The sequence below is a fragment of the Silene latifolia genome, chromosome Y (genome assembly GCF_048544455.1).
Source record: "Silene latifolia isolate original U9 population chromosome Y, ASM4854445v1, whole genome shotgun sequence".
Classification (NCBI taxonomy): domain Eukaryota; kingdom Viridiplantae; phylum Streptophyta; class Magnoliopsida; order Caryophyllales; family Caryophyllaceae; genus Silene; species Silene latifolia.
In genome coordinates, this window is record NC_133538.1 from 466,553,211 (window position 1) to 466,625,299 (window position 72,089).

Below are 72,089 nucleotides of genomic sequence, written 5' to 3' on the forward strand. Positions count from 1 at the left end.
CAACTTAGACTCGATAAAACATGCAATTTCAAATCAGAACGCGTTTGAGGAACTCGACTTGAAAAGGGTTAAGGTGGACGCTCGTTGTAAAACTAGGCTTGGATCGTTGATTGCTATGGTTCAAGGGTAGTAGTTCTTGAGTTGGTCTAGGTTGGTCGGGTTTGTAAAATCCTCCCCATCTAGGTCACTCAGTCTCACTGCGCCTCCCGAAAGTACTTTCTTGACCAGGTATGGCCCGACCCAGTTAGGTTTCAATTTTTCACTCTGATCGACGGGTAGCGGTGCCCGGACCGACTTGAGGACCAAGTCGCCTTCCTGGATGTTCCTGGGTTTGACCCTCTTGTTGAATGATCGTTGTATACGTCGTTGGTATAACTCGACGTTGTGCAAGGCGTTGAGCCGTCGTTCGTCTAGAAGAGTGAGTTGTTCGTACCTTCGGCGAGTCCATTCCGCCTGAGGGACTTGACTCTCTAGTAGGATGCGTAGTGAGGGGACCTCTAACTCTACTGGTTGACTTGCCTCTATACCGTATGCTAGGTACAAGGGTGTGGCGTCTGTCGGTGTTCGAATGGAGGTTCGGTATCCCCATAGTGCGAATGGCAGTTTTCTCGGCCAATCGCGGTAGTTGTCTTGCATTTTCTTGATAATGGTGACAAGAGTTTTGTTAGCTGCCCCCAACGCTTTGTTAGTTTGGGGACGGTAGGGGCATGATCAATGTCTTTTGATCTTGTATTTGTCCAGCAAGGCCTGAGTTTCCGCCCGGAAGTGAGAGCCTTGATCGCTGATGATTTTATGGGGTACCCCATATTGACAGATGATGTTGTTCTGGATAAAATTGGCCACTTGTTTGGCGGTCAAGACCGCATATGATTGCGCTTCCACCCATTTGGTGAAGTAGTCGATGGCGACGAGGACGAAACAATGTCCCTTGGTGCCCACTGGGTTAACTTTCCCGATGATCTCGATGCCCCATGTTGAGAAAGGCCATGGTGAAGTCATGGTGTATAAAAGGGATGCTTGTATACGTTGTATGTTGGCGAAGATTTGGCAATTGTGGCAATGTTTGATGTAGTTACGGCAATCAGCTTCCATGGTGGTCCAGTAGTAAACTAGCCGCATGATTTTTCGGGTAAGCATCATTGCGCTCATGTGAGGGCCACATTATTCGTCGTGGACCTCTCCCATGACTTTTTTGGCTTTGTGATGGTCAATGCAATGGAGGAGAATTCCTTGGGGGTGTTCTTTTGTATAGTTGATTTTGGTTTATCACGAATTGTGATGCAAGTAAACGGATGGCTCTTTGTCCTCTTGGGTCAGAGTTAGGAGGGAATTCATTTTTGGTTTTGTAGTTAAGGATGGCTTGGTACCAAGGTTCATCATGGCTTTCCTCGTCGTTGTTAATGGCACAAATGTGACATGGCTCGCTCCTTCGCTCGACACATAGGGGCATCGATATCATGTCATCAGGTATGTTGACGAGTGCGGCGAGTTTTGCCAGGGCATCAACAAATTGATTTTCCTCTCGTGGCAAGTGGAAGTAGTCGATTTGGTCGAAGAACTCGGCCTCTTGATTTATTTTTGCTCGGTAGGGAGCTAAACCGTCACTTCGGATTTTCCATGATCCGGACACCTAATTGATGATGAGCGAGGAATCACTGTGGACCCTCAGTCTTTTGATGCCATGTGTTATGGGTGCTTGCAGGCCGATGAGACATGCTTCATATTCAGCGGCATTGTTGGTGACGGCGAAGTCTAGTTTGACCGAGATCGGAACATGTTCTCCATCTGGCGATATTAGGAGGATTCTTACCCCAAAGCCTCTCAGATTAGATACACCATCGAAGTATAGGTCCCATGCGTCAGAATCGGCACAAAGGATGTCTTCGTCAGGAAGTGACCAGGTGTCGGTTGTTAGATCCTCGTGGGCGGGATTTTCTACCAGGAAATCGGCGACTGCTCTTCCCTTAATAACCTTGAGGGGTACAAACTTGAGATCGAACTCGGACAACATCAGTGTCCACCTAGACAACCTTCCGTTTAGTACGGTTTTTTCGAAGATGTATTTGACCGGGTCCATCTTGGAGTAGATGTGGACCGTGTAGCTGAGCATATAATGCCGCAGCTTCTTTGTTGACCATACTAGGGCAAGGCATGTCTTTTCCAGTTGGGTGTACCTTGTCTCGTATTCGATGAACTTTTTGCTGATGTAGTAGATGGCTCGTTCTTCGCCGTCGACTGTTTGTGCTTGCATTACTCCCATGGTCATGGTCTCATGTGATCGGGTATAGGGATAAAGGAATCCCTGGTTGAGGTGGCATGAGGACAGGAGGTTTGGATAGGATTTCCTTTATCCCGTCGAAGGCTTTTTGGCAGTCGTTGTCCCAATCAGTGTGATCGGAGGCGCGAAGTTTCTTGAATATTGATTCACAAATCATGGTGAGCTTGGCAATGAAGCGGCTGATGTATTGGACCTGACCGAGAAATCCCCGAATCTCCTTCTCGTTCCTAGGCCGAGGCATTTGCTGAAGGGCTTTGATTTTGGTTGGGTCAATCTCAATGCCTCTTTTGCTGACGACATGTCCCAAGAGTTTGCCGGAGGTGACCCCGAATGCACACTTATGAGGATTTAGTCTCATGTTATATTTCGGCAGACGAGCGAAGAATTTTCGAAGGGCGTTGATGTGGCCGTCCCGTTCTCTTGACTTGACAATCATGGTGTCGACAAATACCTCTACCTCCTTGTGCATCATATCATGTAGGAGAGTGGTAGCGGTTCTCTGAGAGGTAGCCCCGGCGTTGATGAGACCGAAAGGCATGACTGTGTAGCAATATATACCCCACTGTGTGGTGAATGGAGTCTTGTGCATGTCTTCCTCAGCCATTTTAATCTGGTTGTACCCAGCATACCCGTCCATGAATGATAGGAGAGCATGTTCAGCAGTGTTGTCTACCAGAATGTCAACATGTAGACAAGGGAGGTCATCCTTTGGACTCGCCTTGTTCAGATTCCTGAAGTCGACGCAAACCCGAATTCTCCCGTCTTTCTTCGGTACAGGAACAATGTTGCCCACGCAGTCAGAGTATTCATTGACTTTGATGAAACCAGCCTTGAACTGTTTATCCACTTCTTCCTTGATTTTCAGGGCCCATTCAGGACGCATCCGGCGTAACTTCTGCTTCACAGGTTTAGCTCCGGGCTTAATGGGTATCCGGTGCTCTGCAATTTCGCTGTCATTCCCAAGCATGTCTCTGTAGGACCAGGTGAAAAGGTATTTGTATTCGTGGAGGAGGTGAATGAACTGTTGTCTTTCCGAGGGGTCCAGGGTTGTCCCTATCCTAAGTTCTTGAGGTGTGTTGTCGGTCCCTACGTTAATAGGTTCGGTCTCCTCAATAATGGGAGTTTTGGTTTCCCGTTTATCAAGTTCTTTGGCTACGTGAGGTAGGTAGTCACTCAAGTCAAATTCCTCATAGTCATTCAGAATTGCATTGCAGTTGAATTGAGACGAGTTATAAGCAAACTTAGCGTTCATTAAGTTGACACGAGCGAAAAGCTTGGAGAGGATAAACATCTCATGGTCAGTCAGAGGTGACACAGTAGAGGAGGTGGCCCCCGGAATAGGCTCCAGGTTATCACCTTTCATGGGAGTGGGGGTGACCCTAGTAGACTCAGCCTCTGAATCAGCCACGACCTTGTGATAAAATAGCCGGAAGGGGACCTTGACTGGGACATCAGGAGTGTTAGGAGCTATGAGAGACTATGACTCCGACTCAGACTCAGATTCAGATTCTTCTCCACTTCCTTCTTTGAACATAGGGCCTTCTCCAGTTGTGATCTTGAGAATGCGGCCTCGGCGATCGGTCCACTTGACGGTTTTCCTCCAGCTTTGTGTGGCTTTCTCCGGGTCAGTGTCGGAGATCAAAGCAGTTGAGTCAAATTGATTGTCCTTCAGGGCGATGTTGATAATGTCCTCATAGTCGAGGTGCTTGTTGTTATCCTCTCCAAAGAGGAGGGTGACAGCTTGTCCATCGAGGCATGACGACGGCTTAGATAAAGTTGATGCAGCTTCGGTATTATCGGGGATGGAGTAGTAATCCTGGAAGACTTCCATACCCGGGTATCTAGCCTTGGCTACAGAGTCATAGATCGGCTCTGGGAAGCCATGATAGAGCTCTGATTCTCCCTCGGGAAAAAAGTATCCATTGAGGGTCAGATGATAGGGACAGAGGATAACTCCGTGCTTCTTGCGTTTTGGAACTAGGAGGTTCATCTCATGGATATCTTCATCGGTAGGCTCATATCCCAGTCCAAAGAGAATGTTGGGGACCTTTGCCTGTTTCAAGGGAGGTAAGGTGCTCTTCAGTTGATTAAGGGGCAAGCTCGAGCAGTAACCCTGGCTCATCATGGTGAGGTTGACTGTGAGGTTGGCAAACGGGTCACAACCAAGGGGTGTTGATTCATCAATTATGACATTCACAACTTGGAATCCCCACATTTCATTATCATATTCCTCAATGGTCTGGGAGGCTATTCCCTTTCTCATGACAGCTTTGATCGGGGAAGCAGGAATTGTTATTGTTTTCCCGTTGAAGGGGACCCTGATCTTCTAGTGGAGAGTTGAGGTAACTGCCTTTATGGTGTGAATCCAAGGACGTCCCATGAGCATATTGAAGGAGGCGTCGATGTCGACCACCTGAAAACTGGTTTGCCTTTCCAGTGGTCCGGTTGCGACAGTAAGAGTGATGAGCCCTGCGACCTTGCGACGAGTTCCGTCGTAGGCGCGTACTCCTTGATTTGTTGGGACCAACTCAGCTTCCTTAATACCCAGCTTGTGAGCAGTCTTGAGGGGAATGACATTTACCGCGGATCCATCATCTACAAGGCCATGGGTACATTCTTCTTGAGACATTGTATGGTAATGTACAGGGCAAGGTTATGATTGGCTCCGGAGGGAGGGATGTCTTCGTCATAGAAGACGACTGGGTTGTTCAAGTCAGGAGCGTCCCTCGTCATATGTGCCACTATTTCTTCAGGGGAAGAGGTTGAGGGCACAGTTAATTTTCCCAAGGCCTGTAGCAAAGACTGTCGATGCTCAACGGATGTCGCGATCAGTTGCCAGATCGAGATCTCGGCTTTTGCCTTCTGAAGCTGCTTTAGGATCGAATTCTCAGGAGCTCTTGGTTGAGTGTCTACTTTCGGGACGACGTGGTCGTTTGGAGCGACCGCTGAATTGTTCGGGTTCTGATAGGGGTGTCCGGACCGGGTAAGGTGACCGGTCTCTTTCACCCGTTTCTCTTTCCATGGGATAATATAGACGTCTTCAACATCATCTCTCCAGATGCCATTAATTTCAGGATCTCGAAGGCGGCTTGGAAGGGTATTCTTTGGTAGGCAATTTTTGTGAGGGATATTTCTGTGAGGGTAATTTTTGTGGGGTTGATTATTGTGAGGGTGATTATTGTGAGGATAATTATTGTGAGAATGATTATTGTGAGGTGCATGCCAGAATGGTCGCGGGAGCGATCCGTCCTGGTGAGTGTAGTTTTGGGCGCTCGGGGGACTCTCTCTTGGGTGTGGTGGTGGAGGATTGAAGATAAGCCGTCGGTAGGCATCGCCAAGTCGGGTAATCCTCTCGGAGAGGCTGGCTATGGTTTCCTCAACCTGTTGGAACATGGTGAGCATAGTTGCGGCACTAAACACAAATACCCCGTCCGAGGGATCTTTCTCCAAGGTGTTCACCTCGTTATCAATTGGCAGGATGAGGTGAGAGCAGTCCAGAGTTGGTTCATCATTGGAAATAGCGTGGATTCCGAGGGGATTTTTTTTTGTTCGGCTTAGTTGGTGGCGGTAAGGGCACACTACTACAAAAATTGACGTAATGCAACATTTTGTATGCAACACTTACGGTTTGTGTTGCAATTTTTAGTTAATTAAGCAACGCTTTAATTAAAAATGTTGCTTTTACTTATATAAGGCATCACTTTGAGATAAGTGTTGCAATGTATTACCGTAAATGCAACGGTCTTATACAAATGTTGCATTTTGTAGCAACATTTGAGCAACACTTTTGTCACATAAGTAATATATACCCTAAAATTTTTTAACTTTTTGGTTTTACCGCTTAAGTATTGTGAAATGAAAAATGAAAAATTAAAAAACAAAATTTTGCGGCGCCAACTCACACATTCATTCATTCAATGTCAATGTTACAGTAATCCATCACCGCTTCAATTCATTCATTCTTTATTCATTCCACCGTCGACCTCTATTCCTTTCTCATTCATTCGATCAATTCCACCGTCTCTTCTTCACTCAATCTCAACTTTGATTGGATTCTGTCGAACCCGGTGAAGTCATATTATTTGGATTGAAGTCATTTTCTGATTGGGATTTGTCGAAAGGTATGATACTCCTATTTCAATTGTTTTTATCATTTTTAAGTTGTTTTTTCGATATTGTTCAAATTTTGTGTATGAGTATTGAATTGTTGCTGTCGACTATTGTTTTCTGCATCTAATTAACTATTTTCATTCCTGTTAATTTTGTGTTTTTATTGAATTTCAATGTTTATATGATTGATGCTGTTGTTGTTGATATGATTGATGCTGTTCTTTGTTGAGTGATTTAGGGTAGTTTATTAGAATAGGGTAGTTTATTATAATAAGGTAGTTTATTAGACATTTTTACAGTGGAACAGGGAGCGAAATATTATCTGATACTTTGTACCTGAGCACATAGCATGAGTTTGAAAGATGAACAAAAATTGAAAGTAATCACGAGAAATGAAAGTACATGACTGCAGTGACACAGTTCCTTAAACTAGAGACAAATATCCATAAAAAAGAGTTCCTTAAAATAGAGACAAATACCCTATTCTAATAAACTAGCCTATTCTAATAAACTACCTGTTCTATCATTTTTACGGATTCCCGATATCACCAGACGAAATTAAAGTAGGAATGAGTCTGTTTCAATTACAGTCAACTTTGTCGAGTAATTACATTATTAAATTTATAATTTGTGCTTATTTAATTCAGAATTCAGAGGATGAGGAATGATAGAAGTTGGATGTATATAGCTAGACGTTTGCCTGAGTTTGAAAATGGAGTCATTGAGTTCCTGAATGTGTCATTTTCTAAGGCTGCTCAAGGGAGTCAAATAAGATGTCCATGTAAGAGGTGTTTAAACCGATATTGGTTACGAAGACATGAGGTGTATGATCATTTAAAAGCATTTGGTTTTGTTGAGGATTATTATGTTTGGACTTTTCATGGAGAGGAACCTTTATCAACTGAAACCATAGTTGAAACCCTTGATGAAGAAGAAAATTTCAATGACAATACCAATACATTGTTAGACGATAGATTTAGAAGTTGTTTTGAAGGTGACACTAACGTACAAAATGGTCCCAATGATGAAGCTAAAAAGTTTTATAAGTTGCTAGAAGAGGGTCAACAAGAATTATTCATTTGTAAGAAATTTTCAAAACTGTCTTTTGTCATTCGACTATTTTTGTACAAGACACTTCATGGAATTAGTAATGTGGCATTCAATGATCTCCTCCAATTGCTAAGAGACATGGTCCCGGAAGCTAAAATTCCGGAAACTTCATCGAAGCTAAGAAAATTGTGAGGGATTTGGGTCTTGATTATAAAAAAATATGTGCGTGTCCTAACGATTGTATGCTATACTGGAAAGAGTTTGAAAATGCTGAAGAGTGTTATAAATGTCATGCCTCGAAATGGAAAAAATGCGAAGCAAATTCATTTAATAAGACTTCAAAGACTTCGAATAGTCGTCGTATACCTACAAAGGTCTTATGGCATTTTCCACTAGAACCTAGGCTACAAAGAGTATATATGAATTCAGAAACTGCAGAAGCTATGACATGGCATGCTGATAAACGTCCAAAAGATGGGTATCTAAGACACCCGGCAGACGGGTTAGCTTGGAAGGACTTTGATTCTCTATTCCCTTTATTTGCTAATGAACCTAGAAATGTAAGGTTAGGACTGGCTTCTGATGGGTTCAATCCATTTCGAACTATGAGTGTATCTCACAGTACATGGCCCGTTGTGTTGGTCAATTACAATTTGCCATCTTGGATGTTCATGAAACCGGAAAATTTTATGCTATCACTGCTCATTCCCGGTCCCGAGGGTCCTGGGAATAATATTGACGTATCCTTACAGCCTTTGATTGAGGAATTAAAAGACTTATGGAATGTAGGGCTTGAAACATATGATAAATTTAGGAATGAAACATTTAAGTTACATGCTGCTTTGACATGGACAATTAGTGATTTTCCTGGGAATTCAATGTTATCGGGATGGAAAACAAAAGGGAAGTTTGCTTGTCCAAGTTGTAACCATGAAACAGAGTCCTTATATCTGAAACATAGCAAAAAAATGTGTTATATGGGTGGTCGCAGATTTTTAGATGTTAATGATCCATTGCGACGTGATAAGAAGTCTTTTAATGGTAAAGTTGAACTAAGAACCCGTCCCAGACCCCTAACAGGATTTCATGTCTTAGATGAGTTGTCTGAATTTGTGAATTCTTTTGGGAAGAAAGAGAAGCAAAAGAACAAAAGTGACTCCCCATGGAAGAAGAAGACAATATTTTTTGAATTGCCTTACTGGAAACACAATAAATGTCGACATAACCTGGACGTGATGCACATTGAAAAAAATGTTCTTGACAATGTACTGGGAACTTTATTGGATATTTCTGGTAAAAGTAAGGATCGCCCCAATGCTCGCTTTGACCTATTAGATATGGCTCATTATAATTATTCTGATGCATTCAAAATTTTTTTGACGAGTGAAAGTCTAATCATAATTCTAATTATAGGCAAACATGAAAAATTATGTACCTGATGATGGAGAATGCCCAACAGACCCCTTTTTGCATGTCATGGGCAAGGAATATGACGGCCGTCGTAGATTATTTGGCAGGGGTGTGTCTAATAAAAAGTTAAAGGAGATGAATGGTACACCACTACTACAGATACAGGCTATAACAACGGTCAAAAACCGTTGTTATATAAAAAAGCGGGCGTTGTTAAAGCGTCCGTTGTAAAAGGTTTTAACAACGGTTGGTTTTCTTAAGGAAACCGTTGTGAAAAATATTAACAACGGTTTTAAGTATAAAAACCCGTTGTGGAAAGTGTGACTCAATTTTGAGGGGAAAGTTATAACAACGGGTTGTTTGTAAATAACCGTTGTTGTTTGTTCTTAAAAAATAAAAAAAATTAAATTAAATATTACTTGATGCATGTATAATTACGGCCCGTTAGAATTCCCGATGCATGCAAGAATATCCCTTAAATTAATTACCAACGGTTTTGAAAAAACTTATAAATGTGACTAGCTATAAATATTAAAGCATCCTTTACTAACATTCATTAATTGAAACAACATGGCAATGAACCCTAATTTTATCAACAACGAAGAATGGCTTACACAAACGATTGAAGATGATGGGAAGGTTCTCGCCGGGCTTCCCGCCGATCAACACCCATTAATCAAAGCATCCCTTGAACATCAACGGAATTATTGGATTAAGAGGCGTGAAGCAGTCCGGCTTGTCAACAAAGCCTCATCATCATCATCATCTTCATACCCTCGTCGGCCTGTTACTTGCTATTTGGCTGCAGCCAGAGATATGTTGAGTTGTACTCTTCCAACCTTATCTCCACATGCAAGTCGTGTCCTTGCATATATTCAATCTGTTATTGCAAAATATGAAGCCAATGACCCGGAAGTTAGCGGTATACCAGAGTGGCGTGATTGGTGGCAGGTTGAGAAGCGCTTTTTACGCTTAACCGGGGTTGTTCCGACTTATTATACATCTTTTGATTTCTGATAATTGCTGTAATGTATTTGGTTTAAAATTAAATGAAATGATCATTTTGAAAGTGTTGAGTTATGCTTGTTTGATTTGCTTCCATTTTTGAACTCCATAGATCGTCATCATTAAGATCCGATTATTACGCCATCTTTGTGCATATGAACGGACAATATGGAATGAGAAGGGTTAGTAATAAGATTTGAAGCAGCATTGAGAGATATGATGATGCTGATTATGGCACAACTTCCTAACATATATATTAATTAAAAAACAACTCAACCCACACATTGCTTAGTATAAATACATTGCATTATCTCAACTAACATGCATTTCCATTATCTCAATATATTCTCCAAACCCTAACTGCTAAAACAAACTCCAAATAAATTAACCCTCTCCTTAATCTTTCAAAACAAACTCCAAACTCCAACAAAATGAATGATATCATCCTTAAGACTCTTACTATGCTCGATCCGTACTGAAGGACGCCAAAGAAGATGGCTTGACGGAGCAGCAGCAGCTGCAGCTATATGACGATATAGCAGATGCTGAACGGAACCTAATGGTCGATAAAAACACATACATGGAAATGAAATAATTAGAAAAATTAAATAATGACGATGAAACAAACCTGATAATTACATAACGTACGTAAAGAGATGATGAAATCAACAGTGACGGCGAGAAGATAAAGCGACGATGAGAAAGAGAGAAAGAGACGATGAGAAAGTGTGTGTTTTGTGTTTGTGTTTGGCTGCTGCTGGGTTTGTGTTTGTGTATTAAGGTTTGTGTTTTGTGGCTGCAGCAGACTTGTGTTTGTGTGGTTTAGAGTATGGAAGGTATTGACAACGGTTATTAAACAACAACCGTTGTGAAATATGTTTTAACAACGGTTGTAAAAAACACCCGTTGTTAAATAAGTTTTAACAACGGGTTTCAAAAATAACCGTTGTGATTACTTTTCACTAACTTTGCGCCAAATTATTAACAACGGTTGTTCATGTGTGTCCCGTTGTTAAAACGAATAACAACGGTTTTTATAACCATACCCGTTGTAATTGATTTTAGTAAAATTCGCGCCATACATTCTACAACTTCTATTGTGATTTTCGTGAATGATCGTTTTTAAAGGGGCGTTGTAGTTGCCTGGATTTGTAGTAGTGCACAACCCTCTTACGTGGTTCCAGTGGAGGTTTTGGAGTCGTTGAAAACTACTCTACATGAAGATTGGTGAAAAGACATGGACTGCGAAATGAGTAAACGAATCAAAGAACATGAAGCAGAACATCTCAAGAACAAGGCGGAGTTAGAAAGCATGCAAAAAGATATTGAAAATGAAAGAGAGTTAATGAGAGACCAAATACTGACAAAGATAATTGGAAAACTACCTCCAGATGTTATCAAGGAGTACTTAACATGAGGTATATATATTCCTTCATTGTTCATTCTTTTTGTCTCTAATTTTCTCCTGTAATTTTAATTTATTTTTCGAAAAGTGCGTTCTGCTGGCTGCAGTAGGTGTTGCTGTGTTACTGTGTTGCTTTCTTAAATTGTTGTTGAAAATACCCTGTGTGGACAGTTAGTAGTTGATGCAGAATCATCTCTAAGGATTGAATATGTGCTCCGTGTGGGAAATACCCTTACGCTTAGCCTGAATCTATGTTGTCTGTGAATTTTATGTTAAATTAGTGAGCTGCAGTCCTCTGATCACCATTTAACTCCCTATCCCTATATGTGCTAAATCATTTCTAGCTGCAGTCCTAGCCACCATTTAACTTCATCTCTTGATTGACATGGAAGTTACACAATGAAGGAGATAAACCGCCAATTGAACACACACACGCCCTGTTTCTGCTGTTGTATGTGATCTCTTTGCGCTATGACAGTCTTTTTTTTTCATTTGGTGTGGAAGTTGTTTAACCAAATCACCAATAGAGGCATTGATTGACATGAAATTACAATTAATTCATGGATAACATGGGGTTAGAATTAGTACAGCGGTTACAAATAATGCCAATCTATTTGCTATCGCTTGTTCTTCATTAGCTGTTAATGTTGTTGTTTGCTCGCTCCCTACTTCTTTTTCTTTGGTGCGCCTATACCAATGCTGCCTGTACTCCTTTTTGGTACCCAAGGAATCTCCAGTTAGATTCCTGGTTCAGGCACGCACTGAACAACTCTCTTGTTATAAGCACACTCAAAGTAGATGTGAGATATACATTCCTCAGCTTGCCCACAAAAGTAGCATCTATCCTCATTATCCATGTCATACTTGATCAGTTTGTCATTTGTCATTCGTATTCAGAGCTTCTAGTGCATATTGTCATACCATAAACTGATTTTTGGCACAACTAACCCACCCATTCCAGGCACTGTTGTACCAGGTCACCTATGCTGGTGTATGCTTGTGTACCTCTGAACCATTCAGACCATTGTTAAACCTTATTAGTAGCATGAGGCAGAGTAGGTAGTTAGAGTAAATTCTGTAGGTAGATAGAGTAGTCAATAGGGCTGCTATGATTGGAACTTATGATGCAGAATTATTAGAGTTAAACAGTATTCACAATTGGGCCTGGTAACAAGTTACGCGTGGAAGCTATGAGCGTGCTATCTATCATATATTTATGCTATGCATTTAAATCATAAGCCGTTCTTTTTTATGCTTTTCTGGACCTTTTGGTACATGGTTTATTATTAAATTTGTTGAACAGCAATGGCATGGTTATCTTGATTTCTCGAAATGACTTTACTATTAGTGGTAAACCCTAAATTTAATGATGAACATCGCTGAAATGTTTCAAATCATTGCTAAGTATTTACTCAGTATAACACTCTTGATGCTTCATTGTCATTCAATCAGTAAAATAAAATAAAATTATGTCAAAAGCAATGGTATAGATATGGATACTCCTCTCGAAAGAGTAACAGGCTGCTGTAAGTCATCTCGAGAACAGAGGGTCTCTGAGTCTTTGGTGTGATTATTATGGCTGGACAGGCCTACGTTTGCAGATCAAACTCAAACGTATCACATAGGCTACACCTTGTGTACAATCACGTACTCTATTTTCTACACGTCCTTGTTAATTATTAGTTGTTCTTTAATGCATTATTTATTATTTCGTGATAATTAAGTGTGACGTATCATCTATGCCTATTGAGCATTTGAATCCTCAAATCTAATAATGTTCTATTTTTTATGTTACAGGTTGCATTTGAGGTATTAACAATGATGACGGGTTGATTTTTTGTCCGGTTGGCAACATATATATGCTCACAATACAAGAATGAAGACTTATAATTAGTAGCTTTCAAATAGTTGTTAAGAATTATTATTTGTTCTATTTAAACATTTGTTATATTTGTTTTAGTTAAATAATTGAACATTTGCGATCGAAGTTCTACTTTTGATCCTTTTTTTAAATGTAATTGACATATATTTTTGAGACTGAATCAATTGAATGCACAATTAGAGAGAATTACAATCATTACGTGCCTTACAAGTCCTTATGTCGTTGCACTTTATTAAGTGTTGTTTTTTAATAAATTAGAGTTACATTTGTTTATTATAAGTGTTGTTTTGGGACGTAACCAGTGTAGACTCTATAATAAAAATGTTGCATTAATTTCATAAAAGTGTTTCTTATCAACATGAAAAGTATTGCATTAGTTCAGGAAGTGTTGCTTTTTTTACATAAGAAATGTTGCATTAGAAGATAAAAAATGTTGCCTTTGCAATTGAAAAAGCGTTGCATAAACATGACCAATGCAAACACTTTTCAAAAGTGTTGCTTCAGATTAAAAAGTGTTGCATTAAGCGTTGCAATGACCTAATGCAACAAGACCTGATGTAGCACTTGATTAAGTGTTGCATAAACTCTTTTGCAACATTTATATGACATTATGCAACTATAGCAAAGTGTTGCTATAGAATCTAAATGTAGTAGTGGCAATTCCTCTTTCTCAATCATGTCTTGGCTGATGTGTTTGAGTTTGTAGCAGGTTTCTGTATCATGCCCTTTCCCTAGAAGGTACTGACAGTAGGCATTGGGGTTCTAGAAGCGGGATTTCTTAGCATCGGTCGGATCCGGGGTGAGTCCGATTGGTTGTAACTTTCCCTGGTCCATGAGCCTCTTCAGGGAACTTGCATAAGTTGACCCTATATTAGTGAACACTCTCTGGGGGCGCTCAGCTCTCTTAGCAGATGGTTCAACGAGGTTGACCTTGTCGATCTTGTTTGTTTGTCCATAAGGGCGAGATCTGGTTGAGGTGGATCCCTGGTAGCCTCTACTAGTGGTCTTGGCCAAGACACTCTTTCGGAGGTCATCTTCAATGCGTGTCCCCAGAATTTGCAGATCCTGGAAGGTCTTAATATTTTGATACCTCAGTAAGTTGGCATACACTGGGCGGAGATTGTTGACGAAATTTTACACCAAAGTTGATTCACTCGGCTTGCTGACCAGCTGAGTACTTACCCTCCTCCAACGAGTTAAGAACTCGGTGAATCCCTCCTTGTCGTTCTGGGTTAGGACCTCAAGGGTACGGGTATTGGCTTGGATTTCAACACTGTCAGCGTATTGCTTAGCAAATTCAACCGCGACCTCATCCCAGGTAGTAAGGTTCTTCGGGTCAAGGGAGTAGTACCATTGGCGAGGGATCGGTTCTAAGGATGATGGGAAGATCCGGGTGAAGAGCTCCTTTTTGACCCCTTTTATGGCCATGTAGTCTTTGAAGGCACAGATATGATTGAGCGGGTCCTCCACTCCTTTGAACTTAGGTACATCAGTCAGGGTAAAGTTGTCAGGTAGTTGATCCCCAACAGGTTCAAACCTTCGGTTGTTCTCAAGAAGGATATTGTTACCCCGGCCTAGCACATGTTCTTCCAAGAGGTTTAGCTTCTTCTCAGTTTCAGTCAGAGGTGGAGTGTTATGTTCTCCCGCTTCTTTGTTTTCCAGGGTGTTGATACGGGTCTCGACCCGATCCAGGGTGACGTTAAGAGCGATGAGCAGGCTGGCTAGCTGAGCAGTCGTGACGTCTTTGTTGTTATCATTGTTGTTGTTGTTGACAGACGAAGTTGAAGACGGGGCCATGGCTCTGAGGCAGAAAAGTGGCTCACATTACAACTCAATCTGGCACGGTTCGAAGACTGAACGCAGACAACACAAAGGACGAGACAAAGATCAGACTCAACAGGACGAGGATGGCCATGTGTGGTTCCTCGGTGCTGACTCGATTTATGACGTGACGGTGTTGACCGGACCTTTGACACGTGTCCATCGTAGCGGCGTGACGCTGTTAGATTTATTAATCTCATTAATTTACATAATCATATATTAAATTATTTATTTAGTCATAAAATAAATCCTAGATCTTATGCATGCAAACTAAAGCAAGATAAAAGAAGAAATCGTCAATCTTACATTGAGGTTTCGGATATTAGGGCACCAAAAACATCACCTTCTTGTTAGTTCTTGAGCTTTCCTAATAATGGATGAACAAAAGGTCCAAAATAGAACCTCTCCCAAAAGTGAATACCCAAGGAAATCCCTTAATAACTTATATATTTATGAACTAGTAAAAATATAAGTTTCACTCAAAATATGACACAAAATATTAATTTTGTTCTCTTGTCTTTTTCGGCCAAGTGAGGAAGGATTTGGGAGATTTTTATTTTCTCTAATTTTTCATAAGATGTAGAGAGAATTTGATAATTTCTTACACTAAAAATTATTGTGAAGTAGTGAATGATTAAGGGAAAAAACCATTGCCATTTTTTACCTCTAAAAACCGGTTGGCAAGGGAGACTGGAGCCAATGCATGAGCTTCTTTTTCTACCCAAGAAAGAATAGGCATGCAAGGCTACTAGTTAGATTTAATCATTGTGTTTTCCACTTAAAATAAAAAACACAATATGAATCTTATACTCCCTCCATTATTTCGGCACACTTAAAATAAAATGGGTAGTCCATTTTATTTTGTCATTTGTCAATTTTGTCACATGTCACATGTTACATGACATGTCACAATGTAATGTATGTTTAACATATTAAAAATCAACATATTAATAAAATATGTCACATACAAAATTAACTACTAATTCTTGATTACTTGTATCAAAATGGTTTATCAAATTATAAATTACAACAACTTGTATTTATAATAATTATTCATTCAATTTCAATTTCAAATTGTTTCGTAAACAATAATTTTATCCAAGTAATAAAACAATTCGATTACTTAGAGTGTATCCAATTTAATCGAATTATAATAAGACACGTTAATCTCACTTACAAATCATCCGTCAATTTTAAGTAATTTAATTAACTCGTATCGGCATACGATTAATTAAATAATCAATTAAGAGTATTTCCCTATAGGTATGACCTAAGGGGATAAACTGATCACCACCGTCGCACGACAGTAATGTCAAACTCTAGTCAGCCAATCATTACCGATATGTGTGGACCATTTGACTGTAAAATATTACATCCCACATGTATTCTTAAAATGAGATTTAAACATGTGATCATCATGATCGACAGTTGTGATCGCATTATTGTCGGAGGACACATATTCCAACAGACGCCATTGGACAAGTCTCGTGGTGAGATGACTCATAAGTAAAGACCCTTAAGTACGTTTGCTTCGACTCGATAGACACGAGGCGGAATTGGAACGGTGGACTGAAGTTTTCGAAAATAGAAATTTTCAAAAAGATTCATTTGTCACTTTGTGGACGGCTTCCGAAGATAGAGATCTCCTCAAGTCGGTCAGCTGAAAGGAGTTGTCTGAAGTTTATTTGCAAAAGATGGTTCGAGTTTGTATCGGCTCGGAAAACAAAGTATTGCCTCCCAAGACGGTTTTTGAAATTCAAAATTGTATGTTTTAAAAATCGAGTTGAAATGTTTGAAGAGGTCTCGGGAATGGTGCGTTGTCCTCGGGATCTCGAAAGTGTCTCGAGAAAAGGGTGTGTGCTTTTCTCGGGTTTTAAGAGACCCATTATCGGCGTGAGACGGGTTAAAGTCCGTGTCTAGACGCGGCAATTATAACGTCGTAAAAAGGTGATTTAAAATGGTTGTAGAAAACCGAGTTTGAAAATCGTCATTACGATGGCCTAGAAAGGCGGGTTGAGATGGTTATATAAAAACCGGGTTTGAAAATTGTCATTACGATGGCCTTGAAAGGCGTGTTGAAATGGTTATAAAAACCGGGTTTGAAAATCGTCATAACGACGGCCTAAAAAGGCGTGTTGAAATGGTTATAAAAACTGGGGTTAAAAATCGTCATTACGACGGCCTAGAAAGGCGTGTTGAAATGGTTATAAAAACCGGGTTTAAAAATCATCATTACGACGGCCTAGAAAAGCGTGTTGAAATGGTTATAAAAACCGGGTTTGAAAATCGTCATTACGACGGCCTAGAAAGGAGTGTTGAAATGGTTATAAAAACCGGGTTTGAAAATCGTCATTGCGACGGCCTAGAAAGGCGTGCAACGGTCGGCAAAAGACCGAGGTTTGAAATGGCCATTATAACGGCGCAAAAAGGTATTTTTGAAAATTTAAAAGTGACACAGAAGGACTTATGATAAAGTAGCACATAAGCACTCACAGTTCATTATATTATGCATTATGCTGACACGGGTTTTAGTTTAGAAGGGTGGGTTAAACACCAAGCAATCAAACCCCGATTTCCGAGAGGGATACCAATCCAAACAAAATGTGTAAGGAGGGTGCCATAGCCTCGTGCTCGAAAGTAATGAAAGCTCTTTGACGAAACAGAAATGTGTGACGTCAATGGTATGCTTGACTCAATCGGGATTCGAAACGCGGGGATGAGAAAACTCACGCTGACGAGACGAGCCAATTGGTCGAAAAGGTTTTGGTTGTGGGCCCGGACAAGGAATCCGACCGTGACCGTAATATCAATTAATGCATTCCAACCAAGACCTCGTTCGAGTCTCACCATCTAGGGATCATAAAGACGTAAGTGTCCTAGTTTTCCCCAGCGGAGTCGCCAATCTGTGGACATGGCCCACCTGCAGGTCCGGTTCGATTTGCGGACGTACATCGGTCTTTTGAAAGCCACGCTCGGCGGCGTAAAAATGCTTTCGACCGGATCGTTTTGGATCGGTCGGTTTCGTCTCGGTAAGGGTCTCGAAATGATTAGCGATGTTCGGAGTCGCCACCAAGCATTTGTGGGATGCTTGGAACCCGTTTGAAATCCACTTTATAGCTCGGTCAAATCGAAGCACAAAGCAGCGTTTGACATAGGTACTTAAGATAAGGAAATCGTCCCTCTTTAGCATCCTATCTCTAGAATGACTCTCGTACGCCGTGGATAAGGTCGTCCACTATCCGAAGTTTCTGAGTAAGAAGTGAAGGTACGTATTGGGAAGCCCTTTAATCAGACACCCAATCCCGCCCGTGGTAGCCGCCTCTACTGATCGATCTTGGTTGGTTGAATGCAAAAGTTGATAAAACGGTTTAAATGCATGAATGCGCATCCGATAATTTAAACCTAACATATGAGAGCTTTCTAAGTCGGTTGATTTAATCCAAGTATCAAGTATGAGATGTCGAGTTGGATTAATGGTTAATTTGCATGCAAGACGGAAATTAAACATCCATTAACCGTATTAGGTTTATGTTGCATAACGTGATCCATTTGTCTTAGTTAAGCATTTTGCATATATGAATTTGAATGAGCAAATAGTCGTCTGATCCGTCCTATATCCGGGCTAACCGGAGTCGGGATCGTCCTAGACTGATGCTGGAAAAGGAACAGACCCTGCACCAGGTAGCCACATGAGGTGCGAGCCTGTGGGCAATGCAAGGGGTTCTCCCCTGGTTTTGGAAATAATAAAGAAGGGGTCTGTTTAGGCGGGGGTCAACCAACGGTTGTATGCCGTGTTCTGACCTTTGGAAAATGTATTGGAAAATGGGTATTTGACCCGATTTGATTTGAAAGGGTCGTTTAGACCGCATTTATTGATTTGAGGAATGAGACTCGAATAATCATCATTATTTTGATGATATTCAATGTCGGGTTCGACTTGGCAAGCTTGACATGCATAGTTTTTAAAATAATTATGAACTGATTGTTTTAAGTTCATTTGAATATCATTAGTCGATACTCATCATCGTACCCGGGTTAATATCCGACATGGTATGTAGAACCAAGGATGACTTTGTGTTGGTAACTAATATCCTTGTTTTGAAAATGTAAAGAAATGATGAAAGACTTTAAAATACCTCCCAAAATGTAATAAAAGGCTTTCAAATACCTTTTAAATGTTATTAACCAAATATTATCACTGAATCACGGATTTAACCGTCATGGTATGAGGAACCAAGGGTGAAAAATGTTTTATTGTTAAAACAAATGAAATAAAATAAAAAAAAAGGTTTGAAAATATTTGAAATGGTAAAAACCGATTACAAACATGAAAATGGATTAAAGGGGAAAGACGAGAACAAACACGGTTGAGTTCTGACCTGGGCACCCCATTGAGGCACGAGCCCTTGTGCACAATAAGGAGCGTCTGCCTCAGGCCAAAACTCAGTTTTGGCTCATTTATCCCATGTTTTGGATCGTGTTATGCATATTTTAGCATGTTATACTCATAAAACAAATAAAGACATGATAAAAGAAGGATTTTTACACCCACATACTTACATGTTTGGTTATGGCGAGAAACCGACGTAAGTGTAACAACTCGTTTGGTCGGAAAATACTCGGTTTAAAATCATTTTGGTAAGTAAAAAAGAGTGTTTTATTAAGATTAGTGACGGTGTAGTTGTCGAAGTGGTCGGTCAAGTGATTTAATGCACAATGACGGTACCAAACAATGTGTAAGGCTTGTATTTACGATCGGTAGGTCGTAAATACGCGTCGGATTGTGACTTCAGAAGTCGAGTCGAGAATTTTAATGGAGAAAAGAGGGGGCGGACACTCGCGTTACTTCTCAAATGGGGGCATTTATAGAAAAATGAGTGGTTGTGTGAGTTTTGAACGACGTGGCCACCTGGGCTGCTCAAAGAGGCGCGAGCCACATCGCTGGTCTTCGAGTTGTCCTGTCACTTTCACACAAGTGCAATCATGATTTGTTCTATCCTAGGATTTATAGTCACATGTTTGGTACTTGACCATTCATGAATCCGGGAAATCTTAGTATAGAAGGTTTGAAATGGTTTGTTTTTGCTGGTTGACTCGGTTTGACTCGTTGTGGGAGTCGGGATTTGAATTTTTGAGTCGGTTTTTGGTCCGGTGTCGGTTTTGACTCTAGTTAGTGTCATTGCGGTCCCGTCGTCGTGCATTAAACACTCCGGGTACTTTTGAAAGGTTTTGAAATGTTTTATTTTTGAAATCGTTTTAAGTTTTCCGACGTAAAGTTGTACACAAACCGTCGATCAAACGTCGCGATTCCAAAACATGTTGTAGTCCGATAATCATCGGGTGTTTGTTGGAGTCTCAGCAGATACCGGGTATCTACAGTTATGAATATCTCCTTTTGGTCTCAATTCACCCTAAAACACTATTAGCTTAACTTTCGCTCTCACTAAAGCGTTCTATTGTTCACTGCAGGTCTCACCCCTCCAACCTTTCGGTCAAGGTCAAGGTTTACCGGATTAATTAGCCAAATTGCGTCGACTCAAATAACTAATTAAGGTTATATGCAACGATTAACAACATAAGCATGAAATAACAACAGATATGCAACCTAATAAACTTAAATCCTTATTCCAATGATTTCCCTAACCCTAGCAAGAGAATTAGCTACACATGCTAATAATAACTATGTTAATAATAACAAGATTGATAGAGGAATTAAACATGATAAAGGATGAGGGAATTAATCTAATAAAAGGAGAAGGAAATAACTAATAAGACTTTCAAGAGAATAATAACTAAATAAAAGTACAAGAATTCAATTAAAGTGTAAAGATTAAGAGAAAGGATAAAGAGGATTACAAACTAAGGATTCGGAAAATAAGAGAAGGAAGAGCAGTGCCTCGTCCGAGAAAAACAATCAGGAACAAAGTATTTTGTTGAGTATGTCAAAACTCCCTAAAACTAACCTAATTATCTCCCTTTAATAGGGGAGATATTTTATTATTTGCCTAAAAAATATAAATCACGCGGAAATAATAAAATCTAATTACAATCTGTTCGATCGAGAACTTAGATCCTCTCGATCGAACAATTTAAGCTCCAATCTTCTCGATCGAACAAGTAGTAGTTATCGATCGGAGACTTCTAGTTAGGCACATCTCGATCGAAAGAAACATCTTCTTGATCGAGAACTTTTATTTGGTAAACAGCTCAATCGAACATATTAAGTCTTCGATCGACCCTTCTTCATCTCGAGTTCTTAAGGCGGCTTCAATAACTCCCAAGATGACTTCGCGCATCCCAATGCAAGGATATTTGTGCTCCAAAAATCACTCATCTCCTAAATGCAGGCTTGGAAGACGGTTTAGGCTCAATTCTACATCTCCAAGCTCATTCCTGCAAATAATATAAGAAATCCCAAAGTATGCAATGCGGGGCATATTCGTAGCAAATAACTACTAAAATACCATAGAAATGCGTGCATGATTGGCCTAAAAAGACTATATAAAATGCAAGCATCATTAAGTATACTCAAGTCTTCTGCTTGACATATTTCTCTTTGAAATTTCCGTCTGTGCTGAAAAGTCTTTTCTGGCTCGGGATCAAAAGGTACAATCTCCAACATGTTAAACCTGGGCATACACGAAAACAACAAGAAAAATATCAAACTGTCTCAAGGAACTGATGCTCCGTGAGATAAAAGAAAAAAAAAAAAAAAAAAAAAAAATCGTTGCCTCCCCGGCAACGGCGCCAAATTTGATAGGGTTATTTTCAGTCGTTGGCCTATCAAAAAAAAATTCCTAAATTACTATTAACTGGTAGCTTGTGGTAAGGCAGGGTCGAATCCACAGGGAGGCGAGTTAATTGTTCTATTTGCTAATATTTAAGTTCGTCTTAAAGGTAACCAAATTCCTGAAGGATTTGTTTTTTTGGCTTGTTAAAACTAATTGCAATAAAGTAAATAAGACAAATTCAATAATATTAAGGAGTCTAGGGATTAGGTTCCCTAGGTAGTTATTCGGGGTATGATTTAATTCATTGATAGAACAATTAATATTGTTTAAGGTTATATGACCGGTCGATTCAATATTCTCTTTAGATCTAATTTAACATGCGGTCACTATCATTAAATCAGTCTATTAAGTTATCGTAGCCTATATTGACTCTAACCCAGTCGGTGAAAGTCTCAATTTTCTAAAGTAGTCAATTAACCCTGGCCAGTAATTAACTAACTAGATTCAAGACAATAACTTAACAACAACAAAGAAGCAATTTAACTCTCAATTCATTATATAATCCCATTCTAACAACCTAGATCCCCTTTCACCCTAGATGAACGAATTAGCTACGCATGATAGAAAGAATAACAACAACAATAATAATAATGGAAGACATAATTTCAAGCATAAAGATGAACAATGAAATAATTGTATAAACTAGAACTTGAATTAAAAATAACTAGAGAATGATTAATGAGTACCGTAATTAGAGAGTGCTTCGATCCGAAATAAGAGCAACAAAACTAGACTAAGATTTTTGAGAGAATTTCTAGGTTAATATAATACGTAGCTAGGAAAAATAAGGCGTAAATAGGAGTCGGGTATTGGTATTTATAATAAAGTATAACTGACTTAAGGAAATTGCGCAAAAGTCTTTAGCTCGTTGTGTACTCGATCGAGCCTAGGTGCACTTGATCGAGTACATTCCCAGTTGATCAAGTTCGCTTGGGTTTGATCGAGTATGCTCTCTGTTTCAGCTCTTTTCTTTGTGTTCTCTTCTACACTTCTCTTCCTTTATTCTTCTAGATTCCCACAGTGCTTATTTAGTTCCTTTGCTCCACAAATGCATCATTTTTATATTAAATACCAAATTGCGGAAGCATCGACATACTAGAATAAAAAGCATGTAAGTAATATAAACTAGCACGAAAACCGTATCAAAAGTAACTAAGGGGAGACATAAACATGTATATTATTATGACTCATCAACAATCAACCACACTGTAAACTTGTGCCTTGGAATAATCATGTTATTGTTGATCCAAGGATGCCACTTCTTATCTTGCCACTCATCTACTAACCAAGAGTATCCCAACTTAATAGTGTACCTCTCAAGCCCCTAATTCATCATGTGAGGCTTAATGGTATCCTTTACCCAATATATTTTCTTCCATGCGCAGCTAGCTCCAACACCAGGCTTATACTCCATGATTATTCCAAGGCACAACTAATAATTTTCATCTTATAACTAATAATTCTTCCATTCCAATAACTTCTATTCCAATAAACTCAAGACAATCTTCAAGAGACAGAAAATGTTCACAAGCTTATAAGATTTTGTTGTTCCAGATACAATTTAAAATATTTTACTTAATGCTTCTGATAATTCAGAATCTCAGTCCTTTTCTTTATTCAATACTGCCAGTCAGTCACCTACCTTGACAACTTCTTTGAATGCTGTCATTCAAACCTTTGAGGCTTCATCTTACAGTCTGGCAAAAGATAACCCCCAATAGGCCTCAGCCATGGCTAAGGAACTCCAAGCTTTGGAGGAAAATGGAACTTGGGAGTTGGTTGCTTTACCAGTTGGCTTTAAAGGCATTGGTTCAAAATAGGTCTATAAGGTTAAGTTTAGACCATATAGGAGTGTAGAAAGGCATAAAGCCAGCCTAGATTCCAAATGTTATAGTCAAGTGGAAGGTAAGAACTATAAGCATACATTTTCTCCTGTTGCAAAGTTTGTGACAGTCAGAATTTTTTTAGTTGTTGCAGCAGCAAGACAATGGCAAATACACTCGTTGCATATAAATAATGCTTTCTTCCTTGGTTTCCTTGATGAGGAGGTGTATTTGCATCCTCCTGAGGGTTATACAAAGGCCTTACCAGGACAAGTTTGTAAGCTTAAGAGATCCTTGTATTGGTTAAAGCAAGCTTCCAGGCAATGGAACATAGAATTGACAAAATTGCTTCTTTCTCATAAGTTTGTTCAATCCAAAAGTGATTATTCTCCGTTCATTTGGCAAGAGAGTGATTTGGTGACCATTGTATTGGTTTATATTGATGATTTGCTAAAAACAGGGAATCATACAACATTTATGCCTATCTTAAAGAAGTCCCTGGCCCAGGCTTCACCATTAAAGATTTAGGACTTATCAGGTATTTTTTAGGATTGGAAGTGTTACAGTCTTCTAAGGGAATACTCTGAATCAAAGAAAGTATGTCTTGGACATGCTGAAGGATACTGAACTGCAAGAAGCCAAATCAAGTGAATTCCCACTTCCCATAGGGTTACATCTTTCTATAGATGATGGTGTGCCATTAGCTGATCCTGAAAAGTACAGGAGGTTGGTGGGTAGGCTTCTGTACCTTAACCTGACCAGACCATATCTGTCTTATGCCATTCAGCACCTCTGTCAGTTTTTGAGTGTTCCCAGAGAACCTCATTACCAAGCTGCCCTTCATGTTATAAGATACCTTAAGGGCGCAATAGATGTTGCTCTTTTCTACCATGCAAACAATATCCTTAATCTCAAGGCATATTGTGATACATATTGGGGATTCTGCACTTTTAGTTTTAGATCACTCGCAGGTCATTGTGTTTTTATAGCGGACTCATTGATTTCATGGAAAAGAAAAAAACACAAGACTATTTCTAAAAGTTCTGTAGAGTCAGAATAGGGGCGATGTCCTATACTGCTTCTGAGATTGTGTGGATATAAGCTTTGTTGAAGGATTTTAAAATACAAGTTCCTCTTCCTATCTAGCTTAACTGTGACAATAGAGCTGCCCAATATATTGCTGCCAATCCTATCTTCCATGAGCGTACTAAACACATCAACATTGACTGTCATTACATCAGGGATAAGATTCAGGAAGCATTGATTTGTACTAACCATGTCAAATCCAGGCTACAGTTAGCTGATTTGATGACCAAGCCTCTAAGGGCTCAACAGCATCAATTTTTGTCTTCCAAGTTGGGTTTGCATCTCATTCCATTTCATGCACATCCAACTTGAAAGGGCCTCTGAATTAGGTGCCTTACCAGACAACAACTGTGCACCTGATCTAACATTACTTCTAGAAGGTTCAAGAAGCTTCTAGTGTACATCTAATTGATAGCTAAGTGCTTTGACTTTTGTAACAACCTTTGACTAGTTAGTTACAAGATAGTTTGTAGATAGTCTGTGTATATATATGATCATGTACAACAATATTCATTAAGTTAATACAAACACACATTTAATTTTCTCGTTTTCCTTTTATCATACTTTAAGATTTAAGTTTCTCCATCAATGGTGTTCTATAGCTACGACTATGGTGTTATACTCTGTTACTCTGCTTAATTTCACATCCATTAATCAATGATGATGCAAGAGATTGTATCTTATAGTGACACCTTATCAGTTACCAACATCACAAATACTCACCGCCTGAGATCCACGGGAAAATTACCCTACGAGGCTATTATCACCGTCACCTTTTCCAAACCGTCAAACTAAAAAGCCACCATTACCCATCACTCATTTTCACCTCTCCCATTTCAAAACTACCACCACCGTCACCACCAAATCCGTGTTCAACCGCCTATCCACTCATAATCTGTCGTCGTAATCCTCACCATTAAAGCAGTAGCTTAGCCACGTCGGTGCAGGCTTTATTTTTCAACTTGTTTCATCTCCTTGAAAGTAAAGTTTAATGAGATAGATGATAATAATCGAACAGGGGAATAATGGTTGGCTTTGGAAAAGAGAAATAATGGGGAGGAAAGTACAATATGGAGATATAATAGGAAAAACACAATCATGATTCATGGCCCTTCCTTTTTTTTTGTCACCCGCGTGGCTTTAGAGTAAATAAGTACTACTTCTGTACTAGACTTCCAGTTTTTTTGAAGAATAAGAGAGAAGCTGAATTCCAATAAATGGGTGATTTTTATTTTTAAAATAATTATCGTTTTATAATATGAAACCGTTTCACACAATAACTACCGATTCAAGAATACCAAAATTAGCAAGTGTTATAAATAATTCTGAGATATGAATCAGAGAGAATGATGATGTGGTTCAAACCCTCATTTGGTTTGAGTATAAGATAGGTATATCGTACCTGAAATCAAACCAAACGACATTATTAATATTTATGACAATCTATATTAGTATATACATTCGCTAAGATTCACCATATAAATTACAACATATAAATTTAAGTAATAAGCAAACACATTATTAAGGAAAAAGTTGCTATTCAAAATAAAAATATCATTAAATCCAGGGTTATGACCCAGGCATCGCCCGGGTAATATCTTGACCTTAAAAATAGTTCTTTTTAGGAACCACCATTTATATGCGTTTTGGATATTTGGAATAAGCTTTTACGAGTACTTAGTACAAACGCTCAAATTTCCAATACACATCATTATATAGTAATTTATAAAAAGACTATTACCAAAATGTCACTATAAAGTCTTTTACAAAATGCCTCGGTAAACAATAACAAATAGTGTTTAGAACGAAGAAAACATAAAATAACGTCTCATAATAATATTTGATAACCCCACATATAGTAAATCCGATTTGGGATCAGGTGTGGGGAACCCTAATAATAAATAGCAAATACATACACTATATTTATAACTAAATGAATAAATAATAGGAGTATAGAATATATATATATATATATATATATATATAGGAATGGGATCATGTGAGGATACAATATCTTTTTGAGGATTGAGGATTTCGTTACAATATCACAGGTTGTTCAATACAATATCACGGGTTATTCAATGCAATATCACAAAAAAAAAAAAAAAAAACACTGCAAAAAAAAAAAAATTATAAATTTTTTTTTTCAAAAAAAAAAAAAATTTTTGGCAAAGGTCAAATTTTTCGTGATATTGTATTGAATAACATGTGATATTGTATTCACTAATCCTCAATCCTCAAATATTTAGGAGTTCTCATCGGATCCCGACTCTATATATATATATATATATATATATATATATATATATATATATATATATATATATATAGTAATAAGATCAAGTGAGTCCACCTCTTACATTTGAGTCCATGAGTCTCATTGTGAGCCTTTGGATGGAGAAGATGAATGGTTGAGATTGGAAGCAAAAAAAGGAGGATTAATGCATAATTAAACCCTCCCCCTCTCTACTTTACTAATCTACACTAATCAATTATTAATCTACTATATAACATTTATTTTTCCACCTACTTCTCTCTCATTCACACAATTCATTTCTCATTTTCTCTACTCCCTCTCTAAAAACCAAATTAATTCAAAATCAAAATAAATAAAAACCCTAAATCTATCTTCCACCACCCACTGCCACTCCCACCATCACTATCCCACCCGACATTACCACCCACAACCCACGCACCCACCAGCCCGACACCAACCCTATGCACCCCCCACGCACCCACCAGCCCGACACCAACCCCATGCACCCACCACACCGCTCCCTTCCACCTCGCACCACCAACACAATATATATATATATATATATATATATATATATATAGAGCAAAGTTCTTCTAAGTCCCTTTTTTTTTTTGAGTCCATAAGTCCCTCCCACAACCCTTGGATCATGTATGGTGGAAGGTTGAGATTGAAAGCAAAAAACACACTTAACACTAATGAATTCACTTCTCTCTCTAGTTTTAATAATACATTCACTAATTCATTATCATACACAATTAACACCATATTTTGTCTTATACTTCAAAGTTTATGAAAATTTTGTTAACATTTTTCCTGTTTCTGTTTTTTTTTTTCGTTTTTTTTTTCGAGACAAGTTTTTTGTTTCGCTTTTTTTCGTTTTTTTTTTTTTCGAGACAAGTTTTCGACATTTTAGGATTTTACGAGTGTAATTCTAACAGCAAAAAGTGTAATTTTAAGGAATATTTTCGAGAATTTAGCGTTTTACAAGTTTAACTTCAATCTTTTCCGAGTGATTTTAACGAATAATATTTTGAATTTTTGTCATTTTATCACAAGTTATTGTAATTTAGCATTTTACGAGTGTTATTTTAATGACAAAAAGTGTTATTTTAGTCCAGGTAAGTGTAATTTCAGTCCAATGAGATTGTTATTTTTAGTCAAGGAGAATGTAATTTTAATCTAGAGAAGTGTAATTTTAGTCCAGAAAAGTATAATTTCAAATTAATCGAGAATGTAATTTTAGTCCATTGAGAATGTAACATTAGTCCAATGAGAATATGAGAATATGACCAAGTCCAATGAGAGTGTAACATTAGTCCAATAGAGGTAAGTGTAATTCTAACAGAAAATAGTGTAATTCTAACAACAAAAAGTGTAAATCTAACAACAAAAAATGTAATTTTTTAGGAAAAAGTGTAATTCTAGCAAAAAAAAGTATAATTTTAACAGAAAAAAGTGTAATTCTAACAACAAAAAGTGTAATTTTAGCCGAAAAATGTGTTATTCTAGCAAAAAAAAGTGTAATTTTAACAGAAAAAGGTTTAATTCTAACAACTAAAAGTGTAATTTTAGCCGAAAAAAGTGTTATTCTAGCAAAAAAAGTATAATTTTCACAGAAAAAAGTGTAATTCTAACAACTAAAAGTGTAATTTTAGCCGAAAAAAGTGTTATTTTAGTCGAAAAAAGTGTTATTCTAGCAGAAAAAAGAGTAATTCTAGCCAAAAAGTGTAATTATAGCAAAAAAGGTGTAATTGTAATTCTAGTAGAAAAAAAGTGTAATTTTAAGATGAAAAAAAGTGTAATTCCAACCAAAAAAAGAGTAATTCTAGCAGAAAAAAGAGTAATTGTAGCAAAAAAAAAAAAAAGTAATTGTAATTCTAGTAGAAAAAAAGTGTAATTTCAACGAAAAAAAGAGTAATTCTAGCAGAAAACAGAGTAATTCTAAGAGAAAAAAATGCACATCTAAGATGAAAATCAACAAATAACCTTAGATCTATTTATTAGATCTAAGACTAAAATAAAACGATCTAATATAACAATAATTGAAGAAAAATGAGGAGACGACATTTTAAATATATCTAAGATTAAAATTAAAAGATCTCACAAAATTAAACATGAGATCTTTTTTTTTCGATCTAAAACTTAAAAAATCGACTTTTACGATCTAAAAAATCGACTTTTATTAAAACAAAACTAAACGAGATCTAAAACTTCCACTGCCCTCATCACAATTAAAAAAAAAATATTAAATGTTAGATCTAATACTGGTAAAAATGTTAGATCTAATACTCGTTTTTCAATCAACCAGCCTGAAAGATGGATTTGTTAAAACAATTAAATAAAAATGAAAAAAAACGATTTGACTGATCGTGAAAACAAGGAGAAGAAAGAGCAAAGAAAACAAAACAATAACTATAACATTCCCACTACCCCAGGCCACTAAGTTAAAAAAAAAAAAAAAAAAAAAAAGAAAAAAAAATTGACAGATCTGAAAACGAAAAAGGTGGGAAAAGAAGGGAAAATAAAACCAAAAAAACAAGAAAAGAACAATAACACCACCAGTCGAACTTCTAGAATAAAGACGGTGAAGGATTGGAACGGAGGCGAGTTGAAGAGGGTGGCGGAAAGGGAGGCTTCGGTGGCGGAGATAAGGCGGGTTAGTTTTTCAAAGACGGCCATAAGGTGGGTGCGTGGGGTGCGGGTGGGGTGAGGAGGTGGTAGAAGGGGCGAGTCGGAATCGGGTGTAGAGTGCGGTGGTGGGTGGTTGGTTTGGGTTTGGGTTCATAGTTGGTTGTGTTGGTGGTGCGAGGTGGAAGGGAGCGGTGTGGTGGGTGCATGGGGTTGGTGTCGGGCTGGTGGGTGCGTGGGGGGTGCATAGGGTTGGTGTCGGGCTGGTGGGTGCGTGGGTTGTGGGTGGTAATGTCGGGTGGGATAGTGATGGTGGGAGTGGCAGTGGGTGGTGGAAGATAGATTTAGGGTTTTTATTTATTTTGATTTTGAATTAATTTGGTTTTTAGAGAGGGAGTAGAGAAAATGAGAAATGAATTGTGTGAATGAGAGAGAAGTAGGTGGAAAAATAAATGTTATATAGTAGATTAATAATTGATTAGTGTAGATTAGTAAAGTAGAGAGGGGGAGGGTTTAATTATGCATTAATCCTCCTTTTTTTGCTTCCAATCTCAACCATTCATCTTCTCCATCCAAAGGCTCACAATGAGACTCATGGACTCAAATGTAAGAGGTGGACTCACTTGATCTTATTACTATATATATATATATATATATATATATATATATATATATATATATATATATATATATATATATATATATATATATATATATATATAGTTAGGTTCTTGTATGTTTTGTTTTTATGGTGAGTTTTGTCTTTGAAATCTCAAACCCACTACATTATATTAGAGATGAATGGCCAAGATCTAATCTTACCTGTCATATAAAACCACTGTCATTTACTTATTTTCTCTTTTTTCTAGTGTTACTCTTTTTAATTTTTTACTTTAATTTTTTTCATCACTTTTTTTTTTAACTCGTGTTATTATGCTTTTTTTTTTACGACTTTGATTTTTTTTTTCTCTTATGTTTTTCTCTAATTTTCTTATTATGTTACCTTTTTTTCTTTTTTTCTTTTTGTAACATATTTTTTTTTACTTTAATTTTTTTTCCCTCTTTTTTTTTTTTTTTTTTTTATTTTTACCTCGTGTTATTATGCTTTTATTGTGCTTTTTTTTTTAACTTTGATTTTTTTTACGACTTTGATTCTATTTTTCTCTTTTTTTTACCACGTGTTATTGTGTTGTTATTGTTATTCTGATGTTATTCCGGTCTCGCTTTGATTTTTTTTTTACTACTTTTGATTTTTTTACTTTTCCCTACAACATGTTATTGTGCTGTTATTTTGGTGTTATTGTGATGTTATTCCGGTGTCACTTTGATTTTTTACTACTTTGATTTTTTTACCCTTTCTTTTACCACATGTTATTATGCTGTTATTCTGGTGTTATTGTGATGTTAATCCGGTGTCACTTTGATTTTTTTTACTACGTGTTATTGTGTTGTTATTCTGGTGTTATTGTGATGTTATTCCGGTGTCACTTAGATTTTTTTTACTACTTTGATTTTAGTTCTCTTTTGTTTTTTACCACATGTTACTATGTGGTTATTTTGGTGTTATTGTGATGTTATTCTGGTGTCACTTTGATTTTTTTTACTACTTTGAAGTTCGTTTCTTATGGTGAATTTGTGCTCACATGTTATTCTTATCTTTTTATGCTTCTCTAGTTTTCTCATTATGTTACCTTTTAATTTATTTTATTTTTTTGTTTTAGAACATGTTACTCCAGTTTTTTTTTCTTTTTTTTTGGGACTTAGTACTTGTTATTCTTCTTTTTGTCTTTTTTTTTTCTTTTTTTTTTGTTACACTACAATAACACTACAATAACACGTGGTATTGTGGTGTTATTCTTGTGTTATTGTATTGTTATTCTGGTGTTATTGTAGTGTTATTGTGCTATAATTGTAATATTATTGTGGTGTTATTGTAGTGTTATTCTTATGTTATTGTGTTGTTATTCTGGGTTATTCTGGTGTTATTGTAGTGTTACTCTAATGTGCAAGGCGTGTTTTATAAGACTATATTACTAAATGCCAACTAAACACTGCATAAGATGATATCACAACATGAAACAAGCACGGTACACTTACTTTGCATGAGACGATGATATCTCACGCATACCACAATTTTGCCATTTTGCCATTTTTTTTGAACCAATGACCACATATAACAGATGGAAATTTAAGTCAAACCATAGTTATGCTTCCCTAAGAGCACAACGCTAACAGAAAAACTCTACTGTAGAATGCAGTACTAAGACCAGTCTAATCATTTGTGGGTATGAGTAAAATCAACAGACCCACAAATGTGCATCTACTAATTAATTTGATGGATCAGATGTAACCTTTCAGAACATTTCATGTAACTCAAAATTAACTCATTCAAATTGAGAAAAAAAAATATCAAACAAATATACAACTACAAATCAATAAGAACAAGAACACTCACAAGTTAAAACTCACACAATTAAATTGTCAAGCAAAAATAAGATTTTCTTACACTGCTTAAGATCATACACAAGTACTACAACTATATAAATAACAATAATGTAATGATTACTGATCAAAAATTAATAACTGAAGAATAATAGGAGGAGGTCAAGGCCCAAGGGTGTATACTAAGAATGACTAAGAGAAGGAGAAGAAAAATAAAATCCAAATTCCGAATCTAGTAGGCCAAACGCATCGCGCAGATCGATGACACAATTCAATTGACTTACAAAATCTCATAATTTATCAAACAGTCAAAAAACAACAATGGCGAAACTCTTCGCAATCACCATTACAATCATCGCATTATTTTTGGTTATCATTCCGCAAGCTTCGTCGACGATGATAGCGGAATAGAAGTCCATAATAGTAACCAGCTCCGATTCCGTTACCGAGTTCAACTCATGATTAAACACCGAGTCAGGCGAGTTACAGGAGAAGAATCGAGACGATGTCGTCCAAGAGAAAGGTGAGGTGATGGTGGGCGCGTAGATGTCAGAGGTTGGCGAAGTTGAAGAGATTTTTGGGGGTATTTTTTGGGTTTAGAGACACGTTGGTTGATTAACACAAAAAAAAGATGAAGATAAGATTTTGGAAAGAAGACGGTGTATTGATGCCAGCCTACTGATGTCAGGCATTGTTTTATTTTGTTATTCAATCTCAGTCCGTTGGTTTCATTTGATCTAATGGCTGAGATTTTAAAGCACAAACTCACCATAAGAACCAAACTCAAGAGATCCCGCCTCTCTCTCTCTCTCTCTCTCTCTCTCTCTCTCTCTCTCTCTCTCTCTCTCTCTCTCTCTCTCTCTCTCTCTCTCTCTCTCTCTCTCTCTCTCTCTCTCTCTCTATATATATATATATATATATATATATATAGAAATAGGATCTCGTGCGAACTTAAAGTTCGGTGCGAACTAATACTCTGACAGTGATATTTATGCAACAGCACAAAGCCCAAACCCCTCATAAATAACCAAAGCCCAAACTTCTCAAAACCCAACCAAATACTCTACGACCCCTTTTTTTCTTTCACCTCTACACCAGACACGATGTCAAATCGCGGCGCGCAGTACTAGATTTAGTCGGCCACCTCCGGCAAGGGCATCGGCGACGCATCTAGTTTCTCCGTGACATGTTTGGACTCTCCCCTTCTCTTTATCTTCCCCTGTCTTCACTCCGACCATTCGCAAACTTCACCGCCACCATCGAACACCGCAAGCAACAACTCGTGACAACAATGACGACGCCGACGACATTTTTCCAGTCACTTACACATGTTTCATCTACAAAATTAGTTTTCAAATTAAGTAAATCTAAGAACGAAAATAGACAATCATCTCACGCACAAGAATGACCACCTATTCTCGTGAAGCTCGACGGTAATTTTTAATCCAAGCATCGTGACAACAATGATGGTTATGTAGCATACAAGTGAATACCCGTGCATCTCAGTAAATATGTAATTGTTTGGAACATAGGTTTGCAGGATCTTATGACCTTGTGATATGGCTTCGTTTCACTAAACAAGACTTTTGATTTGGGAATGTCCAGATATGTAATTATTTGGGATTTCACATTCGGTGGTGATTAATTTACAGTTGATTTGTGACTGTCTTTGATTGAATTTGAATGCTTAGTGAGAATGGTATTGCTTCATTTTAGATGTTTATTTCTTTATTTGTTTTATAACATAAATTGCACTTGCACCATAATGTGGATTGTGGAGTAATAGCTGAGCTTTTGTCGTTTTTTCTCCAGACATACTCTGTTTCTTTTGTTTAGCTTTATATGCCACAATAGCTTCTCCCGGTTATCCTCGTGAAAGGCGATATCACGCCTATAACTCATAACAATGATTGTTGTTTCCTCAGCTCCTCTTGAATGGACTTCTTATATTCCTTATTTGAACCATTAGGGCGCCATTAGCTTGAATATTCTTCTACTCACATCTCAGTCACTTTGATGTTCAAGATTGCTCCAATTATATTGCGACGGAGTGTTACTGCTCCGATGGTGATGATGAGTTCAGTGTTGAAGATGGAGATGGTGGTCATGGCTCGGTTTCGATGTCGAGACGAGATGGGGTTGATTTTGGTGGGTCACTTGTTCTGAGTGGTTCACAATGGTGAATTCACACAAACTTGGCCATTGAATTAATGCTTTGCCAATTGTTTATTGAAATTGTTGGTGGAGTTGTGTAGAAAAATGAAGCAGGGGCTTTGTGACTTTACCAAAGTCATTAGCCAACTCCTTGCTTTCTTTTATTTGATTTGTTTCCATATGGCTACTTGGGTTTTCAATTTTGAGTTCATCTTATTCACTCGTTCTCACTTGACTCGATACCTACAAATACAAAAATATGAGAGCAGTACAACATTCCAACAAATAATATAAATTGACACTAATTAACTTAAAGTAATTAATATTCCATTTTTATTCCAATATGAATTAATAATAACAATGTCGAGCTACTAATTTGACTAAATAGGAGACAAAATATAGGTTAAAAACGAGTAAAATGTGGCGTTATCAGTAATTAACCTACCTCTAACTAGTTTTCACGATTTCATTTTCTGAAGGGGAATAAGTTCACACCTCTAACTAGTTACTAGATACATTCCTTTAAGTTGTTAGATACCCTACTTTAAGTTACTTGATACATTCTTTTAGGTTGCTAGATACCCTCCTTTAAGTTACTAGATACATTTCTTTAAGTTGCTAGATACGCTCCGTTAACTTACTAGATACATGCATTTAAAGTACTAGATACATTTATTTAAATTGTTAGATACACTCCTTTAAGTAACTAAATACATTTCTTTAAATAGCTAGATACACTCCTTTAACTGAATGCATACCCTTAAAGAGTTAAATACACTCCTTTAAGTTACTAGATACATTTCTATAAATTGCAAGATACACTCCTTTAAGTAACTAGATACATTTATTTAAATAGCTAGATACATTCTTTTAACTTAATGCATAACTTTAAGTTGTTAGATACACTCCTTTAAATGACTAGATACACACCTTAAACTAACTAGATACACTCCTTTTCGATTCTTAGATACATTTCTTTAAATTGCAAGAAACACTCCTTTAAACTATTAGATACATACATTTTGTTATGTTACTAAAATACATATCATTAACTAGCTAAGTACATTTTTGTTATGTTACTAAAATACATATCTTTAACTAGCTAAATACTCTTTATGGCCGCCTAATCCAACCCAATAAGACTTATTTGGTGCCGTGAGATACCAACCTACTCTAAGTCTACCCATTTCATTGATTCATTTGCTAGTTAAATACTCTTTGTTATGTTTCATTGATTCATTTGCTCTTATTAACTAATCATTTTTAATTTCTCCAATTTTTTTAACCCTCGTCATCAGATTAATTACCCAATAAGACTTGTATTTTCACTTGTTTTATTATTTTTCGTTAATTTTAATTTTGGGTGTAGAAGAAAACCCCAATATTTGCTAATATTGATGAAGACATTTATTAATGAACAATGAGAAATGATAATTAGAATTATTAATGAACACTACTTTTATCGTTTAATTCCGTCTTTGTTTAACTCTTTGTTATGATAAAAGTATATATCAAAGTTAAATTAATAACTTTTATTTTATTTTCCAAAATTTGCCCTCTTATCTAGACTTCTAAAATAGGAGAAGAGCAACATAGAGGTTAACGTCTTAAAGCATCCCTAACACAATCGTTGGCTAACATTTACCTTGCAAGCTAGATACACTCATTTACCTCACAGATACACATATCTAATTAACCTAGATACACTTATTTACCTGTTAGATACAAATCTCAGTAAAGTTAGATACACTCATTTCCTCACAGACACGCATATCCCCAGTAAGTTAGATACACTTATTTACCTTGTTAGATACATACCTTTATCTTGCTAGATACACTCATTTACATAGCTAGATACACTCATTTACAGGATTTACAAATAGTAGACGTTTACTTGTCGCTGTTCCAGAATGGATTCTGGTCTGGACAAAAAGCCGAGAGTTGATTGTTTTGAATTTGAGCAGCAAAGAGATTTGGTTGACAGTTCTTGTCTTGGTTGAATGTTGTCCATCTCCTTGAGCTGGTTTGCCGCCTCTCCAAAGTCATACTACGTGTGTACTTATTCTCATCAACATGTTCTTTCATTTGTTTCTTCACCACATTCAATACCAGCTCTTCGTATTGCTCGCACCAAGACCTGATATATTTGACAATGTGTAAGAGGGGATACTAAATTACTGATACTGACATACTCTCGGCCAAACGAGAAGGTTCTCATTTCGGGCTTACTTGGGAAACAAGTGCATAAGATCAGACTTGTTAACTGGTAGCTCCCTACATATGGAATCCATTTTACATGTCCTCACTCCTCAGTGCAAACCACCTCTACCCACCACTGCCACACCACCACCGACTCAACACCCACGCCGAGATTGTCACCGGCCATCCCAGACCTCGCCGCCTTCCTGCACCATCCCGTCAACGAGACAACCGAGTGTTACCGAACCATTAGACGCCGACAACCGTACACACCGACAACAATTACCACCGTCCGCTGTCGACGACGAAATCCTTACATACAATTGATGTTTCCGGCCTGAAATATCTCGATGCAACACCAAATCCTCTTGGTTTTTTGAAATGTTGCTTCTATTTTGTAGATCTGGAATTTACAAAATCAATTTTTCATATTTATACCATACCAAAAACCAAATGGCGATGAGGACATCGACGCCAGCATGCGCCTGGGTGATCGGAAGGGTTGAAAGAGATGAACATCGCCGTCACGAAACATAAAGAAACACTGGAGAACCGACGGTGACTGATACGCGGGATCGGAGAGCAGGAAAGGTGAAGGAGAGGAGTCGGCTGGATGGAAAATGGAGGCAACGGTGGTCGTCAGATTATCGCCGGCGGGTTCTGAGGTGGAGTCGGTGAGGCGACCGTCCTGGAGACGTCGGAGGTTGGCCGTTGGTGAAGTAGTTCGTGGTGGCTGGTGTAGATGGAGTGATTTAAGGCCTTATTTATTAGCCCTTATCTTACTTTCATATATGGATGTAAGGTAGTTCGTACTGTTTCGCACCATCTTTAGTTAAATCGACCCCCGACCCTATATATATATATATATATATATATATATATATATATATATATATATATATATATATATATAACGGGTGTAGGTTTATCTTTGTTCATCATTTTATTCAATTAGGGTTCATACTCTTTGAACATAGATCACAGAGTACACGATGTACCTATGGGAACTCACTATGTGATTAATGAATAAAACTCAAATGTTTCTTATGAATTTGGCCCTACTCTGTTAACCAAATGGTTCGTCAGCCTTCATCCTTATAATCTCCTAGTTACTAAAAGAATAGGCGAACTCATGCTTTTACCCTCCAAAAAGCAGATTTTTAAATAAGGTAGTTAATCACAATTAAATTTTATTTCATTAATTTATAAATTTTCATTGAATTATAAATTTTCATCAAATAATATTGTTTTCACTGAACTTTAAAATATAATCTTTTAATTAAGTATTAATAAATTTTATATAAAACTATAAACTGCACTGTTAAATACTTTATTGATGCTATAATTTGAGAGGGATTTAACTCATACTACATATTAAACAAAACCGTAAATCACTAGTTTTGTTATCGAGAAAAAAAATTTGAGAGAATTTTCAAATAGAAATCATTAGTTATAGGTTATAAAAAAATATTTTGTTTAGATTAGCTTTCAGCACAAAGCTAAATTATTTTAATCAATTGTCGTTTTAACTTTTTTTTTCCACAAAACAAAACATAATGATGAGAAATACGAACAATTATTGAGACATTATTATATAGATAATTTATTAAAAGAAATAAAAAAAACTCTATATACTGTGCATTTATTGCACGGGAGCTAAACTAGTAATAAACATTATAATAAAGTTTGATCTCCTCTTAGACTTCACCTTCTAGAAACCAAATAGGTGTGATTGTAGATTTGTAGTACATTCATATGCGAGATTACAATCATTAGTTTCTTATCACCCTCTTCATTTTTTTTATAAAAAAATATCTTTATGTGTTCATTGATGTGACTCATATTTGTCCACATTTAGTTCCCGAATTAACCTTATTTCCATGCTTTATAGAGACTATTAGGGTCATTTCTTATCTTTAGTTCCCCATTTCTCATATTCTTTGAGGTTTTGTGTCCTTAGTAGGAGAGGATTGCTAGCCTTGCATTTATGGAGCTAAATGGAGCTAAATGGATCACATCTAATGACCAAGCATCAAAGAGGAAACAAAGACTAAAGGCCTAAGTAAATAAAACATGTGAATTGGGCAATGATGAAAGATCCCCACGACCCCAACACTGTCCCCACAGATTGCTAGGCAGTCAAGAAATGGAGAAGGAAGCATGTCCCAGGATCCGGGCGTCCCCAGCTCAGCACGAGCGTCTCAAGCCAGAATCCGGGCGTCCCAAGGCTCGGCTCGAGCGGATCTTCTTATACGACCGGAGCATTCTTCAGCCAGGACGCGCGTGTCTCTGAGGGACTTGCAACCCAGCTCGCGCGTGTCCCTATGGGGTTTGGAAATCGTCAACTTCTCTTAGGGTCTTAATCGTAATTTAAGCCCTTAGTAACCCTAATTCTTGTACTTAATTTTAGTATAAATACCCTATTGTACTACCTAGATGATCATCATCTCTTAATCATCTCATAATCAAGTACTAATCTCTCTTAATTTAGTCTTAATCAAAGTTATAATACACATTTCAATATTAATCACATCTTAATCTTTCCTTAAATCTCTCAATTGTTCTTAGTTTTAGTTGGGTAATTAGAAGATTATTTGGGGTTTATTGGAGGATTTATAACCTTCCAACAATCATCAAGTTTACTTCTATTATTCTTTGCTTAATTATTTGCATCATCTCAAGTAGGTATAATTGAAGGAAATGTAGATTCATATACACTTTAACATACTCATATATGTCTAAATTTATTTGTCATAAATTAAAACGGATCTTATGCATGCAAACAATATAATAAAATAGAGGAGAAATCATGTCCTTACATAGTAGATTTCGGCTATTAGGGCACAAGAGAGATCACCTTTCTCTTCTTGTTCTTGAGCTTTTCCAATGGAAGAACAAAGATCTAAGTGTAAGATCTCTCCCTATGTAATATACCCAAGGCTCCTCTTAATTTAATTAATATTACAAAACTAGTATAATATTAATTATAGTAGAAAATTGAACCAAAAATATTTATAAACACTTAAGTATTTTCGGTTTTGATGAGAGATAAAGAGAGGATTTTATTTCTCTAGAACTTATATTTTGGATGAGTTGAATGAATAAATAATCTAAAACATTTTAGAGTATTATTAGGTAAAATTATAAGAGGAAACAATGATCATTTTTCTTCCCAAAAAACCGTGTAAGAGGGGCTTTAGGGTGAGCCAATGCATGGAGAAATTGTTCTTCACAAGGAACAATAGGTTTGCATGGCTAGGATGCTTTATAATCATTGTGTTTTCCACTAATTACAAACAACATATAATTAGCTCAATTACCTTCTAATTTTCGGCCCACTTAATAATATGGATTCCATATTATTTTTGTCAATTGTCAATATGTTACATATCATATGTCACATATATTTGTCATGTATTTTTAACATATTAAAAATCAACGTATTAATAAAAATACGTCACATACAAAAATCGACTTAGTAATTTCATAATTACTTGTGCCAAAATATTTTACCATTTATAAATCACAACAGATTGTATTTATAACAATTCATTCAAATTAATTGTTACATTAAACAATTTATTTCATCCGAGTAATGATATAATTCAATTACTCAGACCGTACCTTATTTAATCACATTTCAATATGATACGTAAATTTTACTTCCAAAATCGTCCGTCAATTTTCAAGTAATTTAATTAACTCGTAACATTATACGATTAATTAAATAATCAATTAAGAGTATTGCCCTTTAGGTATGACCTAGGGGGTCAACTGATCACCACCGTCACACGACAGTAATGTCAAACTCTAGTCAGCCAATCATTACCGATATATGTTGACCATTGTTGACAAGAACAAAATTACTTCCCAATTGTATTCATTTTAATGAGACTTAAACATGTGATCATCATGATCAACAGTCGTGATCGCATTATTGTCGGAGGACACATATTCCAACAATCTCCCACTTGTCCTCGACAAGTGTGCGTCACCAATTCTCTTGTCCTATTACTATCTCCCACTCAATGCAAGGTGTCTTTCAGTGTCGATTTGCAAGTGATCATATCGAGAGTGGTTTCCTCGATCTGGAGAATAATCGATTGACCGGATTTATCCACTCGGATGCCATCCGAGCGTGGCCACGCATTTCCGATTCATTACTCCTCGAGTGGCCCCGAGATATTGTTATAACCCTGACAAGGGGTGGACAATTCCTATCGCACTCATTCCTTTCGACTAGCCACAGCCATCATAACCCAAAATATGCCCATTTGACCCCATTTACGAAGGTCGTAGTAACACAAATCAAAGTTAATCTGAAACTGTGCCATCCTAGGAGAATAGTCTTTAGTCAAAAGAATCGACTCATTCGAATACTATAGTAGCTCTCGCCACGACCAGGCTATATAAATTTGCCAGAACTCTATAAGCGGTCATAAGGCCCGACAGAAAGTTCCTAACAATCTGCCTATGTGATCGACTAGTCATCTCACATGACTCTATGGCACTTGAACTTGCCATCAATCGCATCACACTCTAGTCACTTCGAGACGTCACCTCATATAAGTAACTATGGGCAAAAACAATGTTAATCCATGTTCACTTTAACGGGGTTCAATTGTCTCTACAACCCGTTTGGATATAACAATGTTCAAGGTGAGTTAATAATAACTCAAACGACAAGTGTTGACATCACATTCGGGTAGTCAATATCATATTACAACCTTGTGATGTTTATCATAAGTGTAAACACTTATTGATTGCAATAGAAGTTTAACATCCCATGTGTCCACGTGTTCAAACTTCTTACACTTGCAATTTCCTTCACATTCATGTTCTCATACCATGAATTTTACCAAGCACACATCAAGGTTCTCGACCTTGGTTTTGGTTCTTTAACTTGAAAGAACTTTCTTATCGATCATCTCATAACGAACGAATTTGCGATGAATAATGCAACTTGTACCGATCAAGTATTCCATCCACACACAATGCACTAGGTATATGTTTTGTAGAATCTTGTAACAATTGACAAGATTATTAGCTTAGTACTTCTCACAAGTCCTAGCTTTATTAGGAAAGATTGTTTTGAATAACCTCTTATTTAACCAAAATATCTTTCCAAAACTTCTCATTTCTCTTTCTGGGCTTGAAAGATTTGGGATTCTCATAAATCCTCATATGTGCTCGGATTTTCTACAATATGTGCAAACTCTTGACACACAATAGAACATCCGTCAATCACTGAAATCGCTCATCGGATTCTACTCGAGAATTCATGACGCTTCTATTATGGCTCACCAAGTCAATCATCATGCTCTTACGCATATGATTCATAATTGGACATGTACATGATTATTCTAATGGCGGAAACATTAGTTACTAATAATCATGAGATCAACCGTTCTCAGGTTCAATGAACTACCATGACTGCTAACGGTAATCCCATTTTTCATTCATATGAATAACCTATGTAAATGTTGATACGATGTGTATCTCTTTAATACTAATCCAACATCTCATGATGTAATTGGATTCATCATTGTCCATTTTCATCCAGAATTGAAAACTCAAAAGCTTCTTTATGAAAGAAGATATTAGCTCGTCATTCTTTAATGAGTAATGAGTTTTATATCTTCAAGGATGATAGCTCCCACTAAATCCCATGTCTTCACATGAGAATTTCCTAACTCCCACTCAATTCTGCATATTTCGAAATTGACTTCTCAATCGACACTTATAAAGGATTGCATTTGCCAAGTTATTAGGATACAACCATATATGTTCCCATCATATCCTTTCAAAATGCCTATTTTGAAGTGGTCTCATCTCAACCTTACGGAAAGAGATTTTTAAATCTCTAACACACTCATGTCATAATGATGTGTAGCAATGTCATTATTCAAATACAATCTATATTTAGAATAGGTCCTTCGGAATACCCTTTCGGAAGGAGGTTTAACCATTTCATAGCGAGGTTAAACAATGACATTTGCTTGGTTAAAACGTTGGCTATTGAAGATATCGGAATATCAAACTTTGCAACTTGATTTTTGATCATAACTAGTATGTTACTTTGATTCATTTAGGCTCTTAAGTAACACTCATGATTGAAACTATTGGTCAAATGATTCATAACCTTAGTCAAAAGCTTGTTAAGACTTTACATTAGTCATTTTTCTTCCAAAACTCCTTTTGGTCTCCTCGTGTAGTTATCTTGAGAATAAACTCTTACGATTACTATACTTGGTCTCTTTAGTCATATAGAACTAACTTGAGACTATAGATCTCATCTATTTGGTATACTATGTAAATAGATATACCTTCATTCAAATCATTCTCTCTTGCGTAGATCTTCATTTACACAAGTACACAATTATATCTTGCCTTGTGTGTTGTGTCCTCATTTTTCTCCCACTCTATCTTTAGAATGAATACACTAAGCATTCAAAGATAGCATATGAGACACAAATTAATGATGTTGAATTATAAGGAGAACTACCTCATAGGTTGACTAATTGTTATTGATTTCATATGTGTACTTGGTGGTTGACATACCTTTAAGAGAGTTCATAGACTCAAAGTCACTTTATAAATGATCATACACAAGCCTTAAGCATGTGGACATATAATGAAACCCGTCATTATAATTGTCTATGGGATCACTTTTAAGTGAATAATCTTATGTTTCAAAACGCAAGCATTTAAAGATGAAATTTTAGAACATAAAGGATAAATGATAAAACGGGTGACTTGGGTTGCAAACCAAGTCACCATCATCCAAAATACAAACCATTATCCAAAATACCTTTCCATGTCGAACACGGAAACTTAAAGTTCTAAAAATTCAAAACATAACTTAAAATAAGACAATGAAAAACAAAGCTCCATAAAAGCTATCCTTAGCTTCTTCATGGTTTCTTATGCTTGCTTTTCTTTTCCTTTGTCTTTGCTTGGTGGAGGCCCTATTTACAATAAAAAGGGAAGATACATTATCACAACTTTTGCATCATAATACCATAGTTGAATTTGAAACATAAAAAGAAGGTTAGTCATTTACCTACTGGAGTGATCTTTCCAACTTTGATATCACCAAGGTATTTGGAACAATTCCTCTTTCAATGTCCCATGCCATTACAATAATGACATTTGTCAAGAGGACCCTTCTTGACTTTGAGGTGCTAGCTTCACAAGACTTAGCTTTGGTGAATGTGGGAGCTTGCTTTTTACCCTTTCTTGCACTCTTCTTGAACTTCCCCTTACTCTTTGTGCTTATGTTAAGCACATCCTTGGGAGGGTTCACATTTAACCCCATGCCCCTCTCGGCTTGCACAAGTAACTTGTGCAACTCCTCAAGAGACACATCCTTGTCTTGCATGTTGAAATTCACCCGGAATTGCACATATGCCTTAACTTTAGACAAGGAGTGTAGAATCCTATCTACGATGAGTTCTTTGGAGATTTCAACCTTTTGAATCTTCAAGGTCTCGACAAGCTCCATGAGTTTGAGCACATGAGGGCTAACCTTTTGGCCCTCTTTGAAGTCGAGATCAAAGAATGCCGCGGCCGCCTCATATTGGACGATCCGCGGAGTTTGTGAAAACATGGTCACAAGTTTGGAGTAAATCTCATTAGCATTGCCCATTTTGAAGGCTCTCCTTTGGAGTTCCGCCTCCATCGCAAATATCAATACATTTTTCATTGCGGCGGACTCCTTTTGGTAAGCCTCATAGGCTTCCCTAGTGGCCGCGGTGGACCTAGTGGAGGGCTCGGGTGGAGAGGCCTCGGTAAGGTAACGAAGCTTGTCGTCACCCTCGGCGGCTAATTTGAGTTGGGCATCCCACTCGGAGAAATTTGACCCATTCTTTTCAAGTTTACATCGATCCATAAAGGATCGGAGCCAAGATGAAGTAGCGAGTGGAGTAGCATTAGGAGTTGGTGTTGCCATTTGTTATGAATAAGAAGTGGTCTACAAAACAAAATATAAGGAGTAAAACAAATGTCGTTTTAACTATACTCGTAAAAATGTATGATTTAAACAAGTTTTATGCATTTTTCTAGTGACCTCTACCCAACTAGATAAATGATTCCAAGACCCAAATTCATATCGACTTAGGCACGGTATGGCCGATGAAACCTTTATCAATATAACTCGGTGGATTAACATTTTAATCGATTCTACTTTTAGAACTCTTGGTCGATAAAATTACTCTAATAATTATCTATGGCCCGGAACACATGCAACTACGGTCGCGAATACTTCCGTTGAGCTCAATCCAAATTTCGAATAAATGTGTCCATTATCCAAATCCACATCAACTTGGGCACGGTATGGCCGATGAAACCCTTATCAATATAACTCGGTGGATTAACACTCATCACCCACTTCCCCTACGTAACAAGGTTTGTACCCCGGTAGGGCCGAGTGCACTCCCTCGCGAAATAGGTTTTCATGGTTTCTACTATTTGGTAAGGCTATGTCTCAATTGTTTGTTTTAGTGAGAGGTCATGTCAATTTATTATCTATCACGTTTTAAGTGAACTAAAGCGGTGAACTACGATAATTCGAATTGACACGGTCGATAAACTCGATAAAATAACAATGCATGTTTAGTTATGGCGATTTAGCGATGCATGTGACATAAAATAAAATGCAAGCATAAAGATAAAAATCCTAGTATGGCCTTTCCTAAAATAGAAAAACTATTAATCTATTACAAATTCGGAAACCAACTCCATTGGTCCCTTGAACTTCGGTTGTGGCACGCATCTCGAGGTAACACCGTCTTTATGTATCGCCATTCTTGAAGTAATCCGTCTTTAGGAACTCCGGAATGAATAAAATTACATAATAAATTACATAATTTCCTATTATACATTTGTAACTAAAATAAAATAAATCTATTAAATATTACAAAACGGTGATACGAGATCACAATAAAAATTACAACCGAATCGATATTCCCATACATTTCGGGAAATACCAATTAAAATCTAAGGCCATACTAAGTAAAATTACATAATTCAAAATTACATAAATTAAAATTATGACAATCATAAAGAAAAATGCAGCATTATAATATGTATGAACATGCTCAATTTTTATGCTAAATCGCCTTTTAATTAGCCAATATCGTATATTACTCGGTTTTTGGTTTGCGTGATTTCAACATCTTATAATCACAAAAATACATAAACTCATATTTATGCATAAGTTAATTACCCTAACCTCTTAGGACTCAAAATATAGTCTTCACTAATAATTTGACCATAATTAACTTTTATTTACAAAATTGTTCATAAATGGACCAAAATTACAAAAATAAGCTATTAAACTTCAAATAAATCACAAAATTTCAAATAAATTCAAAATTTGAAATTTAAATTCATGAACATTCTGGAAAAATTCCATGACACTCATAATGTTCAAAATCTTAGGTTAAAAATTTCGAAAATTTTCCGGAAAAACAATGTTGCGGTTTATCGATATTTAATAAAATAATCATAAAAACATGGAAAAATTATTTTCATTAACTTTTCAATTTTAGATCTGAAAAATACAATAAAATGCAACATTAGACGTTTTTCCTAAGTCATAGATTATGTTTTATTAATTTTACACTAATAATGTCACTATTTATGCTAATTTTTCTTCAAAAATTCATAAATCATGCTAAAAGACTTCTTTATAGCCAATTATTTTACACACATTTTGTAAAATTGCATGTGACAACATATTAATTTTCTATGACCAGATTCGAAATTTAACTCATATTAACCTATTTTTCTCTTAAATCCAAATTTAATAATGAAAAATTCATTTTTCGAGCATAACAAGTGCAAAAATTATGAAAATTTACAAGTTATCTCAAAATAATATATGTAACAACATATCCAAAAACCAAGTGAAAATTCGAAGTATAGCTATTTTTAGACCAAAAATGACATTTTTACTCATAAAATCACATTTAAATGTCATTATTATAAAATATGAACAATAAAAATCCGAAAAATTAACCAAAATATCCTAAAACATTTTAGGACCAGAAATATTAACATGCATGTAATAATTTCGTGATATATCATAACAACACAAATTTTACAAGTTTTATTTTGTTATTCATATAACTCGGAAAAACTTTTAACCAATTTGCATGCAAACAACCGTGGCTCTTGATACCGATTGAAGGAAATGTAGATTCATATACACTTTAACATACTCATATATGTCTAAATTTATTTGTCATAAATTAAAACGGATCTTATGCATGGAAACAATATAATAAAATAGAGGAGAAATCATGTCCTTACATAGTAGATTTCGGCTATTAGGGCACAAGAGAGATCACCTTTCTCTTCTTGTTCTTGAGCTTTTCCAATGGAAGAACAAAGATCTAAGTGTAAGATCTCTCCCTATGTAATATACCCAAGGCTCCTCTTAATTTAATTAATATTACAAAACTAGTATAATATTAATTATAGTAGAAAATTGAACCAAAAATATTTATAAACACTTAAGTATTTTCGGTTTTGATGAGAGATAAAGAGAGGATTTTATTTCTCTAGAACTTATATTTTGGATGAGTTGAATGAATAAATAATCTAAAACATTTTAGAGTATTATTAGGTAAAATTATAAGAGGAAACAATGATCATTTTTCTTCCCAAAAAACCGTGTAAGAGGGGCTTTAGGGTGAGCCAATGCATGGAGAAATTGTTCTTCACAAGGAACAATAGGTTTGCATGGCTAGGATGCTTTATAATCATTGTGTTTTCCACTAATTACAAACAACATATAATTAGCTCAATTACCTTCTAATTTTCGGCCCACTTAATAATATGGATTCCATATTATTTTTGTCAATTGTCAATATGTTACATATCATATGTCACATATATTTGTCATGTATTTTTAACATATTAAAAATCAACGTATTAATAAAAATACGTCACATACAAAAATCGACTTAGTAATTTCATAATTACTTGTGCCAAAATATTTTACCATTTATAAATCACAACAGATTGTATTTATAACAATTCATTCAAATTAATTGTTACATTAAACAATTTATTTCATCCGAGTAATGATATAATTCAATTACTCAGACCGTACCTTATTTAATCACATTTCAATATGATATGTAAATTTTACTTCCAAAATCGTCCGTCAATTTTCAAGTAATTTAATTAACTCGTAACATTATACGATTAATTAAATAATCAATTAAGAGTATTGCCCTTTAGGTATGACCTAGGGGTCAATCGATCACCACGTCACACACGACAGTAATGTCAAACTCTAGTCACCAATCATTACCGATATATATATGTTGACGGTTGATGAATAAAATTACTTCCCAATTGTATTCATTTTAATGAGACTTAAACATGTGATCATCATGATCAACAGTCGTGATCACATTATTGTCGGAGGACACATATTCCAACAATAATCCCTTTTACCTTTGCTTAATTATTGTTAATTACATCACTTGTCCATCATGTTTTACTTTGTTAATATGATTGACATCCTTATTAGCATGTTAAACTTGACCATCAGTGAGTAGTCTCTTAGCTAGGGTTAATGGAGAATTAGGGAAATCAATCATGGGATTAGATCTATGCTTAAATTAATATGCTTTCATAATCAAATGCTTGCTTGTTGCGATTTCAACCTCTGCACATGTTATGTTTGATGAAATGCTAGACTATGAAACCTTGTATTTTTTACCCATCTCTTATCTTTTCAATGAGGCTTGTAAGATATAAGCCAACTCAAGCCTTATTTGACCATGCATAGAGTTGAATAGGAAGAGACTAAGTCGACTTGTAGGTGTTGTAAGGTCTTGATCGACTCGGCTCCGGGACCTAAATCTTCCTAGGAATTGTAAGATATACACTAACTCGATTCCATCACAACAATAAGTTGCTTGCTTTTATTTGGGAACATGTTTGTATGATGTATTTCCATGATTCTCTTATGAACCCATGATACCCTAGTGCCCTTTATCAATTGTTTACAAACCCCTTTGATTGCTTTGCCTTGTTTTCAATAATTTATATACATCTTGTTGATTAGTTTAGATTACATCTCATCTCAACCTAAATTTATGACACCCCAAGACATAAACTACTCGCAATTGAAATCCTAAATGAATACCCGCCCCTTGGGATCCGACCTTAAATTAACACTCCAATAAAGAGTAGTTTGTAGAGTTATAAATATTGTTTTGGTTGATAGCTTTAACGACGAGCATAAGACATATCCGAACAAAAAATGGCGCCGTTGCCGGGGACGGTATTCAATTGATTTGATTTTCGTTAATTGTTTTTAGTTGTGTCTTTCTTTACCTTAGGGAAGTCAATCTCATCAAGGTTATTCTAATTGTTTTCTAGTTGTTTGATATTTTGCATGACTAGGAGATTACAAGGTAATCCATTACCTATTGATCTTGAGATTGAAAGGACCTTAACCAACAATAGAAGAGTTGCTAGAGGTACTTCAAGAGTTGTGGGTATTGGAGAGATTGTGGACATTCAACAAAATAACATTGAGTTTGTCAACCCTTTTTTAAGAGAAGGAGAGGATAACCCAATTCCAAACCAACCACAAAATGCATCAATAATGCCTAAATTTTCATCTCATTCCGTACTAACCGAGGAGAACCTACCAAATGGTACTCCTACACCACCATATTTAACTGGTAATTTCATTGCCAAATCCGCATTCATACAATTAGTTGAGAGGAGTCAATTTGGAGAGTTGCCTAGTGAGGATCCTCATTTACATTTGGAGACTTTTTGTGACTATTGTGATGCAATTTCTCAAACCGGACTTACTCAAGACCAAATTCGGTGGGTGTTGTTTCCTTTTTCCTTGATCGGCACCGCAACATAATGGTTGAAGAGCCTAGACAAGGCTACTCTTGGTATTGATTCATTGAAGAAGTTAGCACTTGCCTTCTATAAGAAATTCTATCCTCCGGAGAAGACTAACATCTTGAGAGCCCAAATCACCACGTTTAAAGAAAGGGATGAAGAATCATTATATGAAGCATGGGAGAGATTTAAGGACACTTGTCGCTCTTCTCCGCACCATGGACTTAGTGAGTGGTTCCTTATTCAATAGTTTTGGAATGGCTTATATGAAGACTCACGCAATGTGCTTAATATGGGATCCAATGGGAGGTTTACCGAAATTGATGATAACCAAATATGGGCAAAAATCAAATAGATGGCGGTTCATAATTCCCAATATAGTAGGCCCCAAAAGGCCACTAGAGGAGGAAAGCATGAGGTAGATTCCGTCACACAATTGGGTGCTCAACTAAGTGCTCATATCAACACCATCAACTTGAAGTTTGAGAAGGCCATGCATGTAGATTTAGACCATTACATAAAATTTCCAATTACAATGCATGTAGATTTAGACCATCAACAAATATAAGTGATCATTGTGGTGCCCATATATTTCTAATTACAATGTAAGGAAATTTACTCTTAAATGGTTTTATACCATCTCTATGTTGTTTATTTATGCATGCATGTAGATTTAGACCATTACATAAAATTAGATAGTAATTTTAATACCATAAGATGAGTCTAATATGGTCTAAATAACTAACAAGTGATATCAGAGTATTGTTACATACATGCATGTAGTCATAAGACGATTTTTTGAACTTAGGAGATAAATTAATAAAATTCGATATTTTGTTGTTAAAATTAGTTTTATTACAAAATATAGTCTTGCATGTAAATAATCTAGTCTTAAAATGATATGAGACGAAAATTTGTTTTTTTTTGTAATATTTAATCACTTTTTTATGACTTAAAATGGCATAAAATTAAGTAAAAATGCACTAAAATTAATTAAGAGTTAATTAAATTATGTTGCATGTTAGTTTTATGCATATTTATTTAGAAATAACCACATGCATGTTCTATTTATGAAAAAATTAGAAACTTTAAATTAATGTGATTAATTTAGGTAGTTTCTTGATTTTTATTCGATAAAAATTGGTAAATAATGGTTATTTTACAAATAAATATTGATTTATTTTTTAGGCTCGAAATTTTTTAGTTTTTTTTTTGGTGAAATGTAAGTAGTATTAAACTCAAATGTCAAGATACAACCAATACATCACCAGTTTTCATCACAGATACAACTTACCAAAGTGGGCAAACTAGGGGAATTAATAACACTAGTAACTTAAATTAGGCCTGCACTCCTGCACCATTCCTTGTCTATTCTGTTCATACACCCAGAAAACATGCTAGACACCCGCCTCTTGCAATCCTGCTGAACTTGTGCTACCAGCTTGCTTGGATGAATTACATATCGTTCCAGCCTGCATAAGTTTCTACATCTCCAGATTCCATACGAAATACCAACTACTGCAGCCATACAGACTTGCCTGATAAGCATTGAGCACCTGTACTTCAGAATATTTCCACAACTACTCAGAACATCAACTGACATCTGCAGCCAGTCAGCAGCAAGATGATAACATTGTTTGGCAAACCAGCAGTGAATGAACAAATGATCGTGATCCTCAGAATCCAAACCACAGATAAAGCAAAGAGAGGGCACGCCCATTCCCATTTTCCCCAACCTGTCTAGAGTAAGTAACCTGTGATGCTGCCTAAGCCACATGATAAAATTCCATTTTGGCAAGTTATACCTGTTCCAAACTATTTTGTACCAGGTAACCTTCTCAGCAGGCACCTGCAGTAGCCATTTATAACCATCAGCAATGGTGTAGGCCCCATCAATACCTCTCCATTTACCCTGAACATATCCTGCCTGCATTGTATTCTTCACTGCACAAATTTTGCGCCAAGCCCTAGAGCTATAGTTAGTAGGTTCATACTGCCACCAGCTAGCCCCTTTGATGTAAATGTTGTTGACCCATTTAATCCAAAGATGGTCTTGCTTGCTAGCCAACCACCATACCAGCTTACCAATAGCTGCAATATTCCAGAGCTTGCTATCAATGATCCCCAATCCTCCATGTTCTTTGCTTTGACGTAAAACATTCCAAACCACTAGGGGAGCCTTTGAATATGTATCCTCTCCTTCCCACAGAAAGTTCCTACACAAGGCCTGGATCCTCTCCATAATCCCAGCAGGTAGCACAAAAATTTATGCCCAGTGATTGTGGATAGTAGCCAGAACAGACTTGACTAACACTAGCCTACCAGAGTAGGAAATCTTCCTGCTATTCCACCCCCTAATTCTATTGATCATTCTATCAACAAGAATGTTGCAATCAATCTTAGATAAACGTTTATGTGAGATCTTGACTCCCAAATATTTAAAAGGCATTTCTCTTTTTTTAAAACCAGTTCCATGGAGCACTTTTTGGACAATGGCAGGACTCATCCTATTACAATAAAAATCAGATTTTTCAGAGTTGATATTCAGACCTGAGGCATTGGAAAAACGCTTGAAAGCTTCCATCACAATAAAAACTGTCATGGTTTCTCCTTTGCAGAAAATGAGCAGGTCATCTGCAAACATAAGATGGGTGAGTTTCAGGGCCTTGCAAAGAGGGTGAAAGTGAAATCCCTGCATCTGGCTAACAGTCTTAAGAAGCCTACTCAAATACTCCATGCACAGTGTAAAGAGAAGAGGAGACATGGGATCCCCCTGCCTGAGACCCCTTTTACCATGAAAGAAACAATGAAGCTGACCATTGAGGGCAATGGAATAGGAAGTGGAAGTGACACATTGCATGACCAGACCAATCAGCTTAGGAGGGAAATTAAGTGCCTTCAGCATTTGTTCAACAAAAATCCATTCTATAGAATCATATGCTTTCCTGATGTCTACTTTCATAAGGCATCTGGAGGAGACACTTTTCCTAGTGTAAGGTCTAACCAAGTCCTGGCTGATGAGGATATTACCTAGGATGCTCCTCCCTTTGATAAAAGCACTCTGAGTAGGGCTAATAATCTGATCAAGGACAGCACTTAGCCTCTCACACAATAGCTTAGAGATGATCTTATATAGAGTGTTACAGTAGGCTATTGGTCTGAATTCTTTGACTGATCTTGGATTGTCAACTTTAGGAATAAGGACAAGGGTGGTACAATTTACTTGAGTAAGCAACTTGCCATGTACAAAGAAGTCCTTGACAGCTGCATACACATCCTCTTTAATAACTGACCAACTAGCCTTAAAAAGCAACTCGTATAACCATCCGGGCCTGGACTCTTATCATCAGGTATAGAAAATAGAACCCTTCTAACATCCTCCTCACTAGGGATCCTACACATCCTATCCCAGTCATTAACCTCCACCAGCTCCCCTTGTATAACAATATGCTGATAAAAATCACAAGTCTGGGCATTGGAACCAAGCAGCTCCCGGTAATAGTCCACAAATGCATTCAAGATTTCACCAGGATCATTACATTGCACAGCCCTACTATTCTCAATCTGTAAAACTTTATTGTGAAGGTGTCTCTGCCTGATAGCTTGATGGAACATCTCACAATTGGAATCACCATCTTTAGCCCAATCACATTTAGCCTTCTGCTTCAAAAAATCATCTCTAGCTCCAGCCAAAAGCATATAAGACTCCCTCAATTGTTTCTCCTGGTCCATTAAACTAACATTAGTACTGTCTTGCTGCAGCTGTACTTGACATTCAGTGAGCAGTTTAAAAGCTACATCAACATTCCTCTCAATGTCGGAGAACAACTCAGAGTTTAGACTTTTAAGAGCAGGTTTGAGCATCTTAAGCTTCCTTACAACCTGGTACATAGGAGTACCTACCACAATATTACCCCATCCCTGCTGTACCACAGTTTTGAACTCATCAACTTTGGTCCACATGTTGAAAAATTTGAAGGGCTTCTTATTGACACTACTAGGTCCACCACAGGAGATAATGCATGGGCAGTGATCAAAAGAGCCCTCAGGTTGAAAATGAGCAAACCAATCAGAACAATTAGTCAGCCAAGCCCCATTAACAAGGACTCTGTCTATTCTACTAAATACTCTTGTTTCACTTGGTTGCTTGTTATTCCAAGTAAAAAAGGCACCAGTAGTATGAAGATCATGCAAGTCACAACTGGCCACAATATTTTGGAATGGGAGCATTTCATCATCTTTCACTGCTTTACCCAACATCTCATTGGCATACATCACATTATTAAAATACCCCAGTACAACCCAAGGTTCAGCCACACAAATTCTAACAAGATTATTCCATAGAGAAGCCCTATCTTCAAGTTTATTAAAAGCATAAACATAAGTAGCTATAAATTCAGACCCAGTAACTCTCTCCTTAACCTTAATATGAATATATTGGGGGTCAATGTCTAAGACATCCACCTCAAGAGGGCCAGAGTTCCAGAGGACCCAAATCATGCCACCAGGATGACAGCCAGTATTGGTGACATACTTCCAATTACCACAGACTTTATTAGCTATTCTATTTAGAGAACCAGGTTTGACCCTAGTCTCAAGGAGCCCAAACATATCTACATTATTTTGATGTAGAAACCATTTTACATCTTTATGTTTAGTATCATTGTTCAGGCCCCTTATATTCCACACTCCAAACCTAATCATTAGGAGGACAAGCCTCCTCTCCTCCACCTCCTTTATCAACCATTTCAGCAGTACCAGTAGCTTTTGCCATTTCAGCTTGATAGTTCACAGAGAACACAGAGTCTTGCCCTCCAACAGTCCTTGATTCATGCCTAGTCATTCTTGTAATCACCCTTGCTGGAGTGTAGATGGGTCCAGGGGCAACTACTGGAGTGACCAGCCCACTAGAACTAGGAGGTGGAACCAGCTGCTTCTCATGAGAGACCAGTGGAGGAAACTCCTTTGGATCCACATGAGTAGTATCCTTACCACTAGCCTTCTTAGGCTGCCATACCTGTCTCTGAGGTTGTTTGGCCAAAGGTCTTTTCTCCCCTATCACTTTCCTCCTGCATGTATTAGTAGCATGCCCAATACCTCTACACTGCTTACAAGTGATAGGAAGCCAGTCATATTCTATAGCCACCTTAACCCCATTTCCCAATTCATCTTCAAAAGTAACACTATTAGGAAAGGACTGATCTATTTTAACTTCTACCATTATTCTAGCAAATCCTAGCAGAGTCTTATCTAAGGTAGAATCATCTATCCTGACAAACCTGCCCACCAGACTGGCCAATTTCTCCAAACATTCAGCGCCCCAAAATTTCAGGTCTAGCCCAACCAATTTAACCCAAATAGGCACCTTCTTAGCTGACACCTTTGAAATTCTTACTGAAGGGTCCCACGGTTTGATAACAATGGGTTTTCCATTAAACAGAAACATACCATTTGCCAGAACCAGTTTATGATGCTCAGGTTTAGCAAATCTTACCACAAAAAGACCATTCGGAAGGAAGGAGATCTTCGAAATTTTATACGCAGACCAAATCCGTCGCAGAAATCCATCCAGAACTTCCCATGGTGGATTCGCACCCATGACATAGCCATAAGCCTCCAGTTTCCAGTATGCTATTTCGTCCTTAACATCATCCTCAGTAAGCTTCAGCAACGGCTTCCGTGATTCAATCATTGCAGTTTCATTCTCATCAATTGGTTCAAGGCGTGCTGATTGAGTCGCAGCACCTTGCTTCTGACCAGAGACCTCCACCCAATCATTAGGATTTTCAGATAGAACAAGACCTTCCTTAAGTGCCGCAACACTCTGAATTTGAGCATCTACTTCCTTACTCACCGTCTCAAGTTCAACATCCACAGTATCCACTTGTATCGCAGGATTCAAATTATTATCAATACTAGAATTAGGACTCAATTGATTATTGTTACTAGAAATTATTGTTTGATTATTAGAAGTATTAGTATTAGTATTAATAGTTGATGAATTATTATTATTTTTTGGATTATTTTGTGTATTAATTTGAGTAACAGATCGCGGAGGAGATGAATGTTTCTTCCTAGCCATTGCTATGAAAATCAGGAAGCCTAGAAGTTAGAGCAGTTTCTCTCTCTAAGCTTCTCTCTCATCGCGCTCTATGTTTAACAATTTTTTTAGTTTTTTAGCTCCTGGAAATTGTTCCAAAATGTACAAAATTTTATTTTAAAGTCGTTTCAATTTTTATGATTTAGTTTAGAATTAAATCGTAAAAGTTGTCGTTTTACCGAGAAAATTATAAAATTGTTTTAAATAAATTTTAAAACCCAAAAATTTAACATGCAAGTCATTTTGGTGAAAGACCAGAATGTACAAAACCTTAAAATTTAATTTTCCATAAATATTTTAATTAAATGGAATTTTTCCATAATAATTGTGAATTATTATGTCTTTTTGTTATAATTCATGTTTTAATCCCATATAAATTCAAGATAATTAGTGAGATTAATTATTTTGATTTTAGACCTAATTAGTATGATAATTAAATCTTAAAATTGTTTTAAGAATTGATTATGGATTTTTAATGGTAAAAATTCCGTCAAAGCAAGCTCAAATGATCATTGTTGGTAAGTTAGACGATTTGGCATGACTTTTTATATAATTCATTTTCATTATTCATATGGATGAAGGTTTTTAGTATTTTAATTATTTAATTTTTCTTAATATGGTCATAGGTAGAAGTTGGTATTTCCGTAATGTAAGGAATATCGACTTGTTTTGTAATTAATTGCAATTTCGCATCGCACAATTTGTAATTAATTAATAGTTTTTATTTTTATTAAAAAATGTATAATAGGAAAATTCTATGTAATTTAATTATTAGTAGTTAAATGAAGCATCCAAAGACGAAGTTTTCATGAAGACGGCGTTTTCGGAAAGGCGTTTCGAAATCCTAAAGAAGGAGGCTAATTTTATCAAGATTCTAGGGACCAAGGAGTTGGTTTCCAAAGTGTAATAGTTTAAGTTAATTAGATTAACTAGGTGGCCATATTAGTATTTGTTGTCTTATTATTTATGCATTCATGCCAAATCATCACTACATGTTTTATTTTCGTTGTTATCGATTTAATTGTCTAGCATTCACCAATTTAGTTTACTTAAAAGTGATAGACAATTAAATTGATAAGATCTCTCACCTTTTAATTGAAAATTGAGATAGCCTTACCAAATAATAGCACCTATGAATCCCTTCTTCATCAGAGGTAGGTTCGGATCACCGAGGTACACTCTTTTTACGTTGGGTAAGTAGGGTAATAAAAGTTATTATGCGTGAAAATTGGTTGGACTCAACGGGATAAATATGGGTTGAATCGGTCCATCGTGCCCATGTTTATTTCTGGGGCTAAGAGATAGATTTTATGAAAATCCGTCGACCAAGAGTTCTAATAGTAGAATCAGTCAAAGTTGTTGACTCACCAAATTTATATAAATATGGGTTGAATCGGTCCACCGTGCCCGTGTTTATATAAACAATTGGATCTTGGAATCATTTATATAATTCAGTGGGAGATCATTATATAAATGAGAACTTGTTAAAATAGTTTCACAAGTTAAAATGTTTAGACGATAAATGTTAATCATTCCTCTGATTTCCTTTGTAGTAATCACGTTGACTTCTACAAGTCAAACCGTCACTATAGCTAGAGATTCATGGCTTCGTTCTTTTATGGACAAATATGTATTAAAAGCCGACGGTAGTAATTTTAAAGATTGGGAGGAACAACTTCGATTAGCGGCCGCAGGTGATGGCAAATTACGCTATCTAGTCGATCCCTCTCCGCCTTCACCTAGTTCTAGGGCCGCTGCCGATGTAAGGGAGGCTTAATGATTATCAAAAGGAATCTGCTGCAGTAAAAAATGTTTTAATTTTTTCAATGGATCCTGCCTTACAAAGGCAATGTGTCAAGTTCTGCAATGCTCATGAAGTATTCTCGAGGCTTTATACTATGTTTTCACAAGCCCCGAGGATAATTCAATATGACACCGCAGTTCGTTTCTTTGAGGCTAATCTCAAAGATGGACAACCTGTGACTTCACACGTACTTAAAATCATTGAGTACGTGGAAACTCTAGAGGGATTGGGATGTAAGATCCCCGACGAGCTTGTGGTGGACCGAGTGCTCTACTCTTTCTCACATGTCAAAGGATTTACCCAATTTAGGGTAAATTATAATATGAAAAACATGAGGAAAAGTTTACATAAGCTCCATTCTCTACTTGTGCAAGCAGAGAAGGACATGGGATTGAGTGGGAGTACGAGGAGGGATGTACTTGCGATCAATGTGAAGGGGAAGAAGCAGTTTAAAAGGAACGCAGGTAAGAAGCCCGAACAGCTGTAGGGCAAAGGTAAAGCTATTGCGAATAGCTCTACCAAGCCTAAACCTAAGAAGGGTAATTCTCTTAAAGACACTTGTAATAATTATAATAACAAGGGACATTGGAGGCGTAATTGCTCAAAATACTTGGATGACATCAAAGCTGGCATTGTCAAGCCAACATGTAATTTCTCAACCGAATATTTTATGATAGACACAAATTACGCATCAAATACAACTTGGGTATTAGATATTGGTTGTGGTTCTCACTTGTGCAATCACTTGCAGGGCCTAAAAAGCGTAAGGAAGCTAAACAAGGGTGATGTTGATCTCTGAATAGGTAACGGATCTAAAGTAGATGTCGTCTCAGTAAGAACCTATGTACTTAATTTAGCTTCGGGGTTGCAGTTGTTTCTTAATAATTATTATTTTGTACCGACGTTGTCTAGGAATATAATATCAGTATCTATGTTAGACACAGAATATTTTTCTTTTGTTATCAAAGACAAGCGTTGTTCTTTTTCCCTTAATGGGATTGTATATAGCCAAGCTATTTCAATCAATGGTATTTATATTCTAGACACTTGCAACGATGTTTATCATTTAGATAATAAAAACTCAAAACAGATGATCCCGATTAATATTATTTACGCCATTGTCGATTATGACACATTAACGAGAAACGCATTAAAAGACTAGTGTCGACTGGTATAATTAAACCTTTTGATTTCGAATCATTTGGCATATGCGAATCTTGTCTTCTTGGCAAAATGACTCGTGCACCTTTTCTAGGAAAAGGATCTTGAGCTAGTGAGTTATTGGGTTTAATACACACCGATGTGTGTGGTCCAATGACAGTCACTGCTAAAGGCAATTATGACTATTTCATTACTTTTACCGATGGCATGAGTAGATATGGGTATATCTACTTAATGAGGTATAAAATTTAAGCTTTTGACAAGTTCAAAGAGTTTCAGAATGAAATAGAAAACCAATTAAATAAGAAGATTAAAACCTTACGATCAGATCGTGGTGGGGAATATTTAAGCAATGACTTTAGAGATCACCTTAAAGACTACGGTATTGTATCTCAATTAACTCCTCCTAGTACACAACAACTAAATGGTGTGGCTGAAAGGAGAAATCGAACTTTATTAGATATGGTCCGATCAATGATGAGTCAAACTGAGTTACGTAAGTCATTTTGGGGATTTGCCATTTTATCTGCTATACACTCACCTAATCAAAATCCCACTAAAGCAACTGACAAAAACCCATATGAGATATGGAAATGGAAGGTCCCGAATTTGCGATACATGAAAGTATGGGGTTGTGATGCTTATGTCAAGAGCAAGTCTGGCGATAAGCTCGCACCTCGTTCTGACAAATGTATTTTTGTAGGCTACCCTAAGGAAACTTGTGGATATTACTTCTACAATAGTAATGAGAACAAAGTGTTTGTGGCTCTTGAAGCTGTCTTTCTAGAAAAAGATTTTATTTCTAGAAGATAGAGTGGGAGAAAATTTGAACTTGATGAAGTTCAAGAGCCACAAACTGATGTGACAGTACAGGAAGATGTTCGTTCTACGTCTGAATCAGTTATTGTCCCTTCTGAACCTAGGAGGTCGAAGAGGGTTAGTCGCCAGCCTAATAGATACCTTGGTGTTATCGAGGAAGATGGTGACTGTGAGGTTTTACTTTTGGAAAGTGATGAACCTAAGACCTACAAAGCAGCTATTACTAGTTCTGACTCTAAGCTGTGGCTCGAGGCCATGCAATCCGAAATGGATTCCATGTATGATAATCAGGTATGGGACCTAGTTCACTTTTCTAAAGATGTTCGACCTCTTCAGTGTAAATGGATATTTAAATTAAAATCGGCATGGATAAACATAAATATGTCTACAAAGCTAGATTGGTGGCAAAAGGTTTCACCCAAGTTCATGGTTTACATTATGACAAAACTTTTGCACCAGTTTCTATGAATATATTTGTTCGGATAATGTTAGCGATTGCTGCATTTCATGATTATGAGATATGGCAAATGGATGTCAAAACCGCCTTCCTGAACGGGTTTCTGGAAGAGGAAGTGTTTATGACACAACCTGAAGGTTTTGTGGGTCCTAAAAATCCTAACAAAGTATGCAAACTTAAGAGATCCATTTATGGTCTTAAGCAAGCATCAAGGAGTTGGAATCATCGTTTTAATCATGTTATTAAATAGCATGGTTTTTCTCGAAGTGTTGAGGAACCATGTTTATACATGAAGTTTAGTGGGAGAAAAGTTGTTTTCTTACTTCTTTATGTGGACGACATATTACTCATTGGGAATGATGTAGATATGCTTGCTTCTGTCAAGAAGTAGATAGGAAATCACTTCCAAATGAAAGATTTGGGAGAAGCTTAGCGCATCTTGGGTATCCAAATCTATAGGGATAGATCTAAAAGGATATTAGCTTTGAGTCAAGAAGCCTATATCGATAAGATTCTTGACCAATTCAATATGAAAAACTCCAAGAGAGGTTTTCTAACTATAGGCAGTGGGATTACTTTGAGTAAGTCACAGTGTCCTAATGAGCCTAAGGATATTGAACGCATGAAATTGATTCCCTATGCTTCCGCTATTGGATCGATCATGTATGCTATGATGTGTTATCGTCTTGACGTCTCGTATGCTTTAAGTATGACGAGTCGTTATCAGTTAAATACAGGTGAGAGTCACCGGATAGCCGTTAAGAATATTCTGAAGTACTTGAGAAGGACTAAGGATTCATTCTTAGTGTTTGGAGGAGAATCCGAATTACGTATAAGTGGTTATACGGATGCCAGTTTCCAAACCGATAGAGATGATTTGAAATTCCAGGCTGGTTTTCTCTTTTTGTTGAACGGAGGGGCGGTTTGCTGGAGAAGTTTTGAGGAGAGTGTGACTGCTGATTCTACAACGGAAGCTGAGTATATTGCATTCTCTGAAGCTGCAAAGGAAGCTGTTTGGATTAGGCAATTCTTAGAGGGACTAAAAATAGTTCCAACCGCCGAGGATCCTATCACTTTATATTGTGATAACAGTGGGGCAATTTTTCAAGCAAAAGAGACCAAGTCTAGACACGTACTTAGAAAATTTCATGTAATTAGAGATTTAATTGAAAGGAAGGAAATTACAGTCTGCAAGGTTGGGGTAGCTGACAACATCGCTGATCCTTTGACCAAGCCATTGTCTCAAGCTAAACATGATAGTCGTGTAGTTTCGATGGGATTGTGACGAATGCTAGAACTTTTGTAAATTATGTGATATGCAATAATTAAGATATTGTATTTATTATTTCATATATGATAATTACATTTATCGTTGTATTCAGTTTTATGTCTGAATTTATATACTTTGTTTTGTCCAAATAGGTTGTAGTGACAATGTCTAACCCAATTAAAGTGAACTGGATTAACATTGTATTTTGTCCCTAGTTACTTAATGAGGTGACGTCTCGGAGTTACTAGATTTTAAGGCGATAGATGACAAGTTCGACTGTCATATGGTTATAGTGATGAGTGGTCGATTACATAGGCACATTGTGAGACAATTTGTCGGACAGTGACCGTTTATAGAGTCCTTTTGTTGCTGGGTCGTGGTGAGAATTTCTATTTATTCATTCGAGTCAATTCTTTAGACTGGCGACTATTTGTCTGAGTTAGTGCGGTTTTCCGGTGGCTTAGGTTTTTGGTCTAGGTCGCGCCGTAAAAGGAGGCCAATGAGCATTTACTAGGTCATTGTGATCTGCATTAAACAAAGAAAATAGATCAACACGATTGTCCACTCATGTCAGATTTTATCTCAAGGCCACTCGAGGAGAAGTGACTCAAAATGCGTTGCCACGCTCGGATGAAATCTATAGTAGATTATTCGATCATACAGTCATTCTTCTGATCGAGGAAACCACATTATGATATGATCACGTGCGAGAATGACCTGAAAGACATCTTAGATTTAATGGGAGATATTATTGGAGAAGAGAAATGGTAACGCACACTTGTGTCGGACAAGTGGGAGATTGTTGGAGTAGTGTCCTCCACAATAAGTGTGTTTACATATTAAATCTCATTAAAGGAATATCAGGGATTTATTTATTTATTTATTTATTTATTTGTCAGCTGGTCATCGCTAATCGGTAATGATTGACTGACTAGAGTTTGACATTACTGTCGTGTGACGGCGGTGATCAGCTGATCCCTTTAGGTCACACCTATAGGATGACGCCCAAAAAGGATGAATTAATTGTTTGTATGAGATACGAGATAATTAATTCCTTGTATTATTTGACTTTTAATTAGTCGCGTGAATGTATTATTTGATGACGGGTTATGAACTCGGGCCAAGGAGGTCTATTATTTAATTATGTGATAATTAATTAATAAATAAAATTAGAATTTATTAATTAATTGTTAATTAATTAATTTTATACGTTATGTGTATAAGCTTTGAAGTGGAGGTAATTAGGTGTTTAAATTTTACAAGAGGTTGTAAAATTAGCTAAATAGGGTTATATGGACACATTTTATGTTGATAAAATGGTCTTATGATTACTTAATAGTTAAGTAGTCATTAGTAGTTAATTTTTATTATTTAAGTGTTAAATTAAATTAATATTTAATTACGTAAGATAATTAAATATAAGACTTATAAGTATTTGTGGGGCAAATGTCGAAACGCGAAATGGACCAAAAATGGACCATATGCACCGGTTTTTTAAGGACATTACAAGTGTCCATTATGTGGCATTTTTCCACTCACCTTTTTTCTCCAAAATTGGCTATAAATACCCATGTAACTCCACCATTTCTTAAGTTGGAAAAATTTGATGAAAATTTGGTCCTTGAAGCCTTGTTTGGCCGGTTTTCATATACTACCCAAAGACCAAATTTTCTACTTATTTTGTTCATCTTTTACATCAAATACACATATAAAAAATCAACTAATAATATTGTCAAAGTAATAATATTAATTAGTACATCAAATATACATATATATTACTCAAATAATATCTAGTTAATATTATTTTGAAGTAATTATTTTGGGTTAGTCTTGGGTGCTTACCTTAGGAGATTACCTATTTTGGTAATTAAAGGTGTTGGAGGATCATCCACATTTACACAGCTCAAGAACTACAAAGATAGGTGATCTTTGTGGTGCCCATATATTTCCAATCACAATGTAAGGAAATTTACTCTTAAATGGTTTTATACCATCTCTATGTTGTTTATTTATGCATGCATGTAGATTTAGACCATTTCATAAAATTAGATAGTAATTAGATATCATAAGATGAGTCTAATATGGTCTAAATAACTAACACTTTAAACACAAACAAAGCCATTTGTAGACATGGGCCACCGCCGATCCATGGACGTAGGCCACCTACACGCCAAGCCAATCGGTGAACGTATAGCGGTCGAAAAGCCACGTTCGGAGGCGTAGAAATGCTTTCGACCGGATCGTTTTAGATCGGTCAGTTTCGTCTCGGCACAGGTCTCGAAACGATGCAGAGATGTTCGGAGTCGCCACCAAACAATTATGGAATGCCTGGAAACTGTTTGAAATCCACTTTATACCTTGGTGAAACGAAGAACAAAGGAGTGTTTAACATAGGTACTAAAGATAAGGACTCGTCCCCCTTTAAGCATTCTATGCCTAAAATGACTCTCGTACGCCCTGGATTAGGCCATACACTATCCAAAGGTTCTGAGTAAAGGATGAGGGTACGTATTGGGAATCCCTTTAATCGGACACCCAATCCCGCCTGCGTAAGCGGCCTCTACTGATCGATCGTGGTTGTTTAAGTGAAAGCATTGATAAAACGGTTTAAATGCATGAATGCACATCCAAAATCTTAACCTAACATGTGAAAGTTTGCTAAGTCGGTTTGTTTATCCACATAGCATGAAATTGATGTCAAAGTTGGATTTAGATTGATTTGCATGTGAAAATGGAAATTAAACATCCATTTACCAAATTCGGGTCATGATGCTTAACACGATTCATTATTTGAAAAAGGGTGTCAAATGTCAAAGTGTAAAAACGTAAACTTGTCAATCTGATCCGTCATGTAATCGGGTTAACCGTAATCGGGATCGTCCTAGACAAGTGCTAAAACGAGGCACAACAGTGCCAGGCAGCCCCTTTGGGGCGCGAGCCATACGGCGAGGCAATAAGGTGTTAGAAATCTATATCTCATAATACAACATATTCTTATATATTACAATTTAATTTAGTCATAAAATTAATTTAGATCTTATGCATGCAAACATGAAATAAAGATAAAGAAGAAATCGTTATTCTTACAATAGAAATTTCGGATTATTGGGCACAAATGAGTTCTCCTACTCACTTGTTCTTGAGCTCTCCTAAAATTTGATGAACAAAGGATTCAAGTTTAGAATCCCTCCCAAGGAATAATACCCAAGATAACCTCTTAATAAGATTAATATTATTAATACTAGAACAATATTAATCTAAATAAAATTGACCCAAAAATATTGATTTTGGTCTCTTAATTTTCGGTTAAGAGAAGGGAGAAGAAGAAGTAATTTTATCTCACTAAAACTCTATATTTTAGATGATGTTAGAATGAATAATACACTAACTAATGATTTAGTATATTAGGTTAAATTATAGAGAAAACCCTTTGGTCTTTTCTACAAGGAAAACCGGGTAGGGTGGGGTGGTGTTGGCCAATGCATGATCAAGGTGCTTTTCACAAAAACAACTGGGTTTGCATGGCTAGCAATTAGGTAAATGATTATGCTTGCCACTTAAAATTAATCAACACAATATTTAGCCTAATTGTGGACAAGGCCCTCGGGAAATGCGTCCGCGGGATCCACACTAGGCATAATCGACTCGAGGTTCTTTCGAATCAAATTAAGACAAATTAGAGTCGCCACCAAGTTTTTTGGGAACTTGGAACCGTTCAAGTCAACTTTACACCTTTCGTCGAAAAGCATAAAGCCAAACGAGTACGAGTGATTAAAGATAAAGACTTGTACCCTATATCACTCGATTTGAATGACTCTCGTAATCCAATGGTATTTAGACGGATCCACAAACCATAGATCTTGAGTAAGGGGTGAGGGTACGTGTTAGGAAGCCCATAAGGACACCTAACCCCGCCCGTCGATAACGGCCTCTACTAAGTCAAGTATCGGATTTCAAACAAGGTCATAGCTACTACGATATATGATATGCAAACATCGTTTTAAAACCCTAACATGTGAAGTTTCTATGTTGATTTAGATGCAACTAAACTAACTTTGTCAAAGTTGTAATTTAGCATGTGGGTTGATTGATCTAACAACATACAAAACAAAGCAAACAAGGCTTAGGGGGAATGGGGGAGCCGTTGGGATCTACCCTATTACAACCCAGGCATTTCATGCCAACACAACGAGAAATTAAAGATACAACTCGATCTAAATACAATTGCTATATACGACACCATACTCGACACACTATACGGCCAATTCGGCCTAGGGAAACGTGCACAAGGGGGGTGGCCCATGGCTTACATGACTCACGGCCTTGGGTCACTCCTCGTAATGCGTGCTTTCACTTAATCTTATCGAATTAGACATAGGGCCACACACCAAAGCATGCATTAGCATAAATCGGGCCATGTCGCTTTAAACAACATGCGATTTACTACGCTCTTACACGAATTGGAGCACAACCATCTAACCAAATAAGACTAAGGTTTTTGACGAAGCTTTTGACTCGATAAAAGTAAAACAAACTTGAAAGTTACAACTCGATGGACAAATTATAAATTACAAGCAACGAAACAACAAAGAACAATGGGTACAAAAAAACAAAGCAAAAAGGACAAAGAAATCGGCCAACCTCACGGCCAAACCACAGCCATCCTAGTTCCTAGGTCAAGTTCATTAGTTAGATCAAATAATTGCGAAGCGAGTTCGAAAACGGGTTAGAAAATAAGTTAGAAACGACGTTGATCGATTGAGAAGATGTCACGCGAATGTGTATTCTACACGGCCTAAAGGGGTCGAATTAGGTCACGAAGTTACGATATTAACGCTACTCATCGAGTGTTAATAGGAAGGTGCTAATCACGCACTCCTATGCTAGCGAGAAATCAAGTGAAAAGAGAGATGCGTTCAATTAAGTTATAGAATTGTTGATCGATTTTAATGCTATGTCGATGCCACCTAATATGTATAATTAGGTTATTAAATTGATCTAATGTCGTCTAAATGAGTCATATGTTAACAATCAGAGGTCGAACTAACATGCGAAGGGTCCTAGGGTAGGTCGAAATGAACGAAACAAACGAGGGGTCAAAAGCGAGGAACGAAGTTAGAATGCGTTTTATTAATGCTCTACCTTGAACACGAGGATATGTAAATGAGACGGGGTGTACGACCGACCGATGTGGCGGATTTCTTTCCCATCTCAAGTCAACGTGGGGGTTCGTGGTGGTACTTTAACTCATACTCGGACTAAACTAGTTTCATAGTTAACGATATCAAACGATAAAAAATGATAAACAAAATATAACGAAACGATAAAAAACAAACATAAAAAGAACGAAATAAAAGAGAGAAGAGGAGGATTTGATGCACCCTCAACCTACATGTATCGTTGACACCGTCTTGGGTCGTAATCGATCGTAGACTTTATCTCGAGAGGCCGTCGTCGACGAAGGAACAAAGCAATAACACGTTTTTTTGCAAATCTGGACAGCAACTTTCAAACTGCAATTTCTCACTCGTTTCACGGTGAAAATTAGATTTAAAAGATGTTTTGAAAACTAGAAATAGAGGAGAACAAAGATCTTAAAACAAACCACGCTCATTTTAAGTTATTGGGCACGAAAAACGAGCACAAACAGAACTGGACAGACAGGAAAAGCCGCGAAAACAGAGTGTATGACACTCTGTTTTTCGAGGGGATTCGTGTACTCTCAAGGGCAATTTGGCTCGTGAATCTTTGTCTGAGATGTATATGGATGTTGTGTGGTTAATTAGGAATAAGAAACTCGAATTTTAATGGAGGTTTGAAGGTTGAACGAAGGGTTCCAAAGAGGACACACAAACTGATTCTCAGTTTTGTATGTCGGTTTTGTCGAGGGTTTTTGAGAGGCAATTAGGGTTTGTTTCTGGAGTTTAAAGCTTGTAAGTGACGGTAGTATATATGGAGAACTTAGAGGCATGAATGTATGGTGAAGAGGGGGGTATTTATAAGGAGTTTCGAAGGGTAGAAGTAGGGCAACAAGCAGTCGGGCCTGTTTCGCATAGCTGCTGTCCATCAGCTATTCGTGGGGTTTTTAGGGTTTGTATGGGGGGTTTGCTTGGTGTTTAAGCTAAGGTAATATGGGTAGGATACTAGGGTATGGTGTAGGGTTAATGGTCACGGGTCTAAGTGGTGTTTGGAGCGGGTTTTGGACTCGGGTTTGAGCACGCAAAACAGGGGGGGCTGCTTGTGCTGTTTCATTTTGGGGCCTGTTTTGGATGGACTTGTGGTAGTGTTTCGAGGTGGTCTAGGTGCTGGGTTGTTGTGGGTAATGTGAAGCACGGGTTGGTGGCGATGGGTTGCGGGTTTGGACCAAGTTTGAGTCGGTTTAGAAGGGCTTTCGATGGGCTATACAAACACGGGTAAAGGAAGGAATTGGGCTGTGTTGGGGGGATGTTTGGAACGAGATTTGGGTGGGTTAAACAAAGGGTAATCGGACGCGGGTTATGGGAGAGGAAGTTGGGTCGAAAGTGCGTCGAAAATCGAGCCCAAATCATGCATAAAATGAGCTCACAAATCGTGTGATTAAAACGAGTTTTCAACTTTCGAAATCGATTTTTCAAATCAAATAACACACTAAAATAAATGATTTTTCAAATAAAAAAAAATATATTTTATTTTCAATAAAATAAATTTAAGAAAATAAATTCAAATTAAAACAGTAAAATGAACTCACTTTAAAAAAACATTTAATTTAAATATCATTTAAATTAATACTTCGTCGACAACGCTCATTCTACATCGTAAAACGAGCCCAAATAATGACAATGACAACTAAAGGATACATGTGTCCTATCATCATCGGGTGTTTGTCGGGTTCTCTATAAATTCCAATATCGACGGATACGGGTATCTACAGAGCCCCCACTTTGACTGAGGCTTGGACAAGGCGAAAGTCAAAGTATACCCCAGGTCCCTCTCGACCGGAGGATTCTTCGGGTCGTTTATAGTCCATTAGACTTGCGTATATAAGCTCACCAGCCATAAGAAGAGATCATACCTGAAACTTCGTCGGGGATTAACTCTTGCTTCTGTTGCGTCAAATTATCATCGCTGGTCGTCGACCTATAAATTACATATATGGTGGATTGAGCTTTATCCTTAGGCGCCTACGTATCCGTTTCTGACGGAATCAAACCCGCGTCGTAGTTCGGCAACTGCTGACACATACCCAAAGTTTATCATCTGCTGGCGTTTGTCCAAAATAGGATGAGACTTTCCAAGGAGGTTGTCACCGCTTTCATCATTTGCTTTCAGCTATGGAATTCTTCCATTTCATACTTTTGTATTGAATTGAATTCTTGGTGGATGTCATCCTTTACATCTTGATAATGGTCTCTGAAGCCAACGGCTTCAGAGCCTCGAGTTTGTGATGGCTCTAAAGTCGAAGACTTTAGAGCCCCCAGTTGAAGCATATCCTGCTATATTTGAAACACAAAAACGTACTAGCAATAATCATCACATAAGCACATTTGGATCATCGATCCTAAAATTAGATCATTTGAAAGATTGGGTCATCGACCCGAAAATTGAATTTGAAATTTTTGAATAATTGGGTCATCGACCCGAATTTTGAATTTGACATCACTTGGAATGTTGGGTCATCGACCCGAAATTTGAGTTTGAAAGACTGGGTCATCGACCCGAAATTTGAACATGTTGAAAATTTTGAATAATTGGGCTATCGACCCAAATTTTGAATTTGAAATGAATCACTTGGATGTTGGGTCGTCGACCCAAAATTTGATTTTGAACTTTGAGATTTGAACCTTGACTTGAAATGTACCACTCCTTGGATCATCTATCCCATCATTCACAAAAAGTTTTTGAAATTTCGGAATTCTGAAATCTTTTACATTTTGAAATCGAACCTTGACGGGTGAGCAGGAAATACGACTCAGACACTCTGTATGACCCGTAAACAAACGTGGGCGTAGCCCGCTACCGTAAAACAAAAAAGAAAAATAAAACCGTAAGTGTGCACGGGTTTTAATTCAAATATTGACTTGATGGGGATAGAAAAGTAAATTGGCCATTCTGACGCCAAAAGATGACAAACGGGAATCACAAGGTCGTCGGACTTCGGACGAAGATTTCGTATGGCATGGGCGTGCTCCCGAGGGCACATGGGAATCAAGATCACTTGGCATTGACAAGGTGGATTAAACTTACAGAGCGAAAACGTTGGCTTCGCCCAGACACTAAACACAGACTGATTTTATGAGAACACTTAGACATCACACATCACTCTTGTTGGGAACATTCTGTCACTCTTCTCCTCGCCTCCTTTCTTTTCAGCGAGTTTTCATTATTTCTTGCCACCGCCTTCTTTCTTTTCAGCGGGCTTTTACTAATTTTCTTCCACGCCTTCTTTCTTTTCAGCGGGTTTTTCATATTTTCAGTTCCCAACACAAACCCACATCTATGTGACTCAGCATCTCTGCCTAAACCGTTAGATAAAGCTCATTCTGAGACTTGATACTATTCATCCAAACCTATGTCCTTATCCTAGCCTACATCGAGTGCTAAGACCGACTCAAACAAAGGTGGCTTCATTTGGACTTGGTTAGGACCCGTAAGAAACCGACAAGATGACAACTTGGTTGATGAGTGGATTGAATCCCTTATTCTGAAGGACTGCCTACGTATTCGCGTGGAGCGAAATCAAATCCGACGTAGTTCGATCAAGGTGCATTAAATTGGCATTTTGATTGTGTGTACACACTCGAAGGTTTCACCTAAGGTATCATGTCGTATCCCATTCTAGCCAGTAAGGTACTGTTAAATCCCGCGTCTAGGGTTGGTACAAAAGGTTGTGGTTCTTTTGGGATGTGGAGCTTGGTAATAACAAGTTGGAATGGTTAACCATCATTCTAAAGGTTTGTTTTGTGGTGCTAAGGCCAAGGGCTATGGCTGCTGATGTGGTTGGAATGGGTGTCTCGGGTTTGATGAACCACGAGTGCAAATGGGTTGAAAAATGATGTGGGTTCAAATTTCCATGTCTGGACCCTAAAGGCTGGGTGTAACGACACAAGCGGAATAATTCTCAAAATTCCCGACTATCCCTTTGTAACTGTCTCAGGAAGGACATAGAGGGTAAAGAGGTTACTACTTAAGCTTTTGGGCTTCGCCCATTGAACTTCAACTATGGGTACTTGACTTGACTTCTGGTTTCTGTAACTTCGACATTCAACCAAAAGCGTTCCGCAATAACTTCAACATCTTTTTTCCTTTTTTCTTTTTCTTTCATCTTTTTTTCATTTTTCTTTTTTTTTTCATTTTTTTTTTTCATTTTTCCAATTTTTCTCTTTTTCTCATTTTTTCATTCTTTTTCACCTTTTTTTTTCTCTCTTTGAAAATGATCTTCTATTCATTCTCTTAGTCATAAATGGATACACCTTGAAAACTGGGCTTCGCCAACTAATTTGGGTAGGAACTGACAATTCCTTGTTAGAACGGGTTGATATCTTCTCTCTTCGAGATGGGATGATTTTGTTGGGGAAAAGGCTTGCCTTCCATCATTGATAGGGGAAACAAGAAGCTAGTCCGGGTTTGTCATAGAATCATCTAAAAGCTTGTCACAAACATTGGTTCAGATGGAGGTTTTCTACCACCAGACATGGAATAGGTAAAGGAATCAAACACAGGATCCTAGTGTACCTTACATTTTGAAACAGGACATATTTCTACCCCAGGGATTCCTTTGAGTGTCTTGTACGTTTTATCATGTTTCGGAATGATTGAGGATTGGAAACAAGACATATTTGGAAACGAAACTGCAACTTTTTTATTGGAATGAGAAATGCTTAACAGACTCGAAGAAACGATTCCTAGGACACATCCTAGGTCATCGCGGAACAAACGACTCAAATTCAAAAAAAAGAAAGTTCTAGATTCGACTCGACTAAGATAAGAAAACAGATCCCGACTCATAATTTTCAAATCTGGTCATGAGCTTTCTCTTGTTCAGCTGTCAGCTTAGATGCTCGGCTCTGGTCCTCGATCCCTATGATGGTATCCTTCCATCCCGAGGTAGTCCTTTGAGGATCTACGCCAGTGATGAAGGTTGGTGAATCAAATTTCCTTTTATTAACTTCGTTAACGAGAGGAGTACATTCTAGAGCAAGACTCCCGATTTGAATTTCATTCTTCGGGTTTGACAAGAATTCAAAGCAATCCACAAATATTTTCCCAATAAACACCCCTTTCAAGTGACATGGGTGGATAAGATGGGAATAATCGACATTGTCTTCGACAGAAACAAAGTTAGCGTGATCGCCAAATGGATTGGTGATGTTATTGGGTTTAACAGTTGGGATCGGGAGTGTTCCACTCTCAATCATGTCTTGAATTTCGTGCTTCAGTCGATAACACCTTTCAGTATCATGGCCTTTCCCTTGATGAAAGGCACAGTAGGCATTTGGTTTATACCATTTACCTTGTTGATCAGCGGGAGGGTCCGGAGTTGGACCAATAGGCTTCAGCTTTCCTTGGGCTATGAGTCTTTGGAGAGCATATGTATAAGTGCATCCGATATCGGTGAATGCCCTAGGTGTTTGGCGCTGCGACTTCTTCGATTGCCCTTCTAAGTTGATGGCTTCATCAATATGGGTCGTTGCTGGGGCCTTCGCTTTAGACGATGACGCCCCTTGGTACCCTTTCGGCTTTTCAGCCTCTGCCCTTATGACATCATCTTCTACCTTTATCCCGATTCTTATCAATTCTTTGAAAGAGCCAAAATTATGGTATTTCAGAGCATTGCGGTAAATAGGTCGTAGATTCTTTACGAACTTATCTACCATTTCAACTTCGTCAGGCTTCTTGGCTAATTTCACGCTTTCAGCGCGCCATCTTGCAAGGAATTCAGTAAAGCCTTCTTTGTGTTTCTGTGTCATCACCTCCAATGTTCTTATGTTGGTTTGAATCTCGACATTATCAGCATAGTGCTTGCAGAACTCCACCGTAATATCTTCGAAAGTGGGAAAGTTCTTAAGGTCAAGATTGTAGAACCACGCCTTCGGGTGTTCATCCAGAGATTGGGCGAAAATTTCAGAGAGCATGTCAGCAGGTACTCCCTTCAGTGCTAAGTACCCCTTATAGGCCTTAACATGGTGGATGGATCTCCGTGCCCTTAAACTTTGGGATATCAGTGAGTACCATGTTTGTGGGCAACTTATCCTGAACTGGGGCATAGGCCCTAG

General features: G+C 37.2%; 1 protein-coding gene, 1 long non-coding RNA gene and 1 other non-coding gene across 3 annotated transcripts; all 3 read right to left on the minus strand.

Annotated features, from left to right (window-relative positions):
• Positions 1-35,626: 35,626 nt before the first annotated feature.
• LOC141633484 (uncharacterized) lies at positions 35,627-37,165 on the minus strand. Its single transcript, XR_012538244.1, has 2 exons — positions 36,372-37,165; positions 35,627-36,279 (listed from the first exon to the last, which is right to left on the minus strand). It is a non-coding gene; the product is annotated as an uncharacterized LOC141633484 (long non-coding RNA).
• Positions 37,166-49,344: 12,179 nt separating this feature from the next.
• Positions 49,345-49,451, minus strand: LOC141636812 (small nucleolar RNA R71). The gene has a single exon (XR_012541396.1). It is a non-coding gene; the product is annotated as a small nucleolar RNA R71 (small nucleolar RNA).
• Positions 49,452-50,559: 1,108 nt separating this feature from the next.
• Positions 50,560-51,468, minus strand: LOC141632940 (uncharacterized). Its single transcript, XM_074445440.1, has one exon. It carries the CDS (start codon positions 51,466-51,468, stop codon positions 50,560-50,562), a length of 909 nt encoding a protein of 302 aa, XP_074301541.1.
• Between the last annotated feature and the right edge of the window lie 20,621 nt (positions 51,469-72,089).

Bases quoted from the DNA above. Each gene is read 5' to 3' on its own strand.
- LOC141632940 (XM_074445440.1), bottom strand. From the start codon at position 51,468: ATGGAGAGGATCCAGGCCTTGTGTAGGAACTTTCTGTGGGAAGGAGAG.